Raw genomic sequence first — 72,089 nt, forward strand, 5'->3', positions numbered from 1 at the left:
AAATAGTTCAACGATTAAACTAGTCAATCTTATAGTCTATAAAAAGATTCAGTGTTTAAATTTTACATATAATATTAACGTATTTGACTCTTAAAAGAAACATTAATTAAAATAAAAAACGAAACTACTAAGAAAACAAAATATTACACTCCCTTTAATTTAAAATTATTATTATTTAAAACTTTAAAGTTTTTTTTTAAAAAATTATACATGCCTTTTATTTCAATTATATTAAAATCAATAATTATGTTAATTAATAAATTTTCAGGATTAATCTTAAAGTATAATAATTTTAAAATGAAGAGGGTAACTTAGAATTGGTGTTCATCAAAGAACAAGGCTTGGTTTTTTTCTCCTCGAACTAGGATAATTCAAAGTCGATTTAAACTATATTAAAATAAAAAATTTATTTTATATATATATATATATTTTGCAATATGGTTTAATTTTAATTTTTTATGTTTAAAACCAAATGAAATTAAACTGATCTAAAGTATATTTTATTAAACCTATTTAATCTTTTAAAGAACAATGTAAGGTTATTATAATTCATATGGTAATTTAAATTAAGTTATGGTTCATGATGATTAAATATTTTTAATAATTCTTATATATTTTACTTTTTATTTCATAAGCATTGTTTTTGAAATAAAAATTAGTTAAAAAAATAATGAAAATGAGATATATTTTTTCATACACATTAGTAAAGTTTTATTTATTTACTAAAGATAATATTATTGAAGGTTATAAATATTTACTTTTCTTAGTTACAGACAAATACACTAACTCAATCTCCTTATCTAAGGTTTCAAGTTCAAGTTTAAAATTCCTACTGAAAGAACCCATTTCACCGTGCTAAGAATGTTTCTTACTAGAAAAGTATCTCTTCCAGTGAAAAATATTTATAAAATAATTTTTCTAAAAATTCTTAATTTTGCAGGTATTATTCCACTGATTATTCAATTATTGTGAGATTTTTCAAGTTTAGGAAAAAAAATTTAACCGGAATTAGACATTTTGCTTAACTGTTAATTTCACCTTCAGTAAATCAATGTCGATTGAGGTTAGAATTTGTGTCCTCTTGGAGATCTGGTTTTGGTGGAGGGTGGGGGCACTCAAAGATTATTTATTTATTTTGTTCTGTTATGGGGTGACCCAATAACTTTGGCCCATGAAAACTGACAAGCATTAAACTTCAATTTTGTTTTGTTCATCATGGAATCATGTCTGCTAAACACACCAATTATCTTTTAGAAAAATACAAAATAACCATTGATATATATAAGGATGTTGGGATACATTGGGGGAAAAAAATAGTTCGCTGGCATAACAGTTTGAATTAGATTATAGAAGGCAAAACAGTTTTTCACCTTATCCAAACCTATACCAAAATCATATTATATACTTTGAAAGCATTCTTATTTAATTCTAAAGTAGCATGCATAAATTACTCCTTTTAGTTTTTTTATGAGATATTTTGTACAATCTTTTTTTTTAAGGCACTTTATATTTGTTATGAAACATTTATTATGTTTTTAATTTTTTAAATAAATAAAGTTAGTAAAAACTAAAATTATTATGTTATGATAGATTTAAAATTAAAAAATTAATTAATTTTAATTACTTTTAATAATTGTGTAATTTAGTAAAAGATATAATTCTTATGGTACATCAAAGTATCTCTCTGAGTGCTTGTATTTAAAAAAAAAAAAAGGTTTGAGACTACACTCTGTTTTTGGAATTGAAGACACAACAGTGGAAGGCTATTTGCTGTGTGACTTTAAGGAAATTCGAGAGTCACTTGGTAGAACAACAACTGTTAACTTCTATTACCATAAGAAAAACGGCTCCTCTCTCTCTGCTCCATAACAGGAAATGGGAAAGTAATTCTGATCCAATGCGTTTTCTGAAATAAAGGGTTCAGTCCAAAAATTACTACTAAATGCATCCAATGTTTCCCATGAAGCAACACTATCTTCTTCCCTTGACAAGTTTAAGGTTGATTCCCTATGACTAGAGGAAAAGGAGGGTGAGTTGTCTTCAGGGTAGGAAGTTTCCGAAGACATGGACACTGAACTTTCCAAAATGTGGTGGGAATCAACACTAACACCTTCGCTGATTGGGCCTTCAAATTCTATATACTCAGATTTCAACTCATGACATGTTGTGTTCTCATTGCGCCTCAAGAACTTCTTTAGGTGGCTGTGCCAATAGTTCTTTATCTCGTTGTCTGTTCTTCCTGGTAAGTTCTCAGCAATCAGAGACCATCTGTCACAACATATCATACCAAATGCTAAATTAGTAAATTACCCTTCTTTCAATTCATCTGATAAACAAGAATTGCCTTACAATTGCCGAGGCTCAACATTTGATCCCCTTGTTTTTTCCCAGAAATTATGATCAAATAACTCGAGAACAAAACTTTGGTATAATTTTTTAAAGGACAAAACTTATGTGCTATTTTTAAGTGTTGTTGTTACTGTTTATTATTAAAATTACAGTTATGTTATCACATATTACTACAGAAAAAATATATTTTTATTAATAAAATAACACTAACAACATCTAAGACACTGTACTTAAGTTCTGTTCTTCTTCAAATATTTTTAAGAAAATATCACCAAATCAAATGGTGGTTCGATTAACAGTAGGGGCAACTGATATTCCCTATCCAAAGATTCTGAAGATTAATGAGATGTCACAAGTTCCATACTTATTTCCATGCTTTTTATGCAAATCCGTGATTATTTGCTCTTCCTTCTGGGTATAGTTTCCTCGTTTAAGATTTGGCCGCAGGTAATTCATCCAACGAAGCCTGCAACTCTTTCCACATCTGGCCAACCCTGTTAGAGAGAAGAGAATTACAATAAAAATAAGATGATATGATTAAAAATTAAAACTGATATAGTCTTGCAAATTTGATGCTTGATGTTTGGAAGTTAAGAATTTCATACCTGCAAACTTGGGGAGTTGACGCCAATTAGGATGGCCATATCTTTCAATGTAAGCTAGGAGCCTTTGATCCTCTTCCTCACTCCATGCACCTTTCTTTATTCCATTTTTATCAAAATAAGGAGCTCTTACCATGTTGCAGGAATATCTTTCTCTCAGACCAAAGTTAAGTGGACAAATCAGCTCAAAGCAAAAGAAGATAGAATTCCTCGGTATTAATACTTGGGCTTGAAACGCGTATCATGTGTTCTGACAGCTACAATCATGACTCAACTTATATAATATGTAGCATGATGGACCCCACTTTTTTTTTATTAGAGTTTTTTCTAAACAATGTAATGTCTCCTTTCACACATGAGAAAAAGGGGTTCACAAGTTAATTTGCTGTTGCATCAATATTTTATACTATGTTTGTCCGAGACAAGGACAAATTGTCCATTATAATAAATAGAATCGAAGGAAACGACAGACAAATGTTTTTTCTTTCTTACCCTCGCTCAATGCTCTAAATTTATCCATGTGTAGGAGTGAAGGAAAATGACTTTATTTTTAATACAATAACATTTAATAATCAAATATATTATTTTGATTTTAAAAAATGCTACCAACATGAATAAATAATAAAACACAAATCATGTAAAAAACATGAAATAGTAAACGAAAAGTAGTGAAAAGAGATGCATTATTACAAAATCAGTTAACCTAGTAAATAGTAGGCATAAATTTAAATATCATAATGTAGTAATAAACAATAGTAAAGAATAAAAATACGAAAATAAATAAATAGAATATGGTTAGGGTACTTGGGACAGTATTGATTATTTGATTTTATATTCAGCCAAGTGTTTAACCTTTACATAAAGAATTGTAAAACCAATACTTTTCCCATTTCTTTAATTACGTAGTAGACGTGGCGTGATTGCTTGGCGCAAAGTATAAAGTAAAATGAAAATGTGGGGCCTGTTTGGTATTTGCATTTTTTTATGCACAATGGGGCCTATTTGCCATTGTCCTGATTCATGGAAAGTGCTAGAGGTATTAAATTAATAATTGAGATTAGTGCAAGTTTACTATGATATAATATCTCAGTGTCACAAGAAACCACCCAAAGATGCCTTCTCTATGATAAATTAAATGGCGTCGTTATAAAAACAAAAAGTATATATATTTTTGGCTTGGATCGTTCATTCTAAAAAATTTCAACTCGTGAAGGAAAAAAAAAATAAATAAATCAATTGATATGCTCGGAAGGATTATGTACTGCAGTGTAAACATGTTACACAAATAAACACTACTATTTTATTGCATAATTAAATATTAATAGATATTAGTATAAAACTAATTTACGGTAATTTTTTAATCAATATAATTAAGTTCTACAATTAATTTTCTTTATCTAACGTTCCAAAATCCTTAATTTTCTAATCAAATATATTAAATTTTATTATGAATTTAAGATATAAAATAATTCGTCGAAACCAATCGGAGGGCATGCAGAATAGCAGATTACTCTAATTTGATCCTCACTTAGCCTTATTTGAGAAAATACCAATTAGATATGAATTAAAAATATATTTATCAATGATGATGTAATATTTTAAAAATATATCTATTATCTATCAATGGAAGGTGCCATGATTTAAGAATTGCTTTATGTATCAATTAATTATAAAATGATTATATTATGATATTTCTTAAAAATTAAATATGTTTATAATAAATATTAATAAATTTTTAAAATATTAGGTTAAAATTATATAAAATAATTTTGAAAAAGACTATTTTATAATTCTTAATTAATATTTTTAAGAGATCATCTAGCTTTTAAAATAAAAAAATCTGACGACAAGTAACATCAACTTAATTGCAGAGAGATTAGCTTGATGAAGAATTTAATGTGAATGACCCTACGACAGCGTGGGCAACTTACGTCACGGGTTATGATGTTAGCATCTATTAAAGAACACGATAAAAAGGAGGCAACTCTTACTTTAGTGACAAACGTGCAAAAGACCATTATATCCACAAAAATAATGTGTCTATATATATCACACATTTGAATAATAATATTCACAGATTCCTACGTCATTCGGTGTATTATTTGAATTTAAATAACTTTTTATAAAATATAAGAGTGATTAATTTAATTATTAAATCATCTTATATTATAAATATTAAATTTTATATAATTTAAATATTTATAGATATAATGTTCAAAATTTGATATTTATATATATTTTAAAATATGTTATTAATTAAAATTAAGTAATAAGATAAATTATATGTTAATTTTATTTTTTATAAACTCTATAAAATTAATTTATTTAATAAAAAATTGAACTAATAGTTGGATTAGTTAATTTTATATTTTATTAAAAATTATTAAATAATATAAATATTGTAGTTTGATTCCTAATGTCTTCTACCCAAACGATTATTGACTTTATAATATGTTAAAGTTGTTAATAGATTAGAGACCAGACAGTTGTGAGACCTAAAACTAATTGCTGCACATGATTTATGGTTGAGAAAAATTTATGCATGGTAAAGTTCAACCAGATAATCTCTTGTTAAACAGGTCAATCATATATACATGATCATAAAATAGGGTCTTATAGTACTTAAATACTAATATCTAAAACAATAAGAAGATTTAATGTCAACATTATGTTCATTTCAATTTTTAAAAATTCATAATAATCTCCAAATGCAATAAATTTATATTTTAATTAAAAAAATCATTTGATTGACGCTCAAAAGTTAAAAAAATAAATTAATAAATAATATATTAATTTTATCATGTTTAAAATATTAAAATCAAAATGAATTGATTCTTACAATTTTAAGTATATCTCAGTCTAAAAATAAATAATTAATAATATTAAAATTTATTAAAAATAAATATTCATTAATTTTATAATTTTAATACAATAAATATAAATTTTTAAACTCAAGTTTTGAGCTGAAGTTTGCAAATTTTGATGTTTATCATTTAGTGGTGATTATAATTTCGCGTTTCTTCATTTAAACTGTATTCTATACTTTATTGAGGCAGTGTTGTATGAAAACTTTATTGGTGTATGATAATATATGGGTTGACCAGAACAAAGTAATATTCGCACGTATTATATAGATTATGTTATTAATTATCGACCGCGAATAGCCAGCGTTAGCAGATTACGTCATGGAAATTAAGTCAGCAGTTGTTAAATTTGACGATAAGTAGCATAAATATTTTCTTAATAAATTGCACGTGATTAATATAATCTAATCGTTCAATCAGGACAAAAGAATTGGCTATTAAAATAAGATGACTCTTTAAGGTCTTTTTGTCTTTTGTTGGAGTATTAGCTTAAAATTGTGCAACTCTATCAAGAATCTAATCAGCTGTCTTTGATTCATCTTAATTACTTTAAGAGTTGATCCTGACTCTATCGTAAAAACTAGAGGTGTTAATTTAGTCTTAGGTTTTATAACTTTAATTTTTTTAACTCCATATAAATAAAATGTGAGTTAATGTTAAAGTCAAACGTAGATTAGTCTATATTTTTTTAAAAATAATTAATAAATATTATAATATTTTTAAAATAAAATACACATATGTTATTTATTATTTTATTAATAATTTTATTTAAAATGAATAAAAATATATTTTAAAAATAAATTTTTTACCAGTTTAAAATTAATTAAAATTTAAAATTACAAATATTTATTAATTTTTGTTTAGTTTATAAATTACATTTTTACATCAATAAATATTATAATATTAAATATTATTTATTTACAGTTTTTATGATAAGAATATTGTATTTTTTTAATATATTAAATTTTATTTAAATAAATTATTTCAAACATTTTAATATTATATGACTTAACAAATTTAACTACCGTTATTTTTCGTATTGTCAGTTTTGTATTTCTTTTTGTGGCTTTTAAAATTTGTTATTAAACACGTGATCTTCTTAAAATGATTTATATAAATAAATAAATAAACATATTTTTTATAGAATAATTAATAAATATTTTTAATAAAAGACATGTGTGTTTATTTATTATTTTTATTAAATTATTTTATTTAAAATTATATTTTAAATATAAAAATGTATTTTAAAATATTTTTTTATCAATTTTGTCTAATCAAATTATTTTACTTTAAAAATAAATTATATTAAATTAAGATAAGTCAAAATTTAAAATTTTAAACGTTCATTAATTTTTATTAAGTTTATAAATTATTTTTCTGTATTTATGATTTTTGATAATATTAAATATTATATGTCTATGATTTTCAAAAATATGCAATATTATATTTATATTTTTTTAACACATTAAATTTTATTTAAATAAATCATTTTAAATATTTTAATAATTTGATAACAAATGATTTAATAAATTTAATTAATATTATTTTTTGTGATTAATTTTGTGTCTTTATGGTAACTTTAAAAATATTTATTCAACATATAATATTTTTAAGATAATTTTATAAAAATAAATAAATAAAATATAATAACATAAAAAAATTAAAATATGACAAAATTTATGATTAATATTCAAATAAAATTATAAAATAATATATTAAAAAAATTTATAATTAATAATTTTTTTAAAATTAGTTAGCCCATAAGTTAGTCTTAACCTACTTAATCCTATGAGCTTTTGGATCTTACGAATATTTTTATATTGTAGATTTTTTGGTCCAATAGACCTTGTGGCACTGACTCACATAGGTTAGGACTAAATTAATTAGAGCTAATCCATTTGACACATGTAATAAAAACATGATAATTTTTTGAGTTCTCTAATAATTTTACCAATTTTTTTTATTTTTCATTCAAAATTAAAATTTATTATTTTATTTCAATAATATACTTCTTTTTCAAAATGATAATTATTAGTTAAAAAAACCTGCCTACCTTGAACCAAACCAAACATATAATTGTTTTGACAAAATTATTTTAAATCAACAAATATGTGTAACAAATATAGATTTTTAATTAATTTTAAATAAAATAATTTAATAAAAATTATAGACATGTACACTGCACAAGTACAGTTACTAGTATTTTCATAGAAGTCATCGCAAGAAGAAGAGATTATTATGTGTGAAATATATCATTTTAATGTGTGAAACGAAGAAGAGATTTGATGTTTTATCGTGTGATTTAGACTTAGTGTAGATTTATATTTTAGATTATGTTAAAATTTCTAATTTTAGTGTTTTAAAATTTTTATATTTTAACACTAAATTATTAGGAAATATTCGACCGAAGTTGCTGTGAAAAATGTTAGCGTTATTGATATTACAGTGAGTGTTATTAAAGCTAGAGGGTTAAAATGACAGCTTGCATGACATGATAACACTTAAATCAGCATAACTGAAACCATAATAATGTGTGGAAGTTGTAAATGACATAAAAACTCATTTATGAACAGTTTTGTACACATGGAACTTCAATTCTCTTTCTTAAAGATTCAACAATATTCAACTTAGAAGTTTTTTTTTTATTATTATTTTCCTTCTATAATGTATATTTACTTTGCAAGTTAAGGAATAATAAATCAGAATACAAACATTTTATAAATGTAACTTCTACATTTTAATTTAAATGTAGTTTTTAATTAAATATTTACTTTTGTTTTTAATATTTTTTTGGATTAATAAATCATTAACTATGTTAGATTCAATTTCGTAATTGAAGAATTTGTTAGTGAATTAAATTTTGAAATAATTTACATGGTTGTTGATATTTTACGAATAAAAATAGATAATTATTTTTTTTTGTAAATTTTTTAATTTTAATTATAAAAATTAAGAAAATATGATTTTTAATGTGAAAAAAAGACTAATTATCAAAGAATCAGAATTAGCATAATTTAGTAAATTTTATCTTTAATTTTAATTTGTTGCTTGAAGTAAAGTTTAAAATAGGTATAACTTATTTTTCACATTATTTTCCTTTAGTGGCATAAATATTTCGTCAAACTAAATCAAAATCAGTCCTCCAGTCCTCCTATATGGCTATATCGTATTATTATATGCTGAATGCTATTTCTCATGTGAAACAATTTGTAGTGGGACATGAATCTCTAACATTTCAATTTAGAGCTTCCAAAATACAATTTACTATGAAGATACAAGAAATCAAACAAAGTTTTGAAGATTCTACAACAAATATGTACCATCGAAATTCAAAATCAATGATTCAGCATTACATATCTCATCAGTATATGTATCCTGATCCTCTACGAGGAATGGTTGAGTCCAAAAATCGCCAATGAATTCTTCGTATGTTACCAATGGAGGAGCAGTGTCTTCTTTTGATATGGAGCAGTTTACGGTTGATTGTGCAACGTTAGAGGTGTTGTCGCCTTCTGAAGTTTCGGTGGACACTGTCAACGAGCTTTCTAGAATATGATATAAGCTATCTCCAACATCAGCACATGGGCTTTTAGATTTTACAAACTCATTAGTCTCATTTAAATTTTCCTCAACACTGTTATCATCTATCTTGGACACATATGGTGTGATCTCGTGGCTCTTTAAGCTCTTTTTTATGTGGCTATGCCAATGATTCTTTATCTCATTGTCCGTTCTTCCAGGCAGTTTTTCAGCAATCACGGACCATCTGTGAAGTTAGAGATACTAAATTTAAATCCATATGCTATCCATAAAAATATGTTACATATTATTTATGCATGCACATAATTCAATTACATTTAACATCTCAAATTAATTTTATCATGATAAATTATGCTCAATTTTATCAAGTACTTTTCATATTGTTTTATAACCAAAATGAGAGCTTCGTGTCAATAACACCAAATACACTTATGATACTACATTTTAATTTTATTCCATCTTTAAACTAAACAATCATCACATACTCAACCAATACAGTAGTTAGGTTTATATTAAATTTGAGTTACATCTTAGCTTCCCAATTAATTAAACTATAATTCATTCTTCTAATTTAATCACATACAAGCCCAAAAGGACAAGAAAACATGAAGTACGAGACAAAAATAAATAAATTAATTAGCAAATTAATTGAATTGTGTGCCATGCAATTTTACTTGGACACGCATTCAGATTGTTTAATACTTTTTCAGTTCGATTATGCAACTCATCCAAAGCAGATCGAAATGCATATCTCAAGATCTGAAAATGGTTGGAGAACCCAGAATAGATATACAATAAACTGTTTGTTATATATATTAATGTGTATCATCAACTATGCTCGTTTCCCAGGGACACTCGAATTATGTGATTCAAATAAAATATATAAAAATAATACTGCAAACTTATATACCTATTTCCAAATTCTTGGTGTAATTTGATGATTATTTCTTCTTCCTCTTTGGTGAAGTTCCCATGTTTTAGATTTGGCTTCAAGTAATTCAACCAACGAAGCCTGCAACTTTTTCCACACCTTGCTAAACCTGTAACAAAACAACACTGAAGACTTATCAACATGTACATGAGTTCTAGTAACCAATAAATCCCAATTTTTTTTTTCTATTTCTAATTCCTTAATATATTTTAACAACGGTGAAAATAATTCAGGCAGCAGGGGGTTTAGGATAGTTGAGTACCATGGATACAAACGTCATTAATCAAATTAAAAACTGAAAATATAATTATGATTAATTAATACTACTAAATCAAAGTTTTGGTTGAACTGGAAATTTCAAAGCATATAATGGAGACTGAACTAATTCTTACAACAATACCTGCAAACTTGGGGAGTTGACGCCAATTAGAATGACCATGTTTCTGAACAAAAACTCTTAACCTCTCATCCTCTTCTCTACTCCATGCACCTTTCTTCAGTCCATTTTTGTCATAGAAAGCAGCTCTTACCATACCTCTTAAAAGTTAGACTTTTGGTTTATCCGAAACAATAACCAAGCGTACAACTCAAAGCACCGTTTTAGAAATTATCAGCTTTTTTATACTATATATTGGGAATTATAAATTAAAACGCGTGCTATATCTACCGGTATTATAGTAGTACTGTTCATTAATCAACCCTAAATAAAAAAAATGGACCAAAACCCCATCTAGGTCTGGCATATGCTATTTCTTTATTACAACCAAATACCGAAAAAAAGTCATGCTAACCAGTGTTTAATTAAAAATTATTATTATTATTTTATTATAAATTTGAATACAATTTTAAGGTAAATTTAAATTTAAATTTTTATCGTTTATTCTTTAATCAGTCCCGTTAACAAGTTTAATTTCTTGATATCATTCAGAATTATAATAATAAAATTAATATGAATGCCTACCAAAAGATCATAGAAGTCCAGGGATTGATTATTACTCAAGTTAGAACGCAAGTGATATCTTGGCGACTTTAAGAGTCTGAACATAATTAGATTAATGAATGGAATATATATATATATATATATATATATATGTGTGTTTTTAAACTATGAGGATAAATAAATAAATAAATATATTTATTTATCCTCATAGTTTAAACACATTGAATTTACATCACTTTCTTTGTGTAAGAGTAATCAAATTACCAGCTGTACATATTGGATAATTAAATGTCAACCTTTCACATACAGTCGTACTCTAGCCTGAATACTTTGTATTGAACTTTAAATCGCAATGCTTCCCTTGGTCCTATGCCATTAATAAAGCACACATTTATACATGATATTTTTTTTTCCAAGGTGCGAAGCACTGCTCGTACTTTGTGGAACATAATATTTAATGGAGTAACAATCAAACAATAATATAAACACTGCAAATTTATATTAATAATAAGATACGTTATGTAAACAGATAATTTGAATATTATTAAAATTTATCATTAATAACAAAAATATTTTTTAAACAATAATATAAACACTGCAATTTTTTTTATTATGTCTTATATCTTTAATTGATTTATTCATATTTCATACAATAAAATATTTATCATTAATAATAAAAACATTTTTAAAAAAATATAAAATTTAATAAATTTTAAAATAATTATGTAAGATTTTACTTATTTTTCATTCAAAAAATTATTTTAGTTCAATAATATTTATATAATGCAGAAGCAACATTGGTTAAAATTAATTTTATAAAATTAAGGTCATCCTAAATTTAAAACAGTAATTGGATAATGACGGTTTGAAGGCTGGCGCAAGGATAATAGATTAGCTTATCCTATCACTAAATTAAATAAAATTTAAAGCATCGATGGAGACGAATAAGAACGTGGGATAATTAAGGTTCAGTTTAACTTTCAAGACTCGCGGGTCACCAGGAATTAATTAAACTCGTTCATTAGATGAGGTTCCAACTCACATGCGAGTTATTAAGGTTTCACTGTTTATTAACAACAAACTAGCACGTTTTAAATTGAGGTAAAATTAAAAATTAAAATAACAGTACTTCAGAAAAATAAAATTATTAAAGGGGATTGGATTAAGTAGAAGAATCTGATTTTTTTTACAAACTCGTCGTCATTTATGATTTGAATTCTTATCAACAGAGATGTTCACAGATAATATATAATTGTGCCTCAACTCAAATTACTTCTTATACTGTTGAACTGTGGCAAAATATTACATATTAATTAAGAATTAATAAAGTATAACAGGAATTGTATTCATTGTTCACTATCGGAATTTTATTTTATTATATTAAAAATAACTTTTTTTTTTGCTTTTTTAGCCAGTGGAATATAAAAACATTAATTAATTAAATTTTATAAATTTTTAAATTAAGGTAATAATTATGTAGATAAATTATGCATAACAAAATAACAAATAATCTTTATATTTATTAATTTAATATAACTTGTCAAAATAAAAACATTTGGAGATGAGTAGAAATTAGAATTAACTAAATTAAAACATTATTTTTAGAGATGAGTAAAAATTAAAATGTAAAATGTCTAATATTAGAGCAAATACATGGTTTACTAAGAAAAGAGTGAAAACTCTTTACAAGAAATTAGAATGAGTGCCACCAAAACTTTATAATATAAAAGAAAATCACAGGTGGATTCATGAAAAGGAAGAACAATGCTTATGTTAATAACAAGCTAGCAAGGTGATTGAACTAGTTCTTGTACATAAATGAAATATAATATATGTTAAAAAATCATTTTCAACTCTAAGAACATAGCCAGGCATATTTGAAATTCATTGGCGTATCAATCGCAATTGCATATCCTTTCTCTTGATTGAGAGATTTGAGAGCATACGCAAATAACCTACAAGTAAACAGAAATAATAGGGCTCAATTTTTGTATTCATTAATATTCGGGACGAAATTAAGAAGATAAGAGTGTAGAATAAGCATACAATAATTACTATGCACTGTCTCAAAGTCAAAGATTTTCCCAACAATATATATACCATGAAATATGAATTCAAAAACTGCTGCACATAGGTATAGCTATCTTCTACATTTTCCATCACATTTTCATATAAATATGAAACTCTACCCTTAGGCCTAAGGCACCTGATTGATTATCAAATTCTACTATGCTTCAAAGTGTCTTCAAAGTGTTTTGTCTGTTACACCCCCCTTTCTCCCACCACAACCTATTACCTATCTAACACTGTTCTAAGCAGATCTTAAGTCCTTTTGTACCACTTGTTGCATCCTTATTTCTCCTCTCATACATGCACCCACATAAACCCCCTCAGCCCATTTCTTACCATCTTACTGTCTTTTTCTTTTCTCTTACAGACGTGTGTTCAGGTCCACTAGGAATCAAACATCCATGTCAACCAGGAAAAGAAAAAATAGGGCGAGGTAGGTTTTGTGTACCCTGTTCGAATAAAAAGAATACAATAAAGAAATTAAAAACATTTATTCTTAGAATATTATGAACAACCGAGTATATATTATATAGTACCATTCACAAGTACTAGTAAAATAACATCAAAAGCTAATAAGAAATGACACGCTATTCAAAAAGCAAACTTCTTCACGCAATTCCTTGAGTGTTGTTTAGAGATGCTTCAGGAAGCCATTGACATAATGGGCCTTCCCCTTGGAGGCTATCAAGTAAGATGCTTAGATTGGGAATATTTTGGTTTTAAGGATTTGAGGTGCTAAATTTATCAATTTCAGAGACAGTTCTTTCTAGTTAAACCACTTTATCCAACATGAAGGCCAATATGTGCATCCCGTTTCACCAATATCGACACACAAGTGTTTTTGTTAGCAAAGATAAAGGTCAAGTGTTTTAAGATTGACTAATGATTATATTTATATTAGGTGTTAATAATAATAATAATAATTATTATTATTATTTTAATTTAAGGACTATTTTAGTTACACAGGCAACTATAATGGATAACTTTCTAAACCCCATTACTTTCACATAATTACGAGAAAGCAATACTTTAAGAGTAATTCAATGTAATTTTTAATAAACACTTTATTTTTATTCTTTAACTAATACTTTAAGAGTAATAATTATTAAATGTTATTTAGTCTTTACATAAAAATTCTTGTAAAAATGAAAAAAAAAAATCTAAAGTGAACAATTTCGCATAATTACCAAAACATAGGCATGGTGAGCTTTTTCTTTCAATTTGTAGAATAAGACATTCGCAAAAAGTGTAAAACTAAGACTAAAAAAAATGGTTCACTTGCTAGAACACTTCAATAGAGTTTACTGAAGATTAAAAAGCAAAGAGTGAAAGAGTTGAATTAGTATCTGGATGGAAATAAATAAAGTGTATGTGAAAGAGAAGTACAAAGATATAAAAATGCACAGTAAAACAGAATAAAAGTATTACTTTATTTTGTTTCTTTAATTGTTTGATTTAATATAGCAATAATAATGCTTAAGGCTTGATTTAGATGAGGTGAAATAGAAGAATGAAATATGGAATAAAAATATTTTACATTTAGATAAATTGAAATAAGAAAAAAGATTATTTCACTTATTTGAATAAATAAATGATTAAAAAAGTAATTAAATTATATTAAAAATAAAAAAATATAAATATTTTTTTTTTATTTTAAACCCTCCTCCTCCGTCATGCCATCCAAACACAACTTTTCATCTACTTTCTCCCTCTTTTCTCCTCTCTCGTCTCCCAATTTCACAGCTTCCAATCAAACACTAAAAAAACATTTCAATATAGATTAAGCACTTTAAGAAACGAAAAGGTGAAGAAATATATAGTTCACGATCTGGATTTTCTCAGTTTGTGGCGGGAACTATACATTTAGTTTAATTTTTGTTTAAACAAAAATAGATTCATTTAAATAAAAATACAAAAAATAACAATTTTTTTTTATGTAAAATCAGTTTAAGCAAATTTTGTGCAAAAATAAGGAGAGTAAATGATAAAGGAATGATAGTGGAAAGAGAAGATAATGGAGAGTTAGATATGGAGAGAATCTAGATCTATAGTTCACATGTAAGGAACTCATTGTATGGAAGCTTGTTAAGACAAATTTTAACAAATATATAATAAATTTTAATATTTTTTTATTATATATACTAAATATAAAATAGAAAAATATTTTTAGTCTTAATAAAAATAATATTGAAATAGATTTAATTGAATTTAATATTTTATATGTCAATAATAAAATAAAAAACTATGAGTTGAAGAATGTACTTAGTAAGAAAGTTATTAAAATTAAGTAATTAGCTAATATTTAATAGTATAAAAAAATATTACATGCTTTATAAATTCCGTTACCATACGATTTATTAAATATAGTTGATATAAATAGTACAACTAGGACTATACAGAGTTTTTTTTTTTTTTTTTTTTGAAGTAGGAGTATACAGATGGATGGAAGAGAAGAAACTTGAAACATGTCACTGGCTCTGTGATTCAGTGAACCTTGGGCTCACTTGCTGCCTGTTGCTTAAACTGTGGGCCCATGAGCCCAACTTATTATATAACTTGTTTTCTTTTCTTTTCTGTATTCCTTTTCTTTTTTACTTTTACAATTTTTCAAATGAAAGACATTCATAGTTTAGATAGAAAAATTTATTAAAATTTAATTCTTAGAAAAGAGTTTAATATATTTTAGAAAATATTTTTAAAAAAAATAGAAATAATTTTAAATTTTAATTTTTAATTTAGTTATCAAAATAATTTTAGTGAAAAAATGTGTATATAAATAAAATTTTGTAATTACATATGAGTTATCTAGTGCGAGGCAAACACATGAGTAGGAAACGGGAAATGAATATTACTTTGTCAGTGTCGCAGACAATTGAGTGATGAAAGCTAAATTGCTTTAAATTGCTTTAAATTGCTTTACATAGCACAAGCAAAACGTGTTTCATGCTTCTCCAAATATTCAAACAAGTGTTAGAAACAACGGGCGTTCCGAGAAGGAGAACGACAGCGACGAGGAGAGTGGAAAGACTCAGAAAAGTCATGGTCAAGCTGCTCCATGCTACTATATATGTCATTGTCACTTGAAATCACTTTTATTTTATTCAATGCAAATTAAAAACAAAAAATTTGATCACTCATCCTTTGGCTTGGGTGACTTTAGTAGTTCACTTCATACTCGGAAAGGAGGAAAAAGGGAACCAAAACGACCAGTTTAGAATACGGTCTACGCCTACGTGTTTTGCTGTTGTAGATCGTTGGTGGAACCTTCGTTCTAGTCTAGTGATTTACATCAAAGCACGTTTCTATAATGATTAATCAATTATCTATCTAAGCATTCATTAAGTCATCTACGCAAGTCACTAATTCGATAGAGTGATACAATGTGAACGCGCCCAATACATCAGCATATGACGTCAGAAGTTATAATATTATATCCTTTGAATCTTACCAATAATAAAACAAATAAATTTAAATAATGATTATAATCAAGAACGTGTGATTATTGTCTTTTGATTAATTGCTGGTTTCAAGGAATCACCTTGTTATAAGCATTCAGTTAAAGGTCGTCCATTTATTTATATATTGAGTCAGACCCACGTGCTAATAATTAAGAATCAGCTAGGAACCCTTCTTTTTAATCTATTGTCAAATTAAACAGCAAAATATAAAATTATACGAATAGGACAATAGATTATGGGCACTATACAACACACTCTGTTTTCTAATAAACAGAACATATGCTATTTGAGGGTTCCGTGATGGCCCTGAGTACATCAGTTTATGATTTCATTATTCTATTTTAGGATTACAAATTCTAGAATTTAGGAGCTTAATCTTTAACAAGCTCGTGCTCAAAAGTGTTGCTTATTTATCTCCAAACACCAATGTGAACAATCTGTATCCTTAAATTTTTAATTCTTAGAAACCGTGTCAAAAACCACTCCTTTTGAAATAATAACCGCGTCTTCGAACATTATAAATTGCAGCATGCATGTTTGATCTTATTAACATCTCTAGTACGATGAGGTTAAACCAAGGTTGACTGTGATGATAATTACCATCAAGTGCATATTCAAAGCTGAGCGCTTAGACCTATTTGACACGCGGTTTAGTTATATAACAAGATGATGAAGGGTAAACCCTAACTTAGTGATAATTATTTTTCTTTAATTAAAATTGGAATTTATCTTAATAACTCACAGTAAAAGCTAATAATAATTATACTAAGATAAACTTATAATTTAAATGAAAGATAAAATAATACTACAAACATTTAAAGTATTGTACAAAAAATTCAGATGAGCTTTTGGCCATTGTATAATTTCATGAAAAAAGAGAGAGTAAAGAGTGACTCCCTTTTATTTCTCATTTTTTATTTTTTTTATTAAGTTTGCAAAAGTTAAATAAAAAGGGCCAGCCTAAAATCTCTAATCGAACCAAACTGAATAAACATAAGCGAATTGATTCAGTTCATATTGACCAGAAAATTTTTCTTAAATTTGAATCAAAACTAACACTATGTTTGCATAAGTAATTTTAAACTTTCAAAAAATTCAAACAATTAAATTGATGTATTTTAATTTCTATCATTTACAATTTTTTTGTTTAGATACTAAATTGTAGAATTAAAATTTGAAATATACGAAATTGGACATGGGTCGTAGGTAGGAGTCAAATTAAGATGTCAAAGTGCTCAAATTCAATGAGAGCTCTCTATCGAACGCAACCATTGTTGTTATTTTTAGTGTGACAAAGATCATTTGTCTGAATTTTCCGTTGCAGATGTTGCCAACTCTAGTGACAAAAGAGGACACATCTAATTAAAATCATTTGGAAGAAAAATAATCTCTAGAACACTTTGTTAATGAGCTCTTCTCATGAAATCTATGAATGAGTTGTTAAGCTGAATGATGTTGAGATAAAGATCTATCATGACAAGATTATGTTAACTGATGAGGAAGAGTGGTGAAAAAGAAAATAGAGAAATTTACTAAGAAATTATGAAGTTCACACTATAAAATTGGTATTTAAATTTACTATTTTCACTTTAACAAAATACTTGACAAAAATCTCAAAAATTTTAAATTCTCTTAGTTTCGTATTCAAACAAGTATTTTAAACAAAAATATTTTAAATTCTCTTAACAAATATGCTACCTCTTTAAAATTCTTTATTCAAACACATGCTAAAGGTGTTTTGATTAACAAATATCTTATTTATATATAAAATTAACATAATATACATTTTTAAAATAAATAAAAATAACAATTTAACTATATTTTTATAATTATTGAATTTTAATAAAATTTAATTTAAATAAGCAAATTAATATATAACTACAATTCAATAATCAATTTATAAAATAATTACTCTATATAAAGTTATTATTAGTATAGAAAATAGTGTAACTCACTTTTGTGTAATACTGCATATATTTAATTAAATAAGACTACTATGAATAATAAAATTATTCTTATAAATATTTAATATATGTATTTATTGATATTCAAACTTGAGATAACAATTAAGTTAGAACAACTTTTTCTTAATCGATTTTTATGTTAAGTAATTTATTTTAAAAAATAATTTAACAAGTGTGAATGTCTTAAAATAATCAAGTATAACTTGCTCCAATTAAAGAAAAAATAGTATAACGAATAGCAAAAAATAAAATAAAATAAAATAATAGTATAACTTAACGGCTTAATTACTATTGTATATTGCTTATTTTTTAGAAAAAAAAAATATGTTAACGAATCTCTCTCTCTCTCTCTCTCTTTCCATAGATGTGTACCATTGCTTAGTGAAAGCATCATCATACACAAATATTTTCTTGACCTACATCAGCTAGCCAACACATTTTGAGTGTCGGGTTCTGTTTAGTTAGGAAAAAAAAAAAACTTTTTATTTAAACTTTAAAATAGAGGTTTAAATTCAACTTAAATTCATATTACATCTAAATAATTAAATTAGACCAACTCAAACTTAATCAAGAATAAATCTATCAAAAATACTCAAAGTTAATTTAAACTTAAATTTAAAATACAAACTCTATTATTTTACGAGGCTTAAATTGATTAACCCTCGAACTAAGATCATTTTACTGATTTTACCTTTAAGCTATCAACTAAACGAATATAGGGATCGAGTATGAAACAAGATGATTGATGCTCAGCCTCAACCTCGATCACAAATTAATAGTTAAAAATAATAATTAAAACGCAATTACATTAAAATTCTCCCGTGAATTTTTGTAAATTGTTTGTGTGTCGACTAATTATTTAGATCGTGCTAAATTCGTGCTAGTAATCCTTTATCGATAAATAAATTGCAAATATTTTTATAAGCCAGTCCTAAAATTTATGAGAAATTTTCCAATCCCTTAAATTCTTCTAATAAAATGTCATCTTTTTACCAATTGGTCGCACACTTTTTTTTTTTCCCTCGCAATACTCTTACTATTTCATAATTTATAGAATAATACTGGAAGATAATCTTGTTTATTAACCTAATATACATGTCTCGAATACGTAACAATCATTTTATTTTATTCAAGAGATAGGCTATTGTTTATATTGATACTCTCAAAACTATTAATCTCTGAGCATGTAGTAGTTTTTATTCATTAGAATAAGCTAAGGTGTTCATCATACAAATTACTTTGACCCCACAGATCAGCGTCGTATACGGTAGAAAAATATTCAGATTCTGCCACGGAGGGGACCAGTAGTTCGCTTGGAACATGGGACATGTCAGCAACATATGGCTGTGTCCAAAAATTATCTACTGTTGGTTCTGTGTATGCATCGAGAAAGCTTCCAAACTCATTCTCCACAACCATGCTTTCGCTGGTAGATTGATGGGGTGATAGTGTACGAGAATCAAGGATCTGGGTAGCATCTGTACTTTCAAAAGCACCGTTAATATCACTTGGCATTGTTGTGTTGTTGGAAATGTCGTCCAGATATAGGTCTGTCCAGAAATTCTCACTCACTGGCTCTGTGAATTCATCCAGAAAACCAAGGTCATCTTCAAACATAAAATTTTCGTTACTGGCTGCTGTGGAATGATCTGAGCTTATGGATGAGAAGTCGCTAGAGGATGATAGTGGTGATAATGAACCTGTATTGTCTGAGATCTGTGAAGTAGCTGGAGGATTAACTTGCAAAACTGTAACACCATTGTTGGACACCGTGTCTTTCCCTTTCTTGGATTCTTTATCTTTTGTTTTGGAGGCTTTGACTTCTTCATTTGTTACAGTGTTCTCTTGAAATCTCTTCTTGAGGGTTGTGTGCCAATGATTTTTTATTTCATTATCAGTTCTTCCTGGTAACTCAGCTGCAATGGCAGACCATCTGCAAGAAGGGAGGAAAATTGATCAATTTAAGGTTCCACTTTTCTTATTGACCCATTTCATGTTATATAAGACTCGCTTGATTTATAGGAGGGCTTAATTTCATTTGGTTATGGATATATTTATATTAGTCCTATATATATATATATTTAGTCTCCTAGCACTTGTTTATTTGCAAACTTGTGCGTGGCTGTGGAGAATTGAAGCTAGCTTGCAATAGTTTACAGAATGTGATCATACCTATTACCAAGTTTTTTGTGCATTCTAATGATGCGCTCTTCTTCTTCTTGAGTGAAGTTTCCTCTTTTGATGTTCGGCCTTAGATAATTCATCCATCTCAATCTACAACTTTTCCCACACCTTGCCAGGCCTGAAAACCAAAACACCCGAGGATTATTAAACTTCACTAAGCTTAATTAATTAACTTAATATTCACAAGCATTCAATTACACGTTTCAAGGTCAATTACCTGCAAACCTGGGAAGTTGGCGCCAATTCCAACAACCATACCTAGTGACATAAGCAATTAACTTCCTATCTTCCTCCGGAGTCCAAGTACCTTTCCTGAGTCCACTTTTGTCACAGGAAGGGGTTCTCACCATCTTTGTGAGAAACAAGTGCACTTGGATGTGTGAGTGAGTGTTTGTTTGTATGCAAGATGAGAGAGATTTTGGTTCTGTTGGTGATGAATGTGAGGGAGAGAGAATGGTTTCTCTGCGTGGACCAGTCACTTATTTATACTCCGCGCGTTCACATAAGCAACGTGTTTCATGCTCAATTCAATTTTTAAAAATCGATAAAAAAATATTCCTCTGACTTCCAAATAAGGGTCTTTTCTCAAATGTGCCACCAAAAAAAAAAAGTGAAGGGTCTTTCTCAGCAGATACAAACTGCTCAAGTCTGGTACTGAAACCAGTCAAACTATGTGTTTCTTCTTCGCTTTCACATAAAAAGATTAATTAGTGACGCAGTGTGCCACCTGCTACTTCTCTTCCGGGAAAGTAGCACGAAACTTTGTACCCTTCCAAAACCTTGTGCAAATCAACACGTGGGGCAAATCCACCAAGACGAACACGACCGCGAAATTACCGTCAAGCCATTTTGCCCGAGTTTTCCACAAAAAAATAATAATTCAAAATTCAAAAATATTTAGAAAATAAATATTTTCGTAAGTATTTGTTGATCATATATTTGGGCAGGGAAAATAGCTTACAGGAAAAAAAATAATTAAACAAAGTTAATAACTAATAAAACAATTTTTTCCATCAAAACAAACGAAATCTAGTAAACTTTTCTAGTCAAGGAAGATCAAAGTCTATCTTTTCTTTCATTATTTAAGAATATTGCCACTTCACAAAAGGAATTGAAGCTACTTTATCTTCTTAACGTAAATTTCCTTTGGAAGCAGCATTTGTGAGGCCAAATCAATACTGAGAATTAATCCTCATCAAAATAATTACCGATTAAAAAATATTATTAGGGAATCTGGTGTACATTATGTTCTTTTGGTAAATTCCTACTTTATTTTGTTAATAAAAAATTAATTATTCTGTGTAATTTTTTTACAATTTCCAAACATAAATTAAATGTTTTAAAATTATTTTTTTCTATTTTTATAAAATAGTTTTGTTAAAATTTCAATCGAAAAGATTCGTAAATAGGATAACAAATTTCAGGTTATAACTTATACAAACTACTCAGATTATTGATTAATGACGTAGTTTAAAATTCAGTAACGTGACTTTTTTATCCTCAAATCATGCAAAGTTGTATACATTTAACGCTTTGAGTATACGTAATCTAAAAGAAGCTTATTCTAAATCTTTCTACAATATATCTTTCTATTATTTCTCCTTGTTATTAGATAATATTTGGTTTTGATTTTTACATTTTTAAAACATTAAATATATTTATTTTTTCATTTAATATTTTATTTAATAAACATAATTTCATTAAAAATTGTTCTGAAGATATTAATTAAAAATTATTAAATAATTTTTTATTTAAAATATCTTAATAATAACACTTTCTCATAAAAATCACATTCAATTATTTAATCAATATTCTAAAATAACTCATTAACATTTTTTGGAAAGTATTAATAAGATTAATAAATGGATATAATTGTAAGAGTTAATATAATTCATTTTAGCCGGATTTTGTTTTTACTAGCAAGTAATGGTTAAAGTGTTAAAATGATAAAGTTAAACAAAATTAATATTAATAAATTATAAATTTAAGAAAGCATACAGTATTTACTTTAAAAATCCTGAACACGAACTTATATATTTCTCCAATTATAGACACAACTTGTTTGGAAGTTGGATAAATAAGGACAGAAAGGGTCATGGTAGAACTGTTTCGTGTTTCTTATCTTTTCCTTTCTAATATTTCGTTTGATTTGTTTGTGTACCGAGGAAGTTTTTATGTCACTATGTCATAAAAAATGTAAATGTTTTCTTTCAAAATAACCTAAGATTGCTTATTTTTTTGCCTTGAGCGTTCACATTTAATACCATCTGATCGTAGTTTGCAATAAATATGATGTTGATAAGGCGACGAGAATTAGCTCCACGTCCATGCCCTACAAAAATATTAAACCCAAAAACTTTTACTAACAAAACTACATAATTAACTTCAGCTAAATGACATTCGAGCCACACAGCTAAACTACTAATTCTATCAAGTTTCAAGCTTTTAAGGTACACTAAAGAGTTGGTGAGAATAGTAGCTAATTTTAAATTATTAAAATTTAAACTTTAAATTTGAATGTTAAATTTAAAATCTAAACATAAATTATTCTTACTTTTTGATTCTAATTTATTCAGTTAAGAAAAAGATTAAGGGTGACATTAACAACAATGATAATGACAGGAGGACAGTGGCAAGGCAACTATGGAGGAGACATTGAATTAGTGGTAATCACAAGCTAGAATGGGATTGGGATTGGGCGTTTAAATTATGATAGGAGAGGTATTACCCTATTAATTAAGAAGTCCTTTTGTCACGTTATGCAAACACAGAAGCAGAATAATTCAGACGTTGATCAGAATGAGGATTCCAAACTGCGATTATAATATATATATATGATTCATATGTCGTTTATAGGATTTCAAACCATCACGTGCTAATTGATAGAGTCAGGAGTAGAAATATTTTCAATTCCACAGAGAGGTCAGTTTATGGATACTCAGTCTTTATTTATAATTAACTTACGTATCAAAACAACGCGGTTTCTTGCATATAAGTTAGTAAAATATGTATCGGAATAAAAAGCTGGACTCGTTCCAGGGATTTGAAAAGAAAAATTAGGGTACTTCGGGAGCAGGCTTTGTTTTGTGTTAACTAATTAACCAATTAACCAATTTGATTACCATTTTTCTAATTAAGAAAACTTTCTTATTCTTTAATGAAAGTCCGTGGTCAAAAGTCTTGATAGCTCACAAGAAATTTTATGTTTACTAATTAGGTTTCTCCAACTAAGTGCAGTCCATATTATGGTCTGAGGTATTAGCCTCTCCTCAAGGAAGAAAATTACTTAGCTCTTTTTTATTTTTTAATGCAATTTGATATTACGAGGCATGGGATTTATGAGTCACGTTGGTTTTTGACTTGTGAACTCTGATAATTGAAAGCGTGTCTAAAACTAATTCTCAGTAGAATTCAACTAATCCATTTTTATGAAACTAAATTTTCAACTTACAATTTAAGCATAGTTGACTCAATAAATAAAAGCCCGTAGTAATTAATTAATGACTTGCCATATAATTAACACTTCTTTATTTAGCTTATCAAAAGCACACATACAAAATTTTAAGCATAAGATTTTAACATAGAATTAAAACACGCTTGACTATATAAAATATCATAGTGAACATGACTTGTCATACAAATAAAACTTTTGCCAGGCCAGCAAGCCTTTTGAGAATCAATGACATATTAATTTACGTGTATTCTTTTATTGTTAATAAATGTTTGTTGCTTAAATTATCTTGCTAACGAGTGTTTAGCTGATACTATATTAATTAAATATTTTTGAATTTTAAAAATATGAATAATAAATGTTTAAATACTTTCAGTATGATAAAAAATTTATTAAATACTTTTAACTTTTGTTTCCTCAATAATTCTTTTAGGACACTCATTAGCATTATTTTTAAAATTAAATATTTCTTTAAAAATAATAATTGCAAAAATTAAACAAATAAATATAATTATATTGAATTAAATTGTTCGTTGTCTAAAAAAAATCTTTTAACAAGTATATTGAAGTTTATTTATCGTTTACTTTTTAAAGTTTTAAATCCGTCCTGCTCAATGTCAGAAGTTGACAAGCTTTTAGTGGTATGGGCGATAACACAATTAAAAGTGTTTATGATTCTTCTTTTTTTATTTTTAAAGTAATAAAAATCCACATATTAAAATAAATTATGACTCAGTTTAGATAAAATTTAATATAATGTTAAATTTAATCAAAAGTTATTTACATTGCATTAGATAATTTAGTTACTTGTTATTTATTTTCCTAATATAATTTAAAATACTGTACATGAATATATCAGAGCTTTTAAAATAGTATAATTTAGTTTGTACATTTTTTCTTCTTCGTGTCTAATATGCTTTTCACATAGTTTTCTTAGAGAACTAACTATTTCAGTAACTAGTTTGCTTCACATTCCATTTAAGTATACGACAGGAATTGGCTGTAAAAAGCTGAATTTACTTATTCTGAGTACTAATCGAGTAACGTGCTTTTAGCATTTAAACAATGCAAAGGCATCAAGCATCATTTTATAAGAATGTATGTAATGATATTGATTCTAAATTTTCTTTTATTGACAACCTTGGGATTTGAGTAGTTTTAAATCATAATACACGTGTATACACATTATCCACACGGTTATTGGTATATTTAAGATGCTATGTTTTTATAATTATTTTTCCAAGTAAAATTTAGGTTAAATAATTCATTTAGTTTGTAATTTATCGTGCGATTTGAATTTTTTGTTAATTAAAAGATGCTTTTAAGATTAATTTAGTTAAAAATAATAATTTTTATTTAACTTTGTCATTTTCAATTAATGAAACACTTTTATATCTTGTCAAATATTATTAAACTCATATTTTTCGAATAAATATTTTATTATTTAAAAATTCTTTAGAGTTATGTTGACCTATGGTTAATTTCATCGCATATCTCTCCGTGCCATATTCTTTTGTTATTTTATTTTATTTTTGGTCAAATCAAATTCTTTTTGTTTTAGGGAATGTTCTTTGTTTTTTGTCAAGTTTTAGGGAACGTTCTAGAATAAGGTCTTTAGGGTCCTATATGAATGGACTAGCCAACGACCAAAAGATTGGATTGGGTCACGTACTTTGGATCTTAGCCCATCCCATGTTCAACCAAATTTTACTATGATATAGAACTTTTTCATAGTCTATGAAAAAACCATTAAAGGCGTATCTTTTTCCTTTAACTTTTTACAAGAAATATTTGCATTTTTTTTTTCTAGAAGAAGCTCTTTTTGAAAACTGAAAAAGAAAATTACTTACTTAGAATAAAACAGTTTGAACATGAATTAATAAATGTTTTATTTTGTTATAATGTCGGAGAAAGAGACTGAAAGGAAAAACCAAAGCAAGAAAGGAGTGAAGTGGGAGAAGATGATGCACTTACAGTGGGAAGACATTGAAAGACTTGGGCATGCAATGACATCTGAACAAACACTTTAGTTTTCTTGGAAAGTCATGGTCAAGCAGCTGCGTGGCTTGGCGATCTCACGTTTGTTTAGCTTTTTACCCTTTGTCCTCGCGTTTCGTGATTCATGCAGTGAATAAGGAAATTAAAATACACTGATGATATAAATTATTAAGACTTCTTAATCAAATTATTAAGAGTGAGACAAAATATGTTTTTAATTTAATGACAATTAACTTATTCAACTTTATTAAAACCACTTTGAAGTTAGTGAAACGAATTAGTACATCGCTCTTTGATAATTGTTTCATACATTAAATAAAATGACAAGTATGAAAAAAAAATAAAAAGGTACTTATTATAATGTTCATAAACTAAAAAGAGTATTCTATATTATTCTTGATAGTTATGATTGTTATAATATTTTAAAAATTAAAAAATATTTATATTTTTTAATTTTTTTATTTTAATCATAAATTATTATATAATTAAAAGTTATTAACTTTTTTATAATTTTTTAAAACTGTGTTTACAGTAATTTTGAATTAGTTGATATGTAATAATCTTTTTATCTAACTGTATGTTATAAAAATAAATTACAAAGAAATTTAAAAATGATAAAGAAAAGGTATAGCATAATCTTTTAAGATGTCTAAAGCTAGCTCCAATTACACCTAAGGGACTATTGAGTTGATATTTTTATTTGTATAATTTAGCCATTTCTGTTTCTTTTCTCTTTCTTTTTCCTAACTGACATGCATCATAGATCCTTTGATTTGATAGAACTCATAGAAGTTTTTTTTTTTTTTTTAATTATTATGATTATTCATACATGCATGTAAATTATACAATGAAGATTCGGTTCATTATTAATTTATGATAATAATCTTTTATCTAGGGACAAAGATTGATAGATATTGAGTGCTAACTGCTTCAATAGCTGGTAAATGGGAAATGCATTTCCTGATGGACAACTTGATAGTAAGTATGGCATCATTTAGGAGAACAAGGTACCATCACTGTCGACAGTGACTAAATTTGAATAGGAGTCCACACATGAAGTTTGGAAAAGGTTCCCCGACTCTTGTTGTGGAGGAATCCCATCAAATAAGTTAACAAATTAATTTAACATTTTGTATAAAATAAACATTATATTGATATATAATTAATAGATTATGCAATTATATTATCAATTTTTTTAATATATGTCTAAGTAAGTACACATCATAAGAAATGAAGAATTAATAACTTTTATTAATAATTATAATATTTAAATTTATTAATATATTAAATTACGTTTTAGTAATTAAAGAAGATAAACTTTTAAAAAAAGAAAGTTAAAGAATTACTCTATTAATTTTTTTAATATCTTTTCATGTAACTTAAATGTAAAATAATAAATTAAGCTTAAAATACACAACTTTTAAAGGAAGTTGTGTTTTTTTTTTACTCAAGACTTGTCCTACATCAATTTTTTAAAAATTTATATTATTATAATAATTTAAAAAAAAATGTACTACAATAGTATATAATAATTTTTCAAAAGTAACTTAAAAGAATTATTTTTTTTAAATCACTTTTAAAGAATAGTTACGTATTAACCAATCTTATAAATTAAAATTTTAAAAATAAAATACTGCTTAATTTAGGATAATACTATGAATCTCTTCTTCTTCATTTTTTTTTATACTAATAAAGTTAATCTTTTCTACTATTACATGTACCTTTTTCATTTATTTTTTTATTTTTTTCTATTCATCAGGGTTTCACTTATTTGAATGGGAGTTATTTAATTAACATGTTGTAAAAATTTAAATTTTAACGAGTTAAATTTAATTTGAATAATTTTTAAAAAAAATTAACTTTCAAACATACAAATTTAAATTTAAACTTAATAATAAATCAATTATAATTTATAATAAAAACTCATAATTTTTTCAAATTTTATATTTACGATTTAAAATATATTAAAGCATAATTAGAAAATTTATTCTCTAAAAAACAGCTGAAGAACAATTATTAACCATTCTCATGCATCTACTGTTACAATTATTAACCTCTTACTGATATTATTGTTGTTGCAGTATTTTATTATGTTTGATAAAATTGAGCTTTTTGGAACGTGTGATGCCAACTAAAGGTAAAACATGTATCCAAACGTAATCTTACTGGTAAAAGATGTAAAAGATGTCTGTTCATGTCAAGAATATTACACGTAGATTCTGGTGACCCACCAATACATACACATCATTATCTTTAGTTTGAACGTCTCCTGTTCACACAACATCTCTATAACTCCGGGGTCCATCCCAACCAAACAAAAGTTGGAGATAAGAAACTTTGCTTCCCTCCATCTTTTTTGTTTCCCCATTTCTCAATAATTGGAGGCAAAAAATATTTTCTGCAGAAAAAAGATATTTTGTGCACTGCATTATGATGTATATATCTTAAACAAAGAGAAAAATGACAAAAGAAAATAATGATTAATAAAGTGGCATAAAAAGTAAAGAAATCGAAAGAACAATAACTACTAAAAATGGATATAAAAGAAGAAAATATACTAAAAATTTATATAAAAGAAGAAAATATGAAGAAGAAAAACTCATTGTTATTAAATCATGAAATATTGTCATGTTGTTAATTTTTTTTTATGAAAAATAATTTAAAATTAATATCTATATTATTTCTTAATTTATTTTGTTAATGATATCTCTTGGACTGGTTTTAAGTATTTAAAAGGAATAAAATTTATTAAAAATCAAGTATCTTCTTATACTTTTATATTTTTATATGATAACTAATTATTTTTAATAAATTAGTTATTGAAATCAATCTTAAGAATTTATATTAATATTTTTAGTACTTAGATTATAATAATGTAAAAAAATATTAAAATTGATAAAATTAATTATTAAACTTAGAAATGTGACACTTGTCTTACTAAAAGTAAGAAACTATATAATAATAATAAGATAAAATTTATTATATTTTTTATAATTGAGAAAATTTAGTATTTTTTTATGCATAAAATAATCATCACTCTTGATTTTATGTTAATAAATAGTAAAATCAGTAGATTAGTTAAAAAGATGTTATAATCCTTTAGTCTTAAGATATTAAATGAATTGTGACTGTAGATTAGAAAAAGTATAAAATACTCTTTCAGATAACAGCACCGATAACAAAGGATCGTATATAAATCAATAATTAAAATTTGTTATACGTTTATACAAGCACTTGAATATCGTATAACAAATTTTATCCTCTGTGCCAAAGGATGTCACTGAAGAGTCCTTATAGAATTAGTTATCATAGCTCCAAAGTTCTGCATCAAAGACTGGACAAAAGTGCTCGGGTTCACTCAAGTCGTAGGAAATATCAAGCTCAAGCAGATATGGTTCTACCCAGAAGTTTCCACTCACAAGACCAGCGTCTGCATCAAGAAAGGCAAATTCATCTTCGAGAGAGAGGTTTTCGTTGCTGGTAGACCCTGAGGTTGTGGAGGAAGAATGCTGAGACAATGGTGAAGATTCTTGTGTGGTTTGAAAGCTTTGGAAAGGATCTGAATTTAGTTGAGTTGGGGATTGGTCCTTTGACTTGGATACCTCAGTTTCTGCGACTGAATACTCTTGAGATCGTTTCTTGAGGTTTGTGTGCCAATGGTTTTTTATTTCATTGTCTGTTCTTCCTGGCATCTGAGCAGCTATGGCAGACCATCTGCTAGCCAAAGGAAATTAAGATTTCATCAATCTCTTCGTTATATCATTCATTTTTTTTTAGCTTTTTATGTCTTTTTTAATTATCTGCTTAATATTTTTGTTATTATTTTATAAAATCATTATTAAATAAAAAAATACATGTATTTAATATTTTCTTTCTTTAGTAATTAAAAATGTATAACAATAAAAGATAGAAGAGTTTAAAATTATTATTTTACTTTTACACTTTTTTTCATTAATTGTTTTTTCTTAGAAAATAACATTCCTATTGACGACTTTTACAAATAGACCGGATCCAAGTTCTTCAGTGTAGGAAGAATGGTTGGTCTTTCATATAAAATTTGACCTTCAGATTACAATAATCTCCAAAATGTTTAAAGAAATTGAATCTGTGCATGGATTACATATACTCCCTTTATTTTCACCTTTTTAATTAGTGTGAGTTTTTTTTTATTTTTTTTTTATTTTCAGTATTTCATCTTAAATTGTCTTCACTCCATGTTAATTAATTGATGATTGTGTTGTAAAACATTAATCATTTAAGTATGTTTTTAAGCTTAATAAATAACAGGAACATACTTTTGAAACTCAGCTTAGTAAACTATTTTATTTTATTGAGTGAAGCTCATATTTATCCCACTAATAAAATAATCATTCATGATTATATAATATTTTGATCAATAATAAAAATAGAGTAAAAAGATAAAATACAAATAATATAATAACTTAATTCTTGTAGTGACTGACTGACATCACCAACTTTGTACTACGCATAGTTTCGAATCATAAAGTTCCGACAAAAGAAAAATTAACCAATAACATTTTTTTTAGTTTTTTAGAGAATTGTCCTAAACTTTAGTACATCACAGTTTTAATATGTTATCAAATAAACATTTAATACCTTTTGCCCTAATTTACAACGTATATGTGTTAATATTGGCTAATTGATTAAAAATTCAGATACGTACGCAATCCAACAACGAAAAAGACGGAAAACGCAATCCAAAGAATAAATGGTAAATAATCACCGTTTGTTTATGACTCACTTGCATGATATTTTAGTTGCACAGCATGACATTTGGTTAATGATTTCTAGAAATAATTTCATTAATAATTCTTTTGTTTTTATAAATAATATTTACATTATACATTTATGGTGTATTTTAAAATTATGAATGATAGTAAATGTTTAAATTGACTTATATATTAAATAAATTACTATATTTATTTATATGTGTAATTAGTGAAAGAGAGTTAACCAAATTTTATAATATATAATAGTATAAAAAATTTACCAATTAATATATCTAAAATTAAATTCTTATTTCTTATAATTAATAAAATTATTTTATCATTTATAAAAGAATAAAGGAGTATATACATTGTTGTTCTACCAAAAATGTTTCACACCTGTTACCCAGATCCTGATGCAGCTTGATAATAGTTTCCTCTTCTTCTTGGGTGTAGTTCCCTCTTTTGAGGTTTGGCCTTAGGTAATTCAGCCACCTAAGTCTGCAACTCTTTCCACATCTGGCAAGACCTGAAATTCGGTGAATACCAATTATTACAATGGATTCAGAGCACTCAACTCAATAATATACTGTACGTGGTCCGTGCACATATAACATGGCATAGTCCCTACACATTATCGGAACATAATTCAAAATGAAAGCTACATTGGCGACTAATGGTACTTAGGTGCTTAATTTGCCCTTGATCAAATCGTTTAATAACTAAAAGTTACATTATACTAACTATATTCATACAATAATTTTTACATTTGTTTTATTTTATTTTTTAAAAATGTGAACCACAATCTTTAAAAAATAACTAATCACACTAAAAAAAATTATACTTTTATAATTTTAATATAATAAATGTGTTTTTTTACTAAAAATTATATTTTTTTAAATATTTAAACTGACATTAAGATTAACCAAACTCTTCATTTTTTATGAGATTACATTATGATCTATTATCACATTTTTGATTTCTAACTCATACAGTTAAAAATGAGATGCATGACAAACTTTATTCTTCTTCCCCCGAATGGGTTAAAAAGAGAAAGATGAAATGGAGGAAGGTGATAGAATGGGCACTTTGGGATTGTATAAAAGACAGTGGAAACTTAAAATTGTATAAGATCTGAGAATGGATAGAGTGTGGTACCTGCGAACTTGGGGAGAAGACGCCAGTTCCAGTGGCCATACCTAGTAATATAATCAACCAACTTCTTGTCTTCCTCCGGAGTCCATGTTCCTTTCTTGAGTCCATTTTTGTCACACACGGGGGTTCTCACCATTGGTCTCTGTTGGTGTGTGGTGGAATGGTGTTTTCCTAAAAGGCAGAGAAACAGAGAGGGAACAAGAGGTGAGATACTAAATTCATTCTCTTGCAGCTGAGCAGATAACTTCAGCCTACTTGCACATATATATGCACCACCTTGCCTTCACACCCAAAACGTGTTTCACGCTACGACTTTAAAACTTGCACGAACGAAAGAGAGAAAATAAAATGACATTTATATTTAAATTTAATTTTAAAATTACAACGTGTATCCCTGATAAATGCATCCCAAGGTGTGGTGCTGATTTAAATTGGGTCTAAAGCACCATCCATTTATTTGCTGCTCCCGCTCCCTTTAAATCATTTCTACTTTGTGCTACCAAATACCAGTTCCATAAATTATAAATATTTTCATCTCAATTTTTATGGTCGTTTTAAGCAATTAATAGTGTTCATATTTTTTTTTAAAAATATTTATTATACTTTATACCTTTAATTCAATTAGTATATTCTTTTAGTAAAATCTATTATTTTTAGATATTTAAACTCAACACTAAAAGTTAATATTACAAAAAAATTTAATTATTATAATAAGATTGTTTAGATGATAATGTGATAAATAATTTGACGTAAATTAAAACTCTTAAAATCATAGATAATATGAACTGGACCGTTATCATTTACAGTATTGTCATTTAAAATTTTTATGTAAATTAAATAATTTTTAATTATTTAAAATATATTATATTTTATTAAAATATTTTTATCAGTACTATTGTTTTTTATTTTCCTAATAAAATATATAAAAAATAGAATTGGAATTAAATTTAAATACATTGTTAGTAGACCCATTTTTAACATTAACATTCAATTAAGAATTGCCACATTAGAAAAATATTTGATTTTTTAATAATTAATATGAAAATGAAATTAATTATGCAAGTGTGATTAGTTAAAAATATAGGAGAATATTTACAGGATACCAATTTTACACTCTTAAAATTTATAATGATGAATATCTTAAAAAAATTAATAGAGAAGTGAAATAACATTTTTTTTAAGACTAAGTGCGTATTAAATTTATTATTTTAAAAGAATAATCATTTTCTAGATGACCTCTTAAGAAAGATTATTTATTTTAAAAAATAAAATTATTTCTACAAATGTAGGGTAACAAATTGTCATGCCGTAAAGAGAACCATGTGTATCTTATACATAAACTACACGTACGCATGAATTGATTTTAGTCGTTAAAGTCTATAAAGTCCCTCCATTCAAAGGTATATTCTCATGAATTGATTTCAGTCGTAATGATCGAATTCAATCAGCAAAGGTTTTAAACATAATTTGGAGTTGGTTGAGTTGTTACATACATTAAATATGAGCCAAAATGTGATACATATTGAAGTTATTTTATTTTATTGATCAACAAATGTGGAAGTTATTAGTTAGTGGTGGAGTTAAGACTGAAATTTCTAGGATAATTAATTAGTGTTATTTTTAGTTAGCACATATTTATAACTATAATTAATTTAATTTACTCGCTATGCATTACAGAATAATTAATTAATGGTTGTATTCATATTCATATTAAATAGATTTTCTTCTTTTTAAAACTAATAATCATTGTTCTTCGGGATAAAGGATTCAGAAACATTATTATAATAGAAAATAAAATATTTCCTTTAATTTATTTATAAAAAATAAAAAATTAAATCACTACGATTAAAGAAAACAATTAATTTAATTATATTTTTTATAAATATAAATTTTATTTTAAAAATACCTAAAACATTAAGTGAAGTAGTTAGTGTGATCATTATCTTATTAAATATACATTTAACAATAAAAAAAAGCTATAAGAAGAATTCAACAATTAATAATTTAGTTAAAAAATATTTTTTCTATGTGTATTAAAAAGGAATTCAACAATTTTTTCGATGTGTACTAAAAAGATATTTCTTTACCGATAGTTAAAGATTTAAAAAAATTAGTTATTTCAAAATATAAAATTATAATAATAGATTTAATCTCATCTTACAAAGCTTCTTTTATATGCACGACAATAAGAACCAACTTCTATCAACATGCAGAAAAAAACTTAAGGTGTTATTAGATTTAAAAACAATGTATTTTTAAATTTGTATTTTCAATTTAAATATAAAAATATTATATTATTTTTATTTTATTTCCTTTTTAAAATGTTTGTATAAAAATAAAAAAATATTATTTAATACAAATTTTAAAAAATAAATTTTTTATAATTAAAAATTAGAACATAAAATATTTTCTCTAATAGAAAGTATCTATCGGCTATCAGATATACAAAGTGTAATATACTATGGAATGTGGATACGTAGGGATTTTTGCAAGTCGTCTTTCTTTCAGTAGGCATGGGCTCACCTATTTAATTCATTTTGCTTGATTTGACGTTGAATCTAGAGTTAGTGGTGAATAATATACTAGCAACATAAATCATTGCTGCATTGGAACTGTTCTGGCAACGGAATACAGGAACAACTTTCCATCATCCCAACTCTTTCTCCACATAATACTAAATACTAATTAGTCTGAATTTCCAAATCATGTGGCTATAGTATGGTTCATAAACGATTATTTAAGATATCTTTTCTTTTATAATAATAGTCAATAGCACAGAGAAAATATGAGGCTAAGGACGCTTGATGAGACCAAGACAATTATTTAAGCTTGTCCAAATAGTTGTATCTCTTTAATGAGGTGAATAGTTAAATGACAATTATTTTCAAGAATGAAGATAAAAAAATGCATGTCAAACTCACACAAAGGCACAATAGTTTGCTTTTGTAAAGCACACAATTCACTGAATTGATTACAAACTTTCTATAAGAAGAGACATATATTTTAGCTATGATACCTCACACCTTTTTTTAGTGAAGCAGTCATGATCAGAGATAGTAAACCTTTCTAAGTGAAATAAATGTTCCATAAGAACATAATAGTCTCAAGAGATTAGACCTGTTTTTTTTTCGGTCCAAGGAAGTAGAAATTGAGGAAAGAGATAGAGGTGTGATTTTTGCAAGATACAGAATTATATATGCTTCTCCAACTTATCACTAAATTATTAAATGAGGGACGAGATTAAACCCTTTTAACTTAAGATTTTTCATCAATATAAGAATCTTGACACTTGAAAGAGTGTACAAGTAGGAATGGTTAAGGAAGGATCAACCATTACAACGCATGAGCCTGACCTTTTAGTTGTCATAAGCCATTTTTGTAGGCTTGGCCTAGTTTGATCGACTGTAATAGCCTGGCTTATAAGTGCAATGCTAAGAGTTGAACTTCTCTTCTAAATAAAAAAGGACAACGTCAAAGTTGCGCATTCACAGTGTAGTAAACTTTACACACAACGTCGTAGTTTGAAAATGCAGTCGTTGGTCACACACAGATGCATGAACCAGCTGAGCACCAAAACCATTAAAACAAAAAACTAACAACAGGATCACATTAATTGTCATCGTCCTCACCAAACGACCACTACCAGTCATTACCGTGTATTGTGTGTCCCAATTTGTGTCTTAAAATGAGAGAAGTTTCAAAGATTTCACTTATATATTTTTAATTTTTGCTGGATTAAATAATAACAACACAAAAGAAGAAAATAAAATAATTGTGGTTGAGAGAGATCGACTTTTGCTTCTGTTATATGAGATCCTCCTAATATTTTTTAGTGCTATTAAATTTTACGTAGATTGTTGGTTCTAAAAATTTTATTTATAGATTGAAACGAAGTTTATAAATTTAAATAAAATTTATTATTAAAATAATAATAAATATTTTTAGAACTAGAGAAACAAGTTATAAAATTCAAAACATATAATATTTATTGATTCGATGTTTCAAAATTTTAAAAATTAAATTTAAACTATGATTAACATTTTTTAAAGTGTTTCTAATTACACGTGTTAAGAATTCAAATTATAAAAACTTTTTATTGAAAATTATAATCTTTAATGTTACAAATATGTTAAATTTTATGATATTTATTTTTTTTAATAAAAATTTATTGTATATAATATTTTATTGTATATATTTTTTTTAGTTATTCAAATGAGTTAAAAGTTCAATTACAATCAAGCAACCATTCTAAAAGTCTTAACACAAGCATCTAAACTTAGAAATGAGAGAAGGAAAGAAAGAACTCTCTCAAAAGCAGTATAATGAGACAAATATTTAAAATTTATTTTAATTAATTTTTTACCACATTAGTCACTTTCTTACGAATGTGACAAATTTTAATAGAATTAATAAGTTTTAAAGCATATCTAATATTATAGAAAAATGATTTAAATTTATCTTTCTTAATAAATAAGGTTCATATTTTTCATAAATTTTAAAATTGAATAAGTGTAGGAGTCCATCTTTACGAAGTCCTGGCATGCAATTCTCATTTATCTAGCCTAAATGATAATGCCAAAGCGATAAGTATATTTTCATTATTCAATTTTAGCTTTTTAATATAAATGTTATAAAGGGTAGTATTGAGTACAATATTAAATATACCATTTAAATAAATGAAATAATGTTTTAAACTTCCATTTTTTTTCCCAAAAAAAAAAATCTGTATTAACAGTTCTATAAGGGACATTGTTCTGAAACTACTAACAAAGAGTTTCTTTTTTATAAAATACCTTTATTTAGCAATTAGTTATAAACTCACTAATAAAGCTCCCTCTGTACAACAATTTTGCAACTGATTACTGATAAATACTTTTTTATATTCAATATCCCAGTGGTTTATGATATAATTGTGAATATATTTATGCTAAACAATTAAACCTTCACTCTGTGGTTCTGATTCTTCTCCTTATATATACACAAATAGATATATTGCAAACAAATTTGTTTCTCATTTCCTAATAGCAAATCAAACAGTTCTCAATAATGAAGATCCATGTTTTTACGTTATGTCGTGTTTTATTGAATAAAGAAGTCGAACCTTCTGCATCGATCCTTTCAAGTCTACTAATTTCATTATGTTTTATAATTATGTGGAATAGATCTTTCTTTATCTCTTTTTCCTCTATTTTCTTGGGTTTCTTTATTTTTTTGTTTTTGTTTGATAGCATTTTAAAAGTAATTGGTGGTATAAGTTAGCATTGCCTCTCTAATTTTCAAAAAATTTGACTTAGTAGAAGATCTATGGTGTGGCGACAATGGAGAACAAGAAGAAGAATATGAGAAGAGGAAAAACTCGATTAAATTGAATAAAGAAACTAAAACGTACGTCAGATATAGACCCAAAAAAATTGTAAAAAATAAAATGAATGAAATTACAGTGAATGAGACTCCTTGAATCACGCAATATTTAGTCACTTTTCACTATATTAATCACTGTCTTCCCATATTTTAAGCTTTCATTTCTTTCTTGTGTTAGAAAGCATATCCTAAGTTTCTCCTAAGACATTAAAAACATTTATCATTTGTTATTCATCAAATATGAAATTTAGTCTGCTCCTTACCATTTTTCTTGGATGAAGAGATTAGGTTCTTTTTTATATATACTATTTTTTTAATGTTTATTACAGTTTAATCTAATGGCTCTCGCATACAATAATTTCGTTATTCCTTGTTTGGTTTAAAAATAAAGAGAGGGAGACAGAGAATCAAAAGTCAAGTATGCACAACCGTTTAAATATATTTTACACTATTAAATAAAAAGGCTGCATACACAGCATTATCGCCATATCATCAGTGTCTATGGATAATGTCTTTTTGGCATTTAGGGTCAATGTCAATATCATTCGAGTATCACAGAACATGACTCACTCTTATAATAATAAATAAATAATAAAAATAAAATTATTTTTTTATATTTTTATTATTGAACTATCATTTCAAATGATGATGTATAAATATTTTGTAATAATAACTAAAATAGAATAACTAAAAGTGTAACTAATCCTTCTCTCAAAATGTTAGATAAATATATAACCTTTTTTCAGTGTTATATGTACATTTTTCACTATTCTTATCTGTTTGTTGTTCCAGTATAAATTATAAATTTTAGTATCAATAAATAATAATTATATTAAATATTTAAGACAAGATCAACTTCATTATCTACGTTAATCCTCTAAAATCCGATTGAAAATTCAAAGGCTGAGGTGGTTTATGCTAAGTAATACGTAATCAGTAAAACCATTCTACAGCATGTTCGTACAAGAATTTAGAGTCTGATTTTTCAAAAAAATTCAAAGACAGTAATAATTAATTTTTTTAACAAAAAAGTTATCAAGGGTTTGTTTTTTTTTTTTTTAGTTTTAAGTTTTTAAAAATAATTATCAAGACTTGTTTGTTTTTACTTTTAAAAAATATTTTAAAAAACATAAAAAATACTGTTAAATCAATTTACAAATTATAGATTAAATTTTTTAAAACTCCATTTCACATAATTAAGGGAGAGATAAAGAGATCGGAAGAACAGTCAACTCTAGATAACTAAGAAATCATTTTATCATGTATAATATTTTATATATTTTTTACATAAGGTCATTTCTTTATCATATGTATAAGTATGATAAATCTTCACGGTGTTTGAGATTCTCACGAGAACTGTCTCATTCCAGTACTTGAATTTAAAGATTTTTTATTTGTGCGGATGAAAACAAATTATAATCTCACATCTTATAAAGTTTTTTTGATTTTATTATATTCTTAAATTTATTAATTTTAAACTTTTAAAACTTATTTTATTTTCCAAAATTTTACAAACTCTAAAAAAATGAATAAAAATAAAATATTTTAATAAAAATCAATTAAAAGACTAAATTTATTAAATCATAAAAATAAATAAATTTAATTAACTTAAAAAACAAAAATAGTAGCCAATTTGAATTAAACGAACGAATGCGATAAAGTGAACAAATTATTGACGATCCCTTTCAACCTCTCCAATTCGTACAGTTCCAACCCAATTGCTAGTTACCAGATGCAGGTTGACTACTTCATACAAATTGCCATGTAGTATATGCTCGTCTTATTTTTTTATATTTTTAATGCTTTTTTATTTGAAATAAATTAACCTTTAGATTATAAAACTGAATCTTTATTTTTTTAACATAAAAAACTCTTCTTTTTATAACACGTAACTTTATAATTATTTAATTTTTTTCTGATAAATCTTAAAAATTGAGTTTTTAAGTATTTTGAAATTCTCCTTTAATGTTAAGATTTCATATTTTTCAAGTTAAAACTTTAATTAATTTTAATTTTTATATTAATTTTTTATATCAAATGTAATCTTATTATATTTTTAAAATGATTTTTGCTAATAAATATAAATTATTTTGAATTCTTCATTTAAGTTAATTATGCATATTTTTCTTATAGTTTTAAAATTCTTCCTTACACGCAACACATAAATTAAAACAAAAACATACACATCTCATGAGAAGCAATTGTTTTTAACATTTACTTGGATCTTTAATTATGTTAACTAATACCTGTTCATATATGTGACAAATAACTTTAATTTTCTTAAATAAATTGTTGTTTTTAAATCATTTAAATGAAAAATGATCAAGACAGTTTTGATTATTAATAAATTTATCTATTTTAACTTAAAATTAGGTAAAATCATGTATCGATTTTAAAGATTGATAGAAAGAAAAAGGTACTGGCCGTTGTTGCTCATAGGGTCATAGCCCAGATTGACAATTCTTAGCTGAAAAGGATTAATGGTTGATGGTCCATGGCTATGCCTCTACATATATATATATGACCCAGCCATAGAGGAAGCCCTACAAAATGTGGAACTTCACTTGCTTTTGTACTACAAAATAAAATGGCTCTTGGTTCAAATTAATTTCAGCCTAAGAAAGACCAAAGAAAGATCCAAACAATCCTGTTGGTTGGGATGATATCTATGATTACGATTTGTGAAATGTGATTGCAGTTTGCATATATCCATTTTGTGTATTTTTGGGATAAAATAAAAAGTAAATTTTGTCATTCAAATTTGAGCTCGCACATTAACTTCCAAGCTAGAACTCTTACCTGTTTATTCATGTATTCAATAGTAATTTTAACTCCTTTTAAAGTATTATTTCATATTAATTCTATTAAAATATGCATGAAAAAACAGAAAACTTAATTCAATCATTTACTTTCATTCATATATGGCTTCAGTCGGTATTTTAATATGGTGAAGAGAATTTTAATATTAAAATGTGCGAAATATTATATTTATGATTTTTAAGATTTATTAACAGTATAAAAATTATATTAAAATTAAACTCAAATATAAAATATCGTTCACTTTTTATTTTAAGTTTCTGACTAAAGGAGTGAGATCAAAACCACTATTATGACCTTTCAGTTTACCCCTTAACGATGAATTCCCCATGCTTCTGTAGCATAGCATATAATAGAAAGGAATGGGTGAATTTTTTTTTATTTTTTTTAAGTTTTATTGTTGTGCACTATCGCTGTTATCAGTTATACTACTTTAATTTTAAAAGGTAATTATATATTTTTATGTTTATAATATTTTTTACGCAATTTATTAAAACAAATTTTCTCCCTTTACATTATATTGTTATAATAAAAATCATATAAATTTTTATATAAATACTTTTTTTTTTCATTTTTTTCAATGTTTCTCCTCTCAGTTCCTTCTCTCTTCTCCAATGTTTTATTTTTGAAACCCTATATGTAGCCAACAATTCTGTTTAAACAGAGATTTATGAAAAGAAAATATTTTTCGATTATAACATAACAAAGATGCAGTCCGTATAGATAGATATTTATCAAATCTATTAAATACCAATAGACTATGCATTTTTAGTTGGTACTGACATGAAAGAAAAAGATAGGGATGATCCTCTTAGAGCATATTGAAAGAAAGGAAGATAAAAAAATTGAGGGACATGTTTATGTTTGTTGTTTATATTTATGTTTTGTTTATTTCTTTGGTTTACGTGGTGTTCTATTATATGGTTGGTTTCATTTTGCACTTTAACTTCAGATATTTTGATTATATATTGTATTGGTGGTTAAAGCTTATTTTGGTAAAGTTAGAAGTTGAGTTGATAGTTAAATGGTATAAAATTAGCTAATGTGTAAGTGATATATGAAGTAAATGCAAAAGTTAACTTTTAGAAAATGTTTTAGAAAGGTCTTTTTGATTTTTAAAAGTATTCCATTTATTTTGGTGAAAGTAGTTTGGAAAGACTCAACTAGAAAAGTGTTACAATTCAATGATTTGCTTTGAAAGATCAAAGCAAAGGGTTTTGTGTGAATGTAAAAAATTGAGATTTTAAGTTAAAATGGAGTTAGGATGTCATATGCATGGAAGTAATCAATTAGAAATTTTAAGCAATTTATCTTTTAATCAAGAAAATAATTTTTAACTAAGTGAGTGTAAAAGTGAGTGTCGTAAATACTTGAGTGAACTTCACTAAATTTTGTCAGTCAACTTTGTTTGAACTTCTAATTGCTGTCAAGTATAATAAAACATGGAAATGATTTATTATACTTTGTAAATATAGTTCATAGCTAAGAGCTAAAAAATCAACCCATATTTAAGTTTTATCCAATTTTCACTAGTGGAAAAAATATTTTTAAAATCGGTTATTTTTTATTTTTAAAATCGATTGTTTAATCGATTTTGAAACGACCAATTTTAAATAGTGAACTTTTTAAAATCAGTTAACAACCGATTTTGAAACTAAACTTTTAAAATCGGATATGACACAACCGATTTTAAAGGATCAAGTACTTTTAAAATCAGTTATGCGGAACTGATTTTAAAGAGTTCACTTTTAAAATCAGTTATGCGATAACCGATTTTAAAAATAAAGTTTTAAAATCGGTTATGGCATAACTGATTTTAAAAGTTCACTTTCAAAATCGGGTAAGGTATAACCGATTTTAAAAGTGGTGATTTTTTTTTTAATAATTAGCTTGTTTTTCGAAAGAATCAATATAAAACCTGCAAATCAGACAATTCAGACAATTTCAATGATGCACAATTTCCATAAATCACTTCATATAAATGACATCTCAATCATATTTATACTCCAAAGGAAAAAGAGTTTTAACTATGTCCAAAACTATAAACATAAGTCCTAACTAATCAATGTGTTAAGAAAAAATGTAGCCCATTGGTCCCTAATGGTATTCAAGACTTCTTGTGGCAATGATGATCGATCAATAAATATCTGTAAAGAAAAATTAATAAAATTAGAAGTAATTCATAAAACATAATAAAATTAAAAAACTTAAAATAAGAATTTTGAAAATTATAAAACTCACGTCAGTCCAACCCGATACTATGTCTAAATCAACAATAGTATGCATTGTCTTCATTACATAATATCCACACTCAAAGTTTTCTTTTTGCTTATGAGACTACAAAAAAGAAAAATATAAAAATCAATTTCAATAGTAAGGATAATAAAAATAAAATACATTAGATTAAATATCATTCATGGAATTAAAATAACCTACTTTAAGAGATATCCAAAGCATTTTTTTCTTCAATTTTGAGCCCTTGAGTATGTAATATCCTTCCATTGCTCTGATAATAAAATAACATTATTATTATGGTTTAAAATCAAATGTAATGATAATCAACAAAGGAAAGTAGTTGTTTTTAAAATACTTACTTATCTAATAATTGTTTGAACTCTGCAGGCAGAGGTCTATGCAATGAACAAATGCATACAACTTTATTTTCCATAGGACAAATAACCATTAGTTGCCAATGAGCACTACATTGAGAAACATATGTTGAGATAGAATACACTCTTAAAACTTTTTGTAATCAATTAATGGTAAAGATAACTTACTCAGAAAAGTAAGGGGCTAGGTAAACTTTTTTATTTGAGTCAGCCATCCAATTCTGGATGTAAGCTTGCGATTCTTCTGTCTTGTTCCCACTTTTTTGGATTGACTCGGGTTCCAAAAATCCATAAATGTGGTCATTTTTCTTATTGACACTTAATTTATGAATATATCTACAAGGTTAGAAACAAAGTTAGAATAAATCAACAAAACAAAAATGGAATTCATTAAAATACTTACAATAACCACAACTGCAAAATTGATATGTTCAGCATACAGTGCCCATTAATAATCTCTGATATGTCACTTTGACTTATATATAGAGGTATATTATTAGATCTGCCAAACACCACATGTGGCCAAGGGACTTGTTTGGGTCGATCATCATCTTCCATATCTGCGACTAATCTCCATAGCCTCTTTATCGGAGGTAGATTTCTTGAAGGGGTAACCACAACCTTCTCCTTATCCTTTGGTGGGGCAACAACATCCTATTCAACAACGTACAATTTTGATATTATACTAAATTAGAAGAAAATAACACTAAGTTAAAATTAAATATTACTTAAATAACATACCTCTGAAGATATCATCTTCACCAAACTCTAAGGCCACTGAAGGAAGGTGTTTAGGGCTTGTCCCATCATTTGAACCTCCTCTGTCGGCACATGAACTCTTGCCTCTGGATGTCTAACATCCATTACTGAAACCCTAACCATATCATCTCCTATGGTTCGATGGTGCACAGTAGACCCAAACATGTGAATCCTCCCTATGCCAACAGGATCGGGTGATGCATCGACAAACAACTCACATCGATTAGAGGTATCAGGGTCAATAGCAGTAGTAGAGGGATCAGCACCTACACATGATCCCTTTGTACTCACACGTGTAATAACTGGTTCAATCAATGGAGTATTGTGCTGAAATTGTTGGCTAAGTGACTGTAAATGCTCTTGTAGTTGCCTTTGCATGTCCTCCTTCATCTGTCTATGAAACTCCTCTTTCACCTGCCTATGAATCTCCTCTTTCATCTGACTTACAACTTGAGAGACCTTCAGTTCCACCAATTGTTCAACTGAGCTAGATGACTGTGAAGATGATGGTTGTCCAAAGTAAGTCCGCAAACCATAACCTCCACCAACTGCCCGAACCCGACCTGCATGCTCAGGTTTCCCAATGGCAATAGTTAGTATATCATGTTGCCCATGGGAAACAAAAGATCCCTCTTCAGCTTGTTGCTTTAGTACATCCTACAATATAAGATACCAAAAATTTAATAAACCCTTTGAAATATATGTTAATTAGCATCATATGTACAACAAAATTATACTTACTATCTTGCTAGCAATCTCTTTTGCTGCCTCAGTTGTAAACTCGCCCGTTTTCTTAATACGAGCAAACTTCCATAATTCATGACGTGTGGGTGGAGAAGGAGGATCACTAACTACAGTCTCATCTTCACTAGCCTGACGTTTCATAGTCTTCTCCTTCATCAACTTCTTCTTAAGCCATGGATAACCCCCACGTGACATCACACAAAAGGTGTCATTATTTGCCTGCGTCTGTTGTGCCTTCTTTCTTTTCTCCTATAAAGATATCATATTATAAGAGTAAGGGTAAAAATTAATATTCACAAATGGTAATGTATATAGTCATAACATACTGTAAACTCTTCAGTCATTCTAGACTCTACAAATGCATTCCATGTCTCATGATCAATAGTGGGGTTTTTATCACCAGGAAATTCTCCTTTCTTTTCTCCAAAAATGTATTGGTTTGTCAAAGTAGTTTTATATGCCCTCCACCTTTCAGCCACAATAGAAAGGGTTTTCCTTCTCATCTTTTCTATTTTTGGAATGTCCCAAGTTTCCTACAAAGATAACAATAAGTTAATACATGTTGATATCCTAATCTAGTTTAATAACAAAAATGTTAAGTATAAATAACATTTTACCATAACATCTGCCCAAATATGATTTTTTACAGCCTCCTCTACATGATCCCAATTGGGCAATAAAATAGAAACCTTTTGTTCTAGCATGAACCCCCATGGTACTCATAAACTGGGCAGCTGAATCCCCTGTAGGATGCCCAATGATCTCATCTATGTCAACATGTAATCTCTCTTCATTAAGGTGTTTGGCTGTAACATGTTTCATTTTAGTGGGACCTCTAACTTTTTTCTTATTTGTAGATTGTGTACTACCTGAAGGAGAGGCTTGATGTTCATCCATAATTACTTGTTAACTGAAAAATAAATTACAAGTCATTAGTATAAATTGAATTTAAATAATAACATATTGTACTTAAAAGACAACAAAAATTAGCATCATAAATAAAAATTAATAACAATAACCTATTTCAAAAATATGATCAAGTTTCATTGTTCTCCCATATTCCTTCCTGATGATCCTCACGAGTGGCATATACATCATCCACATCATCTTCATTAAAAGTTAGCACACGTGTTGACAAGGAATGAGTATCAATTATATTACTTAAATCTCCAAATTCTTCATTTACATTGTTACTTCTACCCTGTAGAACAATTGACCACCTTTTATTAGATGGATCGGTGACATAAAATACTTGCTTTACTTGGAAAGCCATGATGAAAGGCTCTTCTTTATGACCAACTTTATTAAGGTCGACCAAAGTAAATCCAAGTTTATCAATTTTGACACCACTATTACTATCAACCCACTTGCATTTAAATACAGGTACTCGAAATGGACCATAATCGACCTCCCATATGTCTTCAATAACTCCAAAGTAGCACATAAAAGCTGTGATAGGGTTGTTATCATTTTTTGTTGAGAAATGCATAGATTGAGCAACTATCATAACCCCACTATTTTGCATAGTACTCTTGTCATCCTGTGCCTTTGTATAAAAGGAGTAGTTGTTAATGTCATATCCACAGAAAGTAAACACATCAAAGGTAGGTCCTTGAGCTAAGCGTTGTAAAGTTTCAGAAACACTTAAATCTGTCCCAACATTCATTTTAAACCACTCTATGAAAGTCTTGTTATGCTCATTCAACACCCATTTTTCAGGCATTCGAGGGTTGTTTGTCTTCACTAAGTCTTTGTGGGCATTTAAATAAGGTAAAACCTCATCAGTGTTGTTCAATATATACAAATGTGCTTGAAGCACTTCTTCTCGCATCATGCTTTTCAATTTTATGCCTATTGTACCCTTCCCAGCAGTTCGTCCCTCATGACGGGTCTTAGGAATGCCTATTGATTCAGCTTGAGACATGTATTCAGTACAAAACTCAATTGCTTCTTCTGCAATGTACCTTTCTATAATGGATGCTTCTGGACGATGTTGGTTCTTCACATACCCTTTCAATATCTTCATGTATCTCTCAACTGGGTACATCCACCTCAAAAAGACAGGACCACACAACCTAACCTCCCTAACCAAGTGGATGATTAAGTGAACCATAATGTCAAAAAAGGAAGGAGAAAAATACATCTCCAATTGACACAATATTAAAACAGCTTCATTTTCCAAATCATCCAACTTTTGAGGATTAATTACTTTACTACAAATGCCATTGAAAAATAGACAAAGTCTGATTATGACTTGTCTCACATTTTTAGGTAAAACATCACGTATAGCGATAGGAAGAAATTGTTGCATTAGTACATGGCAATCATGAGACTTCAAGCCAACTAATTTCAAATCTTTCATTGATACTAAACTTTTTACATTGGAAGAGCAACCGTACGGCACTTTGACACCACGTAAGGACTCACAAAAACTTATTTTCTCCTTTTTTGACAATGTGTGACATGCAGGGGACAAATATGTTCGCTTACCCATAGGTTGGGGATACAATTGTTCTCGTATTCCCATGAGTTGCAAATCTAGACGAGATTTGAGTCCATCTTTTGTCTTACCTTTTAAATTGAGAAGTGTGCCAATTACACTATCACATACATTTTTCTCAACATGCATGACATCAATGCAATCTCTAACATCAAGAACTTTCCAGTAAGGAAGATAAAAAAATATCGACCTTTTCTTCCATATGTTTTTTTCTTTGGGTTGTTTTTTCGACTTTCCAAGTACCACATTTAAATTCTTTACCCGGTCATAAACTTGCTCACCGGTTAATGCAGTAGGTGCTATGCCATATTCTTGACATCCATTAAAAGCTTTCTTTAACCTTCGATATGGATGGTTAGGTTGAAGAAATCTTCGATGACCAAGGTAAACTGTCTTCTTCCAATTAACTAGTTGATGGTAACAAGTGTCCTCTTCACATATAGGGCAAGCTTTGTGCCCTTTAACACTATACCCGCACAAGTTTCCATATGCTGGAAAATCATTGATTGTGAAAAATAACATGGCATGTAACTTGAATGATTCACATGAATACCCATCGTACACATCAATTCCCTTCTCCCATAACATCTTCAAGTCTTCAACCAATGGAGTTAAATAGACATCAATGTCGTTTCCGGGCTGCCTTGGACCAGAAATCATCATAGATAATATCACATATTTGCGCTTCATACACAACCAAGGAGGTAAATTGTAAATTACCAATAAAACAGGCCATGAACTATGCTTAGTGCTTAAATTACCAAACGGATTCATTCCATCCGTAGCTAGTCCAAGCCTAACATTTCTTGGCTCCTTGCTAAAATGTGGAAACATAGAATCAATTTTTTTCCATTGTAAGCAATCTGTTGGATGCCTAAGTTGTCCATCACACTTCCTCTCATCTTCATGCCATCTCATTAGCTTTGCGTTATCCGCATTAGCAAAAAGACGTTTTAATCTCGGAACAATTGGTAAATACCATAAAACCTTAGCTGGAGGACCCTTAGTGCTCACATCATAATCAGAATCATCTTGCTTTTTTTTATATCGTGACAACCCACATTTTGGACACTGATGCAACCCTTCATATTCACCATGATACAACATACAGTCATTTGGGCACCCATGTATCTTCTTATACTCCAAACCCATAGGACACAACACCTTTTTTGCCTCGTAGTTACGACTAGGCAATGCATTACCCTTCGGAAGCATTTCTTTCAATAGTTCTAACAATTCTGTGAAGCTTTTATCACTCCACCCATTTCTTGCCTTCAGATTGAACAATCTCAATATCGCTGACAATCTTGTAAATTTCGTGCAATTTGGATACAACGGCTTCTCCGAATCACTACACAAAGATTCATACATATGTGCTCGCTTGAATGATTTTGGTCCCACATCACGAATCATCTCCTCTAATTGATCATCCATATCTATCTCTTGTGTAAAAGTTTGAGTTGGAGTTTCAATTGAGACAGTTGGAATGTCAATATTTTCACCATGCCATATCCAACGTGTATAATTCTTAAGAAAACCATCACAGAGAAGATGTTCCTTTATAACATCAAGTTCTAGACGACTTCCATTACAACAATTAACACAAGGACAGAAAAATTTCCCATTCATATCATTATTAGCATTCTGTATTACATATTCAATAAAGTATTCCACTCCTGTCTCATACTTCCAACTTAAGCGTGATTCATGTATCCAACTTCGATTCAATAACCAACTTTTATCCATGACTTCTGTTCTTTATAAAAAACCATATATCATGCTTATCAGTCTCATTTGTATTAAATCTCAAACAAGAAACTAAGATTCAATCAATTCATGCATAAATTTAATATCATATTAATTTATAAAAATTAAATAAAGTACCTAATCTTTATAAACACTTGTTACTAATAAATATCATATAATTATAATAAAAATTTAAACATTTATTATAGTTGTGGATGCAAATCTAAACAAAGTTAGAAACTTCTTAAACCGAAATTGTTGAATGGCAATTATAGTTGTGGCAGAATAAGAACCAAAGAACAATAAACTTTATGGAATCCCATTTTCCTTTTGAAAGCAACTAAAGGGAATTTAAAGAAAGCCCCTAACTAGCTAGCTAGCTAAGCTAACATGTCCTTTTTGATCCACAACTATTCATTCATCCTTCTTTTTGTTTTCCCTTACCGTTAATAAAATGTGAAGGTTACGAACAATAATTTTGTTGAACTTATTTACACAATAATTTTACTTTTAAATGTTAAATTGAAAAACTTATATAATTAATAAGCATTACTTTCCACAAAAATTCCCTTACCACAGTGATAAATGGTAAACGTGGCTTGATAAAATTATTGAGAGTAAAATATATCAAACTTACGAGACAAAAGCATTACATATGGAATATTAAACTAATTAACAAAGTAGCAGAACTCCTATGAACACTAGCCACCATTTATGTTTTAACTTTAATCAGAGCCTCCACTCCAAAATGCCTTCTTTGGGCCACACCCCCCTGTCACCTTTGTAGCTTTGCCATCTGAGATCACTCCTTCACATTTACCTCTCTCACCCATTTGTTTCACTCAATTGAATTACCCATTAAACATCATAACAATATACAACACTTTCCCATTAATAAAATTGCTTAATGCTCCTTAAACAAAAAAATATTGACGTCTTTTTTATTTTTAAATAATTAGAAAAATGTCAAATTATTTAAGATTCATTACAACAAAAGTAGTAATTCATTTATTTATTTTTATCACCACAATTAAAATTATAATTCCTCGTCAGTATTTTCTAAACTAACATATAAATCCCATATTTTCTAGTGATAATTCCTAGTGTGTAAATACTTAACAGCACTATCTCTTCAAAGAAATTGATCATCTCTATTATTCAATCTTGAATTTCCTATTAAAAATAAGCAACGGTCATTCAGGAAACCAAAAAAGATGACATTGTGAATGATGCATTCACGAACGTTACTATTGGCATCTAAATTAGAACGTAAAACCAAGTACAGATAAAGAAAAAGCATCCAAAACAGCGAAAGAAGTGAATACATTACCTAAAATGCGTGCACTTGCCTCCGACCTAAAGATTGCAGCTTTAAATCCTGCCCCCACCTTTCAACCTTCTCTAAATCCTGAGTTTTTTTTTTAGAAAACCTCCTTCTTTAGTAGATAGGCCGAGACGCTCATTCAACCTTCTCCAAATCCTGAGTTTTTTTTTAGAAAACCTCCTTCTTTAGTAGATAGGCCGAGACGCTCCACCGCTAGACCTTGCTTTGCCCTTCTCTGCTGGAAGGAAGCCTGAGGAGCAATTGCCGGCCCGGAGCAAATCTATTATATTAACGGATGGGAACCCCAGAGTTCTCTAACTTGCCTAGGTCTTTGCTGAGTGCTGGAACGAGAAGGGGCTCCTCTGCTGCGAGAATGACTCAATAAAGGGAGATATTTGTATAAAAAATCATACAAGATCGGTTAATTAAAAAACCAATTTTATATATATCTTTTAAAATCGGTTAATAAGAAAACTAATTTTATATATATCTTTTAAAATCGGTTAATAGAAAAACCGATTTTATATATATATTTTAAAATCGGACATACACAACTGATTTTAAAACGCTAGCAATTATTTACAAAATTACCACCGCGTCATTTTTAAAATCGACTACTTAAGAACCGATTTTAAAAGTGTGATTTTAAATTTATTTTTTCCACTAGTGTTTTGAAAGTCCTTTGAGTCTAAATTTTAAAATTTTAGAAAAGTCATGTACTTTGAGCCCTTACATAAAAATTATTATTTTCTAAATCTTTAAGAAGGAGCATTAGAGTATGACAGAAATTGAAGGTTATATTAGAAAATTTTGAGTTAGTTGTCCATGGAAAATGAAAGAGTGATTGGAATCCCCTTCTAAAAAAGAAAACAAAACAAAACAAGTGTGCACTAAAAGAACAAAACTAAACGAGTAAAAGTGAAGAAAATTTGTGGAATTAGAAGGGAATGTCCAAAATGAACAAAACATATTAGTATAGTGTGGTGAGGAATAAAAAGGATTAAAAATATTAAATAATGGTATTCTTGATTGCACTAGTGCTTTAACTCACTTTGAATTCTAGAAAAATAATGATTCATTTGTAATTTAGCCATATTACAACCTTTTTGAAAGACTTTATGATTTATGTCTTTTGTGTGTACCTAATTTGATAGAAGTGAAGAGTAAAGTTGCACCTAAGGAATTCAGTATGGAAAGTGAGAGACACTTAACTTGTGAGAATGAGAGGGTTTTTTTTTTTAATTAATGAACGTTGTCGCTCTTATTTTCTTGAGAATGAAGTATATTAACATCCTAATTCTTCTAAATTTTTAACCAATATCTTTGATTATAAACAATGCTCTTTAGTTGAAAAGTTGTAAAGTAAAGTAAGAAAGCTTATTCCTTCTCAAACCATTTTCAAAGGTTTCTCATGACAATTTTTGTTACACTCAATTACTTTACTTAAGGGCAAGCAAGATTCTATGTTGGGAGAGTTGATAAATGTAAAAATTGAATAGTTTTAGGTGATATTTTGGATACTTTTCATATATAAGCATTTGAATTTTTTATTCATTTCTCCCTAAACTTAGAATTTTTACAATTACTTATTTATTTAAGAAGAAGAATACAAATTTAATTGTTTTGATTCACTTTTTATATATTTTGTAGTTTGAATATAAGGAGAAACATTTCATAAGTTGAAGAAAATTTGATGACTCAAGCAAGAACATGAGTCTAAAGATAAGAAAGCTTCTGATAGTCTCTTGCAACAGCAAGAGATTCTCACTGCAACGAGGAAACACTTTTGAAGAAGGAATGATTCTGTGATTTTCTCACTACAACGAGAGATTTATCGTTGTAGTAAAAAGTAAACAAAGAAGCTTGTTTTGAACACATTGCAGCGTAAAACAAGCAAAGTGACCTAATTTTTCTTCTTGCTCTCACTACAGGACCATATTCTTGCTATAGTGAGAATAACTTTGTCCCGACTCATATAAAATGGCAACTTGTGTTTTTCAAAAGAAGTTACTGTTTAATAGGAGATTTGGAGAGAGAGACAACAGAGAATGTAGGAAAAGAGTGAGAACACTTAGATTCAAGTTCTATAAGTCATTTTTACTCTTGCTTAATGTTATGGCTGCAATAAGCAGCTAAAACTCTTGTGAAATTGAATGTAAATCTTTAAATTTAATGTATATATATTTGTTTATTCTTCATTTTTATTGATTTAGTAATTTCAATGTGTTTAATGCCTGAATCTATTTACTAATAGCTTCTTGAGCTCAGATCTAAATTATATCAGAAAAAGTATTGCTCAAATTCAGATTTGATTGAAATTACTCAGTAATTGGTTATTTTAAGAATAAATTTTGAGTTATTAATTACTTTAAATTTTGATTTTAATGCTAGATAGTTTATTAATTATTTGAAGAATCAACCTTTAAATCACTAGAATATAGAAAAAGAGATAAATGAAATTCAATCTCATTTTCTCTAATTTAATTTTAACTATATTTTATATCATTTTCTTAAATTGTAATTTTTATACAGTTCATATGAAAATTATCAATCAATCTTTGTATATATGCTTAACTGATTTAAATCTTAATAATTAATCTAATTTGTTGTTCTTTTCGAGAATAATACCTTAATATCTTATCGATCCTTACTTGTAAATGATACGGTTCACTGGCTGTACGTTAAAAAAAAATTCATCATTAATCAAGATATAAATATATTAAATATTAATAAAATAAAATGTTAATATAAAAGTACGATAACACAAAATATGACAGTAAATTAATATTTTGAAGAAAAAAAAGGTACTGGCCGTTGTTGCTCATAGGGTCATAGTCCAGATTGACAATTCTTAGCTGAAAAGGATTAATGGTTGATGGTCCATGGCTATGCCTCTACATATATATATGACCCAGCCATAGAGGAAGCCCTCCAAAATAGGAACTTCACTTGCTTTTGTACTACAAAATAAAATGGCTCTTGGTTCAGATTAATTTCAGCCTAAGAAAGACCAAAGAAAGATCCAAACAATCCTGTTGGTTGGGATGATATCTATGATTACGACTTGTGAAATGTGATTTTGTGTATTTTTGGGATAAAATAAAAAGTAGATAGATATTTATCAAATCTATTAAATACCAATAGACTATTGCATCTGCATAATATAATAATTTTGAGTGGTTCAAAATAATGGAATTATTTATTAATTGCGTCAGGTTTAAGTGACTCCTTATTGCATCAGCTTGGAGATGCCGTTTCCATTCACCAGGAAAGAAGGGTTACGGATCTTGCTACAAGCACGTGAAATCATGATCAATATTTTAAATATATGGGCATGTGTTTAATGGGGAAATAATGCATGTGACGTGTCCATAGGCACTTAAGAACAATAAGCTTATGGTTTGAAGAAACATTTGGCACCACACCTAGCAATGTCATTTTCGCCATCAATGACTGAGTAGTGCAATGTCCCTTGTACATTTACTTTGTTGTGGTGAAGATTCTTCGCCATCAATGACTGAGCAGTGTTAATAAGATTTAACGAAATTTAATTTATTTTTTTAGCAGCAACAATGTTACAAATACTGTTACTAGAATAAAATTTAAATGTAGCACTTTCTTTCGTGTAAGAAATTTAGAAATGTCTAGTATAAGTAAGCAATTTAAGACTAAATTTTGTTTGTAATTCATGACTATGTTGACTCTGTACATTTGAACGTAATGAGACATATTATTGCGTTATCCTTTAAGTTTAAATGTAGTGCTTTAAAATAGCAAAAAAAAAATGTAGTGCTTTAAGTATTTTTATATTATTTTTAATTTAACATTAACATCAAAATTGATATTAAAGATTAATAGTAATTTTTGAAAGAAAACTTTACTTTTAAAAGGAAAAAAACACAAATATATGTAGGATATAGTACCCAATTTTTCCTTTGATAATATTAATAAAAAATAGCATATGTACTTGAATTCTACTGTATTAGCTACGAACAAAAATGAACAAAAACAACACAAAAATATGTAGGATTTAAAGAATGCATCTGTTGGAGAGAAAAAAAAAAATTCTATTGTTTCAATATAATTTAGCACTTCAACTAAAGTATTAATTTCTTTTTATTTTTAAAAAATTCAACAAAATGGATGATTTCACCATTAATATATCAAAATGTCATATTGTGTGGATTATACGCCATCACAAATTTTAGGTTCTATGTCCTTTTCGGATAAGTAATAATGCCTGTTAAATAATCTATGCAACGTCCAAATACTATTGGTAAATAATGTACAAATTATCATTGGAGTCTTAAGACTCTTCATTTTTTTTAAAAAAACAACTGCTCATATTGACCATTGAAAATGTGTTCTTTAAAGAGTATTAACTGTATTTGCGGTTTGATTTTATATAAATAATTTTATTTCTTATGAAAAATTATTATATTTATAATTAAATTTTAATTTTCATATTAATTTTTTAAGAAATTAATTAAATAAAAAATAAATCTTAATCGGTAACTTTTAACTCATCAATGGGGGATTTATATTTTAATCAATATACAATATTTAAAAAATTAAAATGCAGGTTTAAATTAATTTTTAATTTCTATAAAATTTACTATGCTTGGAATTAATTCCTAAAACAAAAATTGTTAGTATTTAGTTTCAGTAAGTAAAAAAATTAGTTTGTATCTTTAACTTGTATCTGTTGAAAGTTGAATTAACTAATTTATAAATCGATTTTTTATATAATCAATGAATATTAATTCTTAAATAAATGTATTTTCAGAGTGTTTATAAACGAAGAAATTTGTAGTTTTTCATCATACCAAATGGTATTTTTTGCATTACATATTTATTTTATTTAATAATAATTTAAAATATGAATTTTAAAGTATTTTATTTTTATTTATCATAACAAATATTATTATCAATAATTATAATATTAAATTTAAAAAATATATAAGTTTTTCTGTTATTTATTTAAAAGTAATTTAACGATACGTATACATTGCAAAGAAGAAAAAAAACTGGTGGAGTTTTAACTCATACTTAATATACCTTAATCTTAATCAAAGCATGACTAGAATCTTTTAAAATTATGTCAATCATCTACTTTATTAGCTTTTATTTTTTTTCTAAAAATAAAAATTATTTTTTACTTGCTTATTTTAATAAATTTTTTAAAAGACTTATTTCAAATTGAACGACTTTTATAGTTATGAAAAAAATTATTTAAATATTCATTTTAAAAGAAATTTCTATGGTACCCAAACATTTGAATCGTGGACTATATGCTGCCATATTTGTTCTGTTATAACTTTTAAATACTTAATTTTTTATTTTATATCATGCAGAGAAATTAAACCCCTCAGTACAGAGTTCATTATTTTGAACTTTACGAAAAATACGCTTCCTCCGTTGAAATTTGTTGCTTGCTTAGCTTTGTGTGTTGAAAATAGCTTTCTTCGGCTGCATCACCAATCACCATTGATGTAATAATTCTACGAAATGACATAACTATGAATCAAAAGGTGCGTGAAGAAAAGGAGAGAACAAGGGGATATAAAGAAAAGAAGGTTATTCTTGACAGCAGATTGATAAAGGAATACAAATGCAAGTTTTTTATTCCTCGATCTTCGATGGTGGCCGGTGATGGGAGTTGGGTCGTGAAGACGGAAGACGAAATCACAAATCTTCCATTTACGTTCACTGAATAGAAAGTTGAAGAAGCTTTTACTATTTGCTAGGTTAAAAGCCCTGTGTTAACTTTTATACTGAAAGGGTTCAACTTCTTAAAACAATGAATTTTACACCAAAAGGCTTCTTTGTAATTTTGTGGTTAATTTAACATCAAATATGATTGTATATTATTGGTTCATTTGGAAGGAGTATCAATATCCACTCACATGTTTTAGTACCGTGAATATAAATGGTTTTATATTGATAATGTATAAAAGAAAAATCTTTATTTGTTTGGTTTTATCATTAAAAAATGAAAAAGCATTTTTTTTTTTCAATTTCATTCCACTTCTTCATACAAGAGAGAATGATGATGGAAAAAATATATTAGCAATACCCAGAAATATCAGTTTTTTTTCTTTTCCCTTCTGATCTACAAATGTATTAAAGACAAGAAGCAATAAGTCCAATGTCTATCTTATTAATTTCCTTTTCCTTATCTATCAGAAAGCTTTATACACACGATAGCGAAGGTTAATTAAGAATCGTAGAGTATTCGCATTCTTTCAACAAGTGTGCAGGGAAAACAGTGTAATTATGTGTTTTTCCTGTGAGAAATGACTTTGTCACTATTCTTGGGTCGGTCCATTTAATGAAGATGTATACATAGTTTAAGCGATTACGTAATTTGATTAATGTTTTCAAGAGGTACCTGCAATCCAGAATGGTCAAAACTTTGTCTATGGTTTTGCAATTTTCGATGGCCCCAACAAATAAACATAATACACCCGTGCAGAGTCAATATTAATTGTTTCTTCAACTCCTTTCGTTTAATCTGTATTGGTCAAAGGATTTTGGAGAAATTTACAGAAATAAAACATTTTAAATATAAAATTACATATATATCTTTAATTATTTTTTTTACATAAATATCTTGATTTAAAATGTATAGAAGTCAATTATAATCGATTTCACATTATACTTGAATTTAATTATAATCGTTTTCTGCAATTCAATATTATAATCAATTTCTGTATCGTCATATAATTTATTTAGATTTCTTACTCAAATTTAAAAAAATTGATAATTTTAATTAAAATTAATAATTTTAATTAAATTTGTTAATATTTTTGTATAATAATTTTATAAATTATTAAATAATATTAATGTAAAAATAATATTTTAAAGGATAAATTTAAAAGTACATGAAATTAAAATTTCAAAGTATAGAAAATTAAAATTCTAAAATAGAGAAAATTAAATTTCAAAGTACATAGTGTACAAAATATTTAAATCACCATGAAGCATATGTGACTATGGTGACTCCCTATTGCACATTGACGATATACAATCTGCCGTACAGGTCTGCGGTGTGCATGTTCCTCCTCCTACTGGGCAAGTGTGTGATGCTCCTTCTCCTCTTCCAATGAACTATTAAAGGAGAGAGTTCAGATATATGTTGGTGATTGTCAATATAAATTATCTGGTGGTGGCACAGATTTGCTTGTACCAGTCGAATTCAGCCAAATCATAACTTCAATATCTGACATGAAAGGTAGATTGAAAGATATATGTCGTGCAATATCTTCCTGAGCTATACCTGTGACAAAATGTTGCATAAGATTAGGAGTAACCTCAGAATTTGACATGAACTGATGACTAGGGTCTGCCATAAAATATTGACTAGGGGTTATACATGGTTGGCTAGAGCCCGGCATGAACTGGTGCTGAGAAGGAGCAGCCATGTATTGCTATTGGTTTGGTCCTAACATGAAGTGGTGGCTAGGGTATGTGGGTGTCAAGTGGTATATATGGTGTGAGGTATGTTGTATAGTTAGATTTGCATCAGGTTCTACATCGTGTACTGGGAGGTCGGTTAGTATATGTGTCTCATCATAGTACTGACGTCTACTAGCACGTGTACCTGCACGTAAACGACGCATAAAAGAGCGTCTATCTGAAACGTCATCAGGTGCTGGGAAGGCACGTAGTGGTACACCATCAGGTAAGTCCCTAAGCTCTTCATCCTGTGGGCCTCCATCCAATGACAAAAATCTATTAGCGACTGACAAGTACCACTGAAAGTACTCAACAGAGGGACGATCATCATCACCTAGAGAAAATGGAACTCGTCGATCCCTACGTGCTTCCTATACAGCATGTCATGTCACATGATAATCAGGCCACCATATATCTAGATCACCCCTCCCATCCTTAGCATGCAACCGATCAATATTTATCGAACTGATTGGTATGTGTTGTGCTCCACTAAATTGTCAAACTACGCGATCAACAGGGGACCACTCAATCACAATAAACTGTATAAGAGCATGCCTAAACATCAGCCTTATCATACACAAAAGGAGGTGTAATGTTCCTGACCTCATTGTTGTTGTAGGGCGTCCACCTAAACTGAAATAATAAATAACAAATATTAGACCAAAAAATAAAATTATTTAAAACAAAATAATTTAATAACTTAAACTCTGTTTGAACTTACCCTAGTAATGTCAATTGAATCAATGATCCTCGTATATCGTATTAACTTATTTGTATCTGATCTCGTCGATGACCTATAACTTTTCCACTTGAAATAGGCATAATTAGTTTTTACTTGCAAATTTAACATATATAAATAACAAAAAAAATAATATATTGATAGAATTAATTTGTACCTCAAAGCTAATGGAAAAGTAAGAGAATGATGGTTCCTAGGGGTTAATTAAGGTATTCTATACCATGCCCAAGACTGTAAAAGAGGCAAACAACTTGCAATCTCGGTGACATTGTATTTTGCCGCACAACAAAGCTCACGATAAAGGGATGCTAGAACAGCAGAATCTCAACTATAGTTTGAAATCTCAGTAAAATTAGTTAAAAGAGGTAACCACTTCATATAAACCCTAAATCTTGATTTATCTGAAAACAATACTCCACCAAATATCATCATTATGTATGCTCTAGTGTAACGGATAATAGTTTGTTTATCATCATTGTGAGGTAATGCTCCAAATGTATCTATGAATCACTGTAAATTTACGAAAAATTCTTTTATGTTACTCTCATCAAGAACTGCTCCAAGTAAATTTTCACACAATACCCATATATTTCGATCATAAAATTTCTCTCACGCTTCAATGTAACCACTCACAGGGACTCCATCTACACGTAAGCCTAGCTGAAACACAACATCCTCCAAAGTAATCGTACATTCTCCATATGTAAGATGAAATGCGTGTGACTCGGGTCTCTAACGTTCTACAAGTGTGAGTGTCCTATCATAATCAAATATTGGGACCATCTGTGCAACATGCCAAAAATCAGTCTCCCTAAAAAATAGTTCCATTCTTGAATTTGGAGCGACCATCATATTATAACGTCTATTTTTCAAATTACAAGATTCATGTATAATAACAAAATAATATATATAAAATTATTATAAATTATAAATTACTACAATACAAAACTAATTTATCATAATAATTAAAAATATATAAAAGAATTTTAATTTACATTCCTTAGTATAATAATTATAATTATAACAAACAATTTAATTTAATTTACAATATAATAATTAGTATTTACATATCTTTCTAAATAATAACTACACAATTAATAATACATTAAATTAATTATAAAAATAATTAATTATAATTTAACTAAATATCTTTAAAAATTAATTTACCTATGTGTTAAGCTTGCTTACAATATGATCAACAAAATTGAGCCGATATAGATCATTATCCATTTTTGTCCACTGTATATGCTTTTTGTCCAATCTCACTTTCTCTAGTCTTTGCTCTCTATGGTGGCTGTTTTTTTTTATCTCCCTTTCTCTATGGTGGTTGTTGTCTATGGTGGGAAGGGGAATGGTATATATGAAGTAGTCGATTATACTCGTTTCCAGAATCACACTGAAGTCGATTTTAATTGACTTCCCTTCAACATACAAGTCGATTATAATCCACTTCAAAGGACTAGAAACTAGCAAGATGGAAGTCAACTTGAATCGACTTCTTTGAAGGCTGAAAGTTGATTGTAATTGTCTTTCTTGCATTAATAAAGTCGAATTTAATTGACTTTTGTTGGAGCATCAATGGCAAATGAGAGTCGGCTTCAATCGAATTCTGCAGGATAGATAAGTCGTTTTTAATCGACTTCAATGTTTCAGATTTAGGACATTTGTGTGAAAAAAATTTTTTGAGAACACATGCATAATTTTGTTTTTAAAATGTTTTATTCATGTAAAAAACCTAAGGATTTTGTATTTATTTAAATTTCTTAGCTTGTGTCAAACTTTCTTTTTGGGTCGGGCTTTTACGGGGGGGGGGGGGGGGGGGGATCCTTGAAAAAATGGGGATCTGTTTATTAGGCCCATTACTTGAGCTATGCATGTTCGACACGAATAATTTTAAAATTAAACATGTTAAAGTATCTTGAAAAACCTTTTAACTTACAATTTATTAATCTGTTTATGGCTAAACTATCATCGAAATGATATATTGTGTTTTCAATGTGACTTTTATTTGGTGCTGTGCTAGGTCGATCGAAGGGAATATTCATTGCTAATATATGCAGAGACTACAACTTTTGTTGTATCTTCGACAGGGCGTGTAATCAATCCACTAAGACTAACGCCTTAGCCCTACATTTTTAATTGGTTAGACTATTCAATATTTTAATAAATGTTAATACTACTAATTCTGTTAGTAAGATTCTACATTTACTTACATAGGATGTTGAAAACGTTATATGAAGTTACAGAATGTCATACAATTATTTTTCACTGCAAAGTTGCATAACATTCTTTTTTTCACTTTGAATTCAAATTATTTTGAAACCATAGATCTGTTACTGTACCTTGGCATGCCCCACGTTAGGTTGCATCTAGTGGCAAAGTAGAAACATTTGTTAGCTTAAAACTGTCCGCCATTCTCGGCCCCCAATTTGTGTGCCATCTAAATTTCATTGAGCTCCTCAAGACCTTAATCAAACTGCCATCTTTCTACCATTTTAGTAAATCTGCTTCTGTTGTTACTATACTATCAAATATTATTTCCTTAACATACCTTAGTTTATACGCGCCCTTTAAAATTCATGAACTGTTTTTTCCTGAGCCTCCTTATTCAAGTTGAATTTGCTTATCTTTCTGCGTTGAAGTAGCAAAAAATATTCTCCATTTAACACCGAGTCTGTCATATTATAACTGAATCATGCTCCTTAATTATGCATTCTTCCCCGTTGTTTTTTATGTTTTATCTAATTCTCTCAATACACCTACTTAAGTTAGGTTTATTTTTTGCGTGCATGGAGTGATAATGAATGAATGAACCCCTCTTGGATTCATCAACCATATCACATAATTCAGATATTTCCTAATGCCATATTTTCTGTTTCATATTTGCTTGTAAATATTGGGTACGATTCAGCACATAAGAATTATGGTTGTTTAAAAGATTATAAACCCTAAACCCTAACATAATTTATTGGAAAGCAATATCATAACTAAATTTAAATAAAGATGTTCAAGGATAATAATTTTCATATCTATTTAGAGAGAAAAAAACATATATGAAGTTGGAATATTAGACACCGAAGGTATAATATAAATGCAATCATATATATTAATCATATCAATATTTGTTATCGATACAAATAGATACGTCGCAATCTATTCGTCAAAATTTGTAGGAAAAAGAAGAGGCAAACATCGCTGGTTTTGTCACAGCAGGAGGTACCGGCCGGTACAATCGCTGATTTGTGATTGTTGTCTAGCAATGAGGCTGTTCGGTTGCGGTAGAGCAAAGGATTATGTGCTGAATTGGAGTGGGACAAAGACAAAAAGAGCAAGAAGATATGAAGAAATGGGTGCTACTAAAGTTTTGGAGAAGAGAAAGTTGGGAAGGAAGGGAAGTGGAAGGAAATTAAAGGTATTTTGAAGAGCCTTGTGGTTGTGGAGAGGAACGAACATAAGTTGATAAAAAAAAAAAATAAAGACAAAGGGCTGATATTATTTTGTACCCTATAAATGTTACCACCTAATGTAATCAGTTAACATTTTGTTAGTGTTATTTAATATTTAAATGATTAAAAGATTCTATTCTTACTTTTCTTTATATAATTAAATGATTAAAAGAGAAAATAGCGAAAAAAAATGTGAAATAACATATAAATAATGTTATGCTTATAAAAAAATTTGAATAACGTTCTAATAAAGAAAACTGAAAAAGAAATAAATTATAAAAACATGTTAAAAGAATAGAATAAATTATTTCTCTCTTCACCCCACACACAATTTTTTTTTTCATTAAAATATGCTGGTAATACTTAAGGTATAATATTTTTACAACAATTTTTTTCTAATATCCCTCTTCATCATATTATCTATTTTATCACCTTGTTTTTTTGTTTTTTTTTTTTCTCTATTTCTTTAAATTGTATAAACGTTTTTATACATACTTGTCTTTATGAGTTTACCCTACCGAAAAACAAAAAAACTAAGCCGATATATTCCTTGTATTATTCCCACAGACCCAAAACATTATAAACTGGACAGAAACTGTCGGGATCAGTCAGAAAAGGTGCCAGAAGTTCCCCTGAGAAGTAAGAAATATCATAGAGTTCTTTCCAAGAATATGCGCTTATAGGATCTGTGTTTTTCTCCAGAAATTGATCAGAGTCATCAATAACCAAATTTTCGTTGTTGGCGGGTGCAGACTCCGTTATCGTGCATAAAAAATCGCTCAATGATGTGTGTGGGAACAATGGAGAAGCATCAAGAGTCTGGGAAGTATCTATAGAACTATTTTGGAAAGGGTTAGCAACTTTCACCGAGTTCTTCTCTTGAATAGATTCAACTGAAGAGTGGTGTTTTGATTTGGAGGCTTCAACATTTTCATTTGTTTCTGAACCTTCTTGAATGCGCTTCTTAAGATGAGAGTGCCAGTAGTTTTTTATCTCGTTGTCTGATCTTCCGTGTAAGTGAGAGGCAATCATTGACCACCTTCAAATGAAGGCACTTAATTAGCTATGTTTTATATTTTATTCATATTCCATACATTCGTATACGATTCATCACTAGAAAGGAATTATAATATGAGGTAACAATCTTGGTACACAAATTTACCTAGACTCAGTTAATTAATTGCTCAATCAGAACATGGCATGCACAGCATACAAGTAAAAAACCATTTTAATTCTCAAAAGATGAAAAAGGATTTTTATTTTTCAGGTATTAATGCAGCAATTATATGTAGATAGATAAACCCAAAACCCAAAAGATTTTTTTTTTTTACAAAATACTCAGCCAGGGATCGGAGAAGCAATCTATATTGTGGATGTGTGTTAAGTTCACACAATTCTGCGTCTTACCTATTTCCAAGCCTTGCGTGCAGTTTGATAATTGTCTCCTCTTCTTCATGGGTGAAATTCCCTCTTTTGATGCCTGGTCTTAAGTAATTCAACCACCTCAATCTGCAGCTCTTTCCACATCTAGCAAGACCTGAAAACATATTGCACAATTATATTGGTTCCATATGGCTTCAAGCGCGAGAATTTGGGGGCATTTCAAAGAATTTATAAAAACAACTCTCGTGAATTTTTTTCAACTTATTAATTTTAATAAATTTTTTAAGTATAATTTATTAAAATAAGCTCTTTTAATTACTTTCTTTTAAAAACTTTTATAGTTAAATTTATGAGACGTCAAGTTGTCGTATAAAATGAATTTATTGAGTAAGTACTTAATTAATCTGTATTCCGAACGTATCCTTTGAGTGCAATTTCCTCTTTTGTTGAGTAACCTCTGATCGATCGTTACGAATAAGTAGAAGGCTCATATCATATGCTGGCGATCATAATGTGTCGACTGATGGAGACTCTGGAGAATAGATCAACGTTCACAAATTCCCTCATAGTTTAATTGGTATTAATTTTGGTAGTTAACTTATGTTTTCCACCATAATTAAAAACCAAATTAGGATGGAGAAGCAGCTACAGCTAGATAGGGAAATGATAAGGAAAACGTTCAGAATTAGGAATTTTGGTTAACGAAAGAAAACTAGAAGACTTTAACGTTGATCAATATTGTAATTAACTGACATGAATTATGCTTACTTGTTGATTAAACTTTGATCAGTTCAATTAATTAATTAATTAATTACCTGCAAACTTGGGAAGTTGGCGCCAATTCCAGTGGCCATAGCTAGTAACATAAGCAATCAACTTCTTATCTTCTTCTGGTGTCCATGTTCCTTTCTTCAGTCCACTCTTGTCGCAGCAAGGGGTTCGCAGCATCTTTCTCAACCTATCTCTAACTCTCTTCACCTCTACTTCTGACACTATATATAGCAATTAATGTGTCAAAGTTAGGTAACACTGTTGATTGTGTGTGTGCGTGCGTGTGTGTGTGTGTGTGTGTGTGAGAGAGAGAGAGAGAGAGAGAGAGAGAGAAAATATAGTATAGAGTCAGATGAAGATACTAATTAAGAAAGCAGAGACTTTCCCTAAATAAAGCAAGTTAAGATGAGTAGAATATATGTATATAGGAACGAGGAATGATATACACATAGGATTGATTTAATGCCAATAAAAAAATGCTGCCAATTGCCAAATGTAATAGAAATTAAGAGGAATTAAACAATTGCAAAATAGTAGCCTAATTTTTGTCTTCCAAGAGGAAACTACAAGCTCTCTTCCTCGGTTCCAATATGGTCGTTGCCCAACCACTCGGTTGAATGTTCTCACTCGCTTCCCCGTATGAATCTTATCGAATTCTGTCAATAAAATCGCGTATCATTTTCAACTTAAAAAAGTTTTGTATGGACTGTACGTACTTTCTTCTTATAATAATAATTCTTATATTTCTACCATTATTTTTTTTTTTCATTTTTTCATCTTTCTCTTTCGATACCTATTTTTTTTATTTTTTTAATCATATTATTTATCATTTTTTATTTCATCTCTCTTTATGCCCATTCCAAATTTTAGGAAATAATCCATCATTTCTATAATAGTAGTATAAAACATATGTATAATACTAACTATACAATAAAAAGTAAAGAATTCCTTTTATCTACCTCGTATTTGAATCTTTTGCAATTTGCATGTATATGTCAGCAGATCAGCAGCATGCATGCATGTGCCGAAACAATTGAAACCAAACCGTGATCACCAAGAAAAGAGAGGGAAAGAAGTCTCCGAAAGAAGAGAATATAATAAACTTACTAGATAATTGTACGAATGAATATATACACCATTGCCATGTTAATTTATTATGATGTGTGAAAAGTTTACATTTATGGACTCCAAAATTTACAAGTCCATAAACTATAGAAATACCAAGGAAAGAGATGGAAAAGTGGAACATCATTAACAAAGAATAGTGAAAGTATGTGTTTTCATGAAAGGAAAAAGTATAAAAATATGTCTTCATTATTTAAAAGCAAAAATTCCATTTCATTATCTATATATATATATATATATATATATATATATATATATATATAATAAGATTTTATAAATTGATGATAAAATTGTAGAAATAAATTTTATGAAAAGAACATGTCATCATTATGTTAATTGATTTAATCTGGTGTTTTAAATTTTAAACTTATGGACTCCAAATTTGCAATTGTAAATAAAAAGTTGTAGTTACATGTCAAAATATTTTAACTTATATGTGATTTTTTAATTATTTACACATACATTAATATTTTTCGATTGTTCAAATCTTAAGTTTTTTTTATTTTAAAAAATTTATCTGATAATTAAAAAATATAATAAAAATGTGACATCATTTGTATAATTTATAATAAAAAATAATTTTATTATACTTATAATTTTTATTTAAATGTTATATACATATATATATATGTATTTAATTTGAACAAATAAATGATATTTTACACATATGTTAATTTTTTATAATTATTAAAGAAAATTAAAAAAGATACTTAATTTAAACAATTTAAAATTATAACAATCAAATGCAAATAACTAAAGTTAAAGAACAAAAACTGCATAAAATCTGAAATATAAAAATAAAATTGATGACTTGAAACGTGATGTACTTTTTATAAAAGAAGTGATGTAATGATTAGAAAAATAAATTTTATTTTTATAAAAACTATTTAAATATAACTTGTATTTTTATGTATCCCCTCTCTGTCTCTTTATATGCGTGCTTGTGTGTGGGTTGATGAATATATTATTATATACTAAGTCTTCTTGAAATTAATTGAAGTCCACGTATTTTATAAGCTCTGATTAATTAAGTTGTACAAGGTGTGAAAAACATCCTCGCTTGTGGAACAAAGATCCAACTTTAGTTTCAGTCCCCATCCTAAGAGGATGGTGAGCTATAAATTAATTAATTAAGAATTGTGCAAAGAAACAAACCAATCCTAACCCAGATAAGGAGGGCTAAGTACTTGGATATGCATACTCTTAAACTAGGGTTGCTCTTTATATAAATTATCTGTTATTTTCTCCTTTTTCTCAATTATATTAATATTTAAAAGATATTAAAATTCATTAAAAATATGTATTATATTTCTAATAAATATTATTTTATTAACAAATTTTTATTATTTTTAAATAATTAAAGTTAATTATAATGTTTTTATCAATTTATCAGCATTGAAATTCTCATGCGTTTGTAAAATTCTAAATTGAGGAATTAGTCATGCAAATTTTACACGGTCCACCAAAACATTTTTTTCCAAACACAAGTGAGGTCACCTGCACAATATTATATGATTGAGTTTATATCAACACTAGATTTTCAAGCAAATATTAATTACCTAATATTTTATTAGGTCCCACATATGCTTGCCCGATATCAGCCAATTCCTTGACTTCAAAGTTACATTCTAGAAATCGACAGTCCTTTGGTTTTTAACTATAAATATATACCTAATATTAATACTAATTATTTTACCTGACATTTTTATTTGTTTAAACTTTTAAAATTATTAATTTATTTACATTTTATTTATTTTATCTATATCTTACTTGTCTTTTTCATTTAGTACTTTACTCTTTTAACTTATTTTTTTATATTTTTAATCATCTATAAATATTTAAAAACAAACTATAAAAATATAATAAAATATAAGTTTATTTATTATATATCTACATTAATATAATATTCAACATCATAAAAATATTTATTTTGACAATATTTATAATAAATAAATATTTTAAAATAAAATATTACATTTATCATACACAATAAATTATTTGATTAAAATTTTAAATTTTTTATATAATAGAATAAAATAAAAATATTTACCTTCAATTGTTTTAATTGTATATATGAGAAGCACAATATAAAAAAACCTGTTGAGTTCAATATTTTTTTATCGGACAATAATATGAACTTGGAGTATATATATTATGAGTCAATTTTAAAACACTAAATTAATATTTTTATATTTGATTTTATAATAATTTATGTTTTAAAATATACTTTAAAACAAGTAAAATATACTTTAGTAATATTATTAATATATTTAAATAATTAATAATATAAAAATAATTATTTTATAAATTTGTGCAAGTTATTAACTTTACATCAGCCTTCCAGGAAAAGGCCTAGGGGTGGGGTACACTGACAACTCGCCCCGAATAAGACCGTCTTACACGGGTCAGTAAATAAACGAACTAATCCGTTTAATAATAATAATCCTGCTATTAATAATATATATATATATATATATATATATATATATATATATATTATTAAAAACTACAAGATTTAATATATTAAATATTATAATTTATGATAAAATTAATATAATGTGTCCTTAAACAAATTAAAAAATTGATTATAAAAAAACTAGGTAAAAAGAATGTTTAGGGCGCTTTTGCCATCTTAAAAAGCAAAGTAAAATTACAAAATTTATGTACAGAAGTTACACAATTCCATACTTGTAAATACGAGCCAAAGTAAAAATACTTCTAAATAAATTTCATCAAGACATTATAAGTCTTTTAATGAATATCATTAGTGGCCCCCTGAAATCCTTTTAAAGCCAGCGAAACTTCTGGAAAATGTCAACATAAAATTATATTTAAACTAAGAACCTCCCGCTTTTGAAATTGAAGATGGTAACTGGCCCCATCTAAAATATTAGTTAACAAATTTAAATTAAATTAATAATTTTAGAAATTTTAAAAAATTGTGTAAAAAATATTTTTATATTTTTTAATTAATGTTCTTAAAACGTTTATTTGTTTAGAAAACATGATAAACAGGTGTGACAGAAAGCTTTTTTTTTTTTATCTTAATTTACTTTATATGTTTGTTTAGTTAAAAAAATGATAAATTTATTTTATAAACTTATTTTATCAATCTTACTTTTTAGTATAAATTCTATCTTATATGAGATCTAGATAAAAATAAATAAATACAATAAGATAACATATTATATTTAATTCATTGTTTTAGTATACATTAAATATAAAATAAAATTAAAATTAATCTTATTCTTATAGTATTTTACTTTTATCTAATTCTTATATTCTATGAGGAAACAAGCCCTAAAGGTCTTAGTATTTTTTTTAAGGCACTAAGCTATTTGGGATTCAGGGCATTTTGTATCGTTCTATTCAAGTGAGTCTCCAGTGAAGGTCATAGTGATTAGATTCCAGCAAAAGAATGCAATGCAGTCAATAACAGTTGCAGCATAAATGCATAATGACAAAAAAATAAGAAGGGAAAAACAAATAGGTCATGTGCCATCCCCACTTCCATTCTTTTAAAACATTCTTTTGATTTTTTAATGACCAAGAATGAATTGTATTCGTAAATAATTCCTTTTGGAAATCCAAATCATTCGACGGCTGTGTGCTTTAACAACATCACTCTGTTAAAATATGTTTCTAATTCCAAGTTTTTCAACTTTCAACCGTTTAGACACGCACAAACATAAAGTATGTTTAGTTTCAAGGATGTACGAGATATTACAGCCCACAAACTTGGAACTTGGAAGATGTTCATGCACTTACATGCATTCTCGAATATCGAACTTTTTCTTCTTCTTTTTTTTTTTTTTATCAGTGACTAGTATTTTTATTATTTTTACATAATTAATTCATTGTACGTGAAAAATTTATTCTATTATTTGCGGTAAAAAATGATAATGTGTAAACAAATAATCTAAGAGCAATCTGAAGACTGTATTTAAATTCTCTTGGATTCTTTTAAATGTGTTGTTAACATAACAGTAAAGTTAACATAGTAAAATAAATAATTTAGCAGGATAGTAAAATTATGGAATAGAAATGCGTATTAAATTGAACGCAAATTGTTATAGTGTATCAAATAAGAAGAAAATTGCATAAACAAAAGACGTAAGACAAACTAGAAAAGTAAAAATGTAGAAATATAAATGTACAAAAATATAACATACAACTCCTAACAACAACAAACAACCACTGTTAACCTCCTAATAGCTGATGTCTGGCGCAGTGCAGAGTTTCAGCGTGCAAAGATTTTTAGGTGCAATGTCTGAGTGTAAAAAATTGTCATTTGTAAAATGAAGTTTTGGAGTATTTATAGGTAAGAGGATCAACACCGTTCTCCTTCTTTTGCGGACACTTCTTAGCAACTGTCTTCTATACATGCTTGCCTTCAACCGTTACTGTCCATTATCCACAATTGCTTATGATCATACTGTCGGTTAGAGTTTCTTCTATAACTGCCATCACTCACGATCTTTCTTCATGTTTGTTGAACCTTCGTCTTGTGTTAACCATTGGTAATTGTTTCTGAGCTTTGCAATCACTTTTAAGTCTTATCATGACTCTGATGGACTTAAAATCTTTTTTCCCATTTTTCGAGTGGTTCCAAGAATAATCTATGAAGCTCATTTAGCATTATAGTTTAAAATAATTTTTTCCTCGATTTCTATTTTTTGACTAATTTTGGGGAACATTGAGAGCTCTTTTTGGTTAGAATATTTCTTCTACTCATTCCTGTTTTTTGAGCAATTCTGTAGAGAATCTAGAGCTTAACCATGTTTAAAAACTTAAAATATTTTCTGATCACTTCCTGTTTTTTGACAAATTCTAGTGTCAAGGACTTGAAACTCCTCTAAAAATTCCTCGAAAAAATCTCCAGTCTTGTAGACTTAGAATTTCTTGTCAGTCCTATTTTTTTAAGCAACTTTGGATGTCAGAAATTTGAAAACTCCTTAAAAACTCATCGAAAAACTTTCAGTCTTATGGACTTAGAATATTTTCCTGTCAATCCTATTTTTTGAGTGTAAGGGACTTAGAAACTCCTCAAAAAAGTCTCCAATTTAGAATAATTTCGTGTTAGTCTTATTTTTTGAACAACTTTAAATGTTATAGACTTAAAAACTCCTCGGAAAAACTCTAATTTGATTTTATAACTTAAAAAAAATTTCTTACTCCAAACACCCATACAACGACATGTGTCTCTGAAGGGAAAGAAATTCTGATTTACTAAAGTAGATGATTTCCTCTAATTACACTGATCAACGTACAATTAAAGTCAAGAAAGATTAGTTCAGTTGTTGAGAATTAAATTACTTGAGACATGTCTACTCTGGTGAGTCTACTAATTCTCATTTACCTAGACTTTTGGCTATTTGAGGATATCAATATAATTAGTCAACTACTCACTTCATTTTAAGGTTTTCGTATTAGAGATAAAAAATAACTGTTTATTATCTTAATTAATAGAATAATTTTATGAAATTATTCTTACTATTTATTTTCTTATTTACTAAATTGACGAATGCAATACTAAAAAATATCACATTTATTATTTATTTAAGAAAAATAAAATAAAAAATTTAATATTTCACTAAACTCTTAATACTTCACTGAATATAAAAAATTCCTAAAACGACGCTTAATTTGAAACGAAAGAAGTAGCAATTTGTATGTAGCGAACGCATTTTTTTATTTGCTAATTATATGTATGAAATATTTTGGTTTTTTAATAAGTATCGGTGTCAATTTAGTTAAACGTAATTAATTCAAAATTACCTTAACTGCATATAACACTACTTTTGCCACCCGTTTGGTTTTTACTTATTTTCTGCTTAAAATGTCATTCCAACAAAATCCTCTATGAACATCATTTTGATATCAATTTTAAAACATATAACAAAACCTAAAAGATGTTGGACTTTTTTTTTTTTCTTATAATATTTAACTTTTCTGAATAAATAATAAATATTGTTTTTGGAGGGAATGAGTGCAAGGAATATGAGCAAATGGGCTTTTGTCTGCGGGGGAATCCTAAACTGAATAAACCACCCATTTGCCCTAAGCAGGGCTTTGTTTCAGACTGAAAAAAAACAGAAGGGCTTTTTGTGTTGAGCAAGAAAAAAATAAGCAGGGCCTTATGACATTTACTGATTCGAGCAAATGATTCGGACAACTATTTGTGTATTGTTTTTTTTTTAAATATAAAATAAAACAAACGTACACATATAATTAGGAAGAAATAAGTCAATAATAAAATAAAATAAAATACTGAAGAAATTTGTTAAACATTAGAAGTCTAACGTTTTTTTTAGGTTTTCCTTTAGATTTTAAAACGATAGAAAATAAAATGATTTGAAAAGTATAGAAAAAAAGAAGAGAAAAAAAAAGTTAATTTCTTCTCTTATTTTAATATTAAAACTTTCTAAAGTGAAAATTTTCAAAAAAAAATAAAAAAGAAAAGAATTTTGGAGGGCATCTAAAAACTTTAAATCCTTCTTTTATAAAAAGTGTCATTAATATAATTTTTATTATAAATTTTAATAAATAATTTACTTATTAATTTATTGTCTCATATAGTAAGCACTAATTGGCGAAGCCTTTAAAGTGATAAAATAAAATGATGTTTTCCTTCTCTCTTTCTACATCCTTCAAGGATAAATTTGGGAGAAGCAACCTAAATTAATATTATTTTAACTTTGTTAGTGTATTAAGCACTAATTATTAAAACTATGGGAGTGTACTTTTTTTTACGTAGAAATCAAAATGAAAAAAAAATGTTATGCATAAAATATTAAAATGTAAATTATATATAAAGGAAAAAATAAAATGTAAATATATGTAGGAATTTAAAAAAATCATGTGCAATACATGAACTGTAAATTATTGTAACTTCGATAAATAATGCGGATTGATGTGAAAATGACTTTTTATATAAGAATTAAAATATAAAATTTTAATAATAAATAAAAGTATTTTCAACTGTAGGACTAAATTCACAATTAAATCTATATTTAATAATTAAAAAATGACAATAAAAAAACTAACCTTATTTTACCTGCATATGTTTTTTTA

General features: G+C 27.6%; 5 protein-coding genes across 5 annotated transcripts; all 5 read right to left on the bottom strand.

Moving 5' to 3' along the window:
- Positions 1–1,829: 1,829 nt before the first annotated feature.
- On the bottom strand, positions 1,830–3,087 carry LOC113859698 (transcription factor MYB8-like). The gene is made up of 3 exons (XM_027492406.1): positions 2,955–3,087; positions 2,714–2,843; positions 1,830–2,268 (listed from the first exon to the last, which is right to left on the bottom strand). The coding sequence occupies exons 1-3, from the start codon at positions 3,085–3,087 to the stop codon at positions 1,830–1,832; spliced, it is 702 nt and encodes a 233-aa protein (XP_027348207.1).
- A 6,031-nt stretch (positions 3,088–9,118) lies between these two features.
- On the bottom strand, positions 9,119–10,819 carry LOC113859699 (transcription factor MYB8-like). The gene is made up of 3 exons (XM_027492407.1): positions 10,687–10,819; positions 10,266–10,395; positions 9,119–9,581 (listed from the first exon to the last, which is right to left on the bottom strand). The coding sequence occupies exons 1-3, from the start codon at positions 10,817–10,819 to the stop codon at positions 9,119–9,121; spliced, it is 726 nt and encodes a 241-aa protein (XP_027348208.1).
- A 9,102-nt stretch (positions 10,820–19,921) lies between these two features.
- Positions 19,922–21,252, bottom strand: LOC113859700 (transcription factor MYB14-like). The gene is made up of 3 exons (XM_027492408.1): positions 21,120–21,252; positions 20,891–21,020; positions 19,922–20,651 (listed from the first exon to the last, which is right to left on the bottom strand). Exons 1-3 carry the CDS (start codon positions 21,250–21,252, stop codon positions 19,922–19,924), a joined length of 993 nt encoding a protein of 330 aa, XP_027348209.1.
- An 8,398-nt stretch (positions 21,253–29,650) lies between these two features.
- Positions 29,651–32,369, bottom strand: LOC113859702 (transcription factor MYB13-like). Its single transcript, XM_027492409.1, has 3 exons — positions 32,237–32,369; positions 31,478–31,607; positions 29,651–30,065 (listed from the first exon to the last, which is right to left on the bottom strand). The coding sequence occupies exons 1-3, from the start codon at positions 32,367–32,369 to the stop codon at positions 29,651–29,653; spliced, it is 678 nt and encodes a 225-aa protein (XP_027348210.1).
- A 13,190-nt stretch (positions 32,370–45,559) lies between these two features.
- Positions 45,560–48,769, bottom strand: LOC113859703. Its single transcript, XM_027492410.1, has one exon. It carries the CDS (start codon positions 48,767–48,769, stop codon positions 45,560–45,562), a length of 3,210 nt encoding a protein of 1,069 aa, XP_027348211.1.
- Between the last annotated feature and the right edge of the window lie 23,320 nt (positions 48,770–72,089).

Source organism: Abrus precatorius, unplaced genomic scaffold (genome assembly GCF_003935025.1).
Source record: "Abrus precatorius isolate BTA unplaced genomic scaffold, Abrus_2018 Scaffold2, whole genome shotgun sequence".
NCBI classification, from domain to species: domain Eukaryota; kingdom Viridiplantae; phylum Streptophyta; class Magnoliopsida; order Fabales; family Fabaceae; genus Abrus; species Abrus precatorius.

Bases quoted from the DNA above. Each gene is read 5' to 3' on its own strand.
- LOC113859703 (XM_027492410.1), bottom strand. From the start codon at position 48,769: ATGGATAAAAGTTGGTTATTGAATCGAAGTTGGATACATGAATCACGC.
- LOC113859700 (XM_027492408.1), bottom strand. From the start codon at position 21,252: ATGGTGAGAACCCCTTCCTGTGACAAAAGTGGACTCAGGAAAGGTACT. The intron at 21,021-21,119 runs GTAATTGACCTT...TTTGGTTTTCAG, and splicing joins CCAACTTCCCAGGTTTGCAG to GCCTGGCAAGGTGTGGGAAA. The intron at 20,652-20,890 runs GTATGATCACAT...CCCTTCTTGCAG, and splicing joins CACAAAAAACTTGGTAATAG to ATGGTCTGCCATTGCAGCTG.
- LOC113859699 (XM_027492407.1), bottom strand. From the start codon at position 10,819: ATGGTAAGAGCTGCTTTCTATGACAAAAATGGACTGAAGAAAGGTGCA. The intron at 10,396-10,686 runs GTATTGTTGTAA...GTTTTGTTACAG, and splicing joins TCAACTCCCCAAGTTTGCAG to GTTTAGCAAGGTGTGGAAAA. The intron at 9,582-10,265 runs GTATATAAGTTT...CTAACTTCACAG, and splicing joins CACCAAGAATTTGGAAATAG to ATGGTCCGTGATTGCTGAAA.
- LOC113859698 (XM_027492406.1), bottom strand. From the start codon at position 3,087: ATGGTAAGAGCTCCTTATTTTGATAAAAATGGAATAAAGAAAGGTGCA. The intron at 2,844-2,954 runs GTATGAAATTCT...TCTCTCTAACAG, and splicing joins TCAACTCCCCAAGTTTGCAG to GGTTGGCCAGATGTGGAAAG. The intron at 2,269-2,713 runs GTATGGAACTTG...ATGTTGTGACAG, and splicing joins CATAAAAAGCATGGAAATAA to ATGGTCTCTGATTGCTGAGA.
- LOC113859702 (XM_027492409.1), bottom strand. From the start codon at position 32,369: ATGGTGAGAACCCCCGTGTGTGACAAAAATGGACTCAAGAAAGGAACA. The intron at 31,608-32,236 runs GTACCACACTCT...ACCGAATTTCAG, and splicing joins TCTTCTCCCCAAGTTCGCAG to GTCTTGCCAGATGTGGAAAG. The intron at 30,066-31,477 runs GTGTGAAACATT...TTTGGCTAGCAG, and splicing joins CATCAGGATCTGGGTAACAG to ATGGTCTGCCATAGCTGCTC.